The sequence below is a fragment of the Amphibalanus amphitrite genome, unplaced genomic scaffold (genome assembly GCF_019059575.1).
Source record: "Amphibalanus amphitrite isolate SeventyFive unplaced genomic scaffold, NRLGWU_Aamphi_draft 000831F_arrow, whole genome shotgun sequence".
NCBI lineage: Eukaryota > Metazoa > Arthropoda > Thecostraca > Balanomorpha > Balanidae > Amphibalanus > Amphibalanus amphitrite.
Window position 1 is genome coordinate 76,086 of NW_024882325.1, and position 68,166 is coordinate 144,251.

Genomic DNA, 68,166 nt, shown 5'->3' on the forward strand with positions numbered 1-68,166 from the left:
AAAAAAAATGCCCCCCACCGCGCGGAAGGTGGCCGGGAGGCCCACCGCCTGCCGGGTTAAGGTGTTTTTAATAATGCAATATGTCGAGTTGAGGTCTAATGAAATGAGGAATGGATGAATACCTACTACATTATTTTGTCAGAGCATCAAAATTGTGATGAAACATTCAGGACTGGGCGTTATGCCCACTCATATGGGCGTTATGCCCCACGGGTGGGGCAAAACGCCCGATCTGTAGTCCTCTCAAATCGGACGGCATATCTCAAATACTGTGCATGCCACACGTTTCTGATGTGTTATTTGAAGAAAGCTAAGGTAACCGCAAGTTGTTTGAAATAGACAAACACTATTCGTTAGGATTGTGTTTTTCTACTGAAAAACAACCGGAGCAGTCCTTCACCGGGCTATGTTTTCCATACTTGTAATGAGCTGATCAGCTACCTGGTTGTTCTTCAAATTTGTAAGATAAGGAGATACTGAGGCTGAAAAGTTAGGGTGGGCGCTTTGCCCACCCTACCCTACTGTGCTGGTGGAGGGGCAGCAAGCGGGATATTGGGAGCGGGCTGTGATTGCTTTTGGCCAGTCTCGAAATTCGCCCAGTCGTGGCGCGTTCTTTATCCACATTCAAAGGACGGACCGGCGATTTAATGACATTTATATTGCTGTTAGTCACTCGTTTTCCTGAACGGCGTTGGGAGTGTTCGACCTCCCTTGACGCACCAAGTTGTACCTATTTTTTAATGAATAAAAATAAATATGCGCATGATTAAAATGTGATACATACGTCTCTTCACGCGTTTTGCAACCCTACCAATCGATTCAAAATAGAGCTTGACGTGTGAAATATTGCCAATTCGCATTGAAGATACTATGTGTTTGAAATTATAAGATGACTTAAGGTCAAACAGTACCCACCCACCAGGCAGAGAATGGCACGGGGGCTCAAACTAGGGTAGGGCAGGGCACGGGGCCTGAAGACGGGAAGGCAGCGCATAAAATTTCGAGGCAGAGTATATAATTATAAGGTATCGGGTTTGAGGGCAGGGCAGGGCGGGGCACAGAGCCTGAATGCAGAGCAAGGCGCAGGGCCTGGAGGAAGGGTAGGGCAAGGAACAAGACCTAAGGACAGGGCACTGGGCAGGGCACACATTCCAGGGGTATAGTAGGGAAGAACATAATAAGGTGTACGACCTAGGGTAGGGCAGGGCACAAGGACTGGAGAGGACATATGTATATGTTCTTAGGTACAAAGTAAATCAGGGCACAACGCAATCGGAAAGGCAACATCTGTTATAAAGTAAAAGACCGAGGCATGTTACTTAGTTTTGCTCGCACTTTCCTCTGAAACCGTGGCATTTCAGTGTGGGACGCAGTGGTCCAAATTTCGCGAGGGCTACGTCCCAAAGGCAGGGGGCTGCGTCCCAAAATGGGACGCAGTCAGTATGTTAAAATATGCCCTGGTTGTTAGGGGGAGAAGTAGTCGTTAAAAGCATCAGCGTCGGAAAGAAAATAGTCCTACAGAGGTTGACGATTTTCTTGCAAGCGAGAGCAGCTAGACACGTGAAAATAACACCGTTAGATGCGTCTTTCAAAAATACATCAATCTTCACTTGACAATGAACACTTCCCAACAATGAATTTTCTGATGGCTTCACGACAGCGGCTCCGGCGACGAGTACACTCGAGGGCAGATTGATGTTCTACAACTCTTTATCCACCGGGTTCCTATGGCTCAGCATTGGCAGCAGCCGCCTGGTACCGGTAGACTGTGCCGCTTCACTTACTTGTCAAGCGGCACAGCCTACCCACACCGTATGCCACTGGTCTGGGTTGGTGGCTGGAAGGCGATGTGGGCCGCCTGTGACGTCAGCGCAGCGGTGAGTGCCGAGCCCGGAGGCATGGCTCGGGTCGGCGCGGCGCGGCGGCTGGCGAGGGCTGGGGAGTGAGGCGGGGTGGAAGCATGTGTTACGCATGGACCATCGCGCGGCTGGGCGAGCGTAGTTAACTTTCGCGTCTCGCCAATTATTCTACCTAACAATTGTGCTAAAGCAGTTGTTAAAATGTCCTATCCCCAAGACAGCGATTATCATCATACTTGCCATGCACATTACGACACACTTACTCGTAAACGTGGTATTGGGACAGCCGATATAATTTATATCACACGTGCATCGAGTTGCGGAGCTACATTGTTTATAACAGATAAGTATTAAGGCCTTGATTGAGCTCCTTGGTGTCTATTATTTCGCACAGCAATCGTCTAGAGACGTGGGAACTGGGGTTTTTGGATAGCGCGGCGTCCCAACTTTAAGCAACTCTTACTGTTCCTCTAATGTGTGGTCGCAGCCACCAATAGCAAACCGTTCCAGCTAGGAACAAATAAGGCGCGCACCTGGGACGGTTCGAACCGGGTTTCTCCAACCGGTCACCCTACGACGCTAGCGTGTATCCACTGAGCTGCCGAAACCAACGACCACCCGCCGCGGTCAAACGCGATCAAATATCACAATACTGTCATCGGCGGTCAGCGGGTGAATGTCATTTTGTTTTGTGCAGACGAGGACCATTCTCGGTAGCTCAGTGGATGAACGCTCGTGTCGTGAATTGGCCGGTGGCCCGAACCGGGCTTCCCCCACCGGCGGTGGGGGAAGCCCGGTTCGAACCCTTCTGAGTGGTCAACTTTTTGGCTCCTAGTTGGAACGGTTTGCTATTGGGGGCTGCGACCACATATTAGAGCAACAGTAATAATCGCTTTAAATTGGGGCGTTGGCAGCGGCACTACTCATAACCCCCAGTTCCCACGTCTCTGGACGATTGCCGTGCGAAACAATAGACACCAATCTGCTCAATCAAGGCCTTGATACTAATATGTTATACAAAATATAGCTCCGCACCTCGATGCACGAGTGACATAAGTTCTATCGGCTGTCCCATTGCCACGCTTAAGTGTGTCGTAATGTGCATTGCAAGTATGATGATAGGCGCTGTCTTGGGGATAGGACATTTTAACAACTGCTTTAGCACAATTGTTAGGTAGAATAATTGGCGCCTTGAGACGCGAAAGTTAACTACACTCGCTCAGCCGTGCGATGTCCGTGCTCCCACCCCACCTCACTCCCCAGCCCTCGCCAGCCGCCGAGCCGCGCCGACCCGAGCCATGCCTCCGGGCTCGGCCCTCACCGCTGCGCTGACGTCACAAGGCGGCCCACATCGCCTTCCAGCCACCGACCCAGACCGGTGGCATACGGTGTGGGTAGGCTGTGCCGCTTGACAAGTAAGTGAAGCGGCACAGTCTACCGGTACCAGGCGGCTGCTGCCAATGCCGAGCCATAGGAACCCGGTGGATAAGGAGTTGTAGAACATCAATCTGCCCCCGAGTGTACCAAAAATTTTAAACAGGGAATATCGAATAATATCCAGATCAGTTCACTCACAGTTCTGGTGACTTCAATGCAGATGCAGGGCAAGTAGTAGAACACTGAGTACACTTATCCACTTCTTCGCTTCAATTTATCCGCCAACCTTTCCCACCACGCCGCAACTCAACAACACCGCGGACCTTGAACGCTAGCCTTGAACAACGCTGAAACCAGTGGAGCTCCTAGTTCTGTCGAACTGTTGAGTGCTAGTGTATGAAATAAATGCTATTTTATTAGATTGCATAAAAAAGCATACAACTTTAAATCCTCAGAATGGTGTGGCATAATCTAAGATTTTGAGGAATTTATGGAATGTTAGAGTTTTCTAGTCTTTTCACTGCACGGGTGTAATTTTCCTAAAATGATTGTGGGTGCCCAGCTGTAGGGGCGCCAGGCTGCTTTGGGGAGCAATGGATATTCTTGATGTGGGAGCCTAAAGTAACACCAAATTTGATAGCATTGCTAGCCGAAGGGCGCTTCAAATGACGTCTGACTAAGCAAATACACCGATAAAAGTGTTAAGTGATCGGAAGGGCGTAAAAATGAGAGGGACACCAGACGGTTACGAGGGCGCCATGAGACCATAAAAAGGGCGCCATTATCCTAGAAGGGCGCCGAGTGATTAAAAACGCTATGTGGTCCAAGGGCGCTGAGAGGCCAGAAGGGCGCCGCATAGTCAGTAGTGCGAAGTTGGTGGGGACATAGGGGCCAGACGGTTACGAGAGCGCCTTGAGACCATGAAAAGGGGCGCCATTCTCTTAGAAGGGCGCCGAGTGATCAAAAACGCTACATTATCCAGGAACGCGAGACGGTCAGGAGGACGCCGTTACAGCATGCGAAGGGCGCCGTGCTCTCGACGGGACGCTTGTAAAAGACTTGTGGGTGCATATTCATCATTGTGGGGACATAATTCAGGATTGTGGGTGCATCTGCTCCACAAAGAGATATAAAATAACACCCCTGACTTTTCAGTATTGCCCTTCCACCAGCGTCGGCGCGCCGTTGCCGGCCGCCGGCAGCGTTTCATGTCTAGCTTTTTCAATAAGGCCTCAAACTAAAGAAATAATGAGTTACGAACAAACACCCCTGACTTTTCAGTATTGCCCTTCCACCAGCGTCGGCGCGCCGTCATCAAGCAAGCAAGTCAGAGGCCTCTTGCACCAAAATCCTCTTGCACCAATGCTTGGATTATTTTGCATCGTGTACCCAGTACAAGTCTCAAATGTAACAACTTGCGTGCAAAATTTAGCAAGCACATGTAGGATTATGTATTTGGCTATTGCAAACAAATTTACCACCGTTAGATTAGCTTATTCTGAAACCGGTTTTTCGATTTTACCTAGCTAGGTAGTTTGGTGCAAGAGGCCTCAGGTCTGGTATGCAGATTCACTCACAAGTTCTCTCAACATCTTCAATTACCCACGGTGACTATAAATATTACCAACAATCAAGAGCACCTTGTGATCTCAGTAACTCCGCAGATCCATCTTCTGTTTTCCATTTTCAGTTTTCAATTGAAATATAAGTTCCATCTGGGAGACACATGTAGCATCATTATGTTTAAAGAATTATTATGCTTGAACTTTTGATTTTTCATGTGAACTTCACTTCAAAAGTTGATTCAATTTTTAAAGTTGATATAATTTGTATAATGCTACGATCACGGCGCACCAAATCACAGATAACTTGAAAATAACCAAGCAAAAGCCACATTCTTCAGCAAACTATGAGAGCTATCTGATCCATGCTGCTTTGAAATAATTGAAAATCGCCAAAATCAGTCAAAATATGACAATTAAATTAATATAAACTTCACAAAACTTTGATTTGTGAGGCAATGCGCAACAGAAATGCGAGGGAATATGGTAGTAATCTGGTAGCAATTATGAAGGATTTCCTCTGTCGCTGATGAAAAAACACTTGAAACAAATTTTTCAACGCAGAGGAAATCCTTCATTATGAGTTGCAGGGACCATTTGATTGGCCCATTTTAGATAAATATAGCCCGAATGTTTCGATTTCAACCCCATTTATCGTAATGAGAGGAATCCATTGGCTTAGTGGTACGTCTTTTGAACACATGTAGGCCTTAGATTTCTCCTTAGCCCGCCTGAAACACATCATGCTTTGCATGCATTTCTATGGGTGAAGGAAAATTCATGCGCCGTGATGACGTCACGGTAAAGGAATTCTGAAGCTCGTGAACGGGGGCTGGTTCAGTCCAACTTGCCCACATACTCCCCAGAACTCCTTGATCCGGGCGTGCGGTGGAGCTAGGCGCGATGACGGAATAAGTCCTTGCTCCCGACAAAACCGAAGGGCCGCTTCTTCAGTAGCGCAGACTCTGTTAAGTTCAAAAACGGATGGATCGCGGGCATTAGCCATACCGTGGACTAAACAGGAGACGTGTAATTGAAACGATCTATACAAACTAACTGTGTCTCCAGTCTTTGAATGTTTATTAGCAGAAACAATAATTTGTGATGCTTTTTAAGCAGAAAATGTCAGTTGGTAAAAATTTCAAGAATTAATAATAATCAACTATTAAGATATGGTGTTGAGTGCTCTTGCGAGGAACATATTGTAATAATTGAACATATAAGCGAAAATATACCTAAATAGGCTAAATACATCATTTTCGACCTTTAAACTTTCTATATTCGAGGAAAAGGTCATTCATTTTGAGTCATATTATTTAAAATCAACTTTTGATAAAATATCAGAATAAGTTATAATCGTACTCCCACAATATCCAATACACTTACCTTGAATATCAATGCTGCCATATGGACCCCCCACAATAAACGTGACCTTGATTAGTTTCAACCTTGGCGCCGGCGGAGAAGGTGTAAGCCAGCGCTACCGTTACCCAACAACCAACCAACATACCATGAAATGTACAGTTTGCCTGTGCCGCAACCCTGCACGAGACTTGACATTAATAAAAATGAAAAGGCCACTTGAATATCATTATTTGTGTTCTAAACTAGTCGGTAATACAGTGAACCGCCAATGGTAGAAGGCTGCGTGGCTCCCCAACTGATTCTGTCCCCGTTCCCTCCCCGTTCCCTCAAGATTCTGTTTCAGCCTTTAACCCGCGCCCTGCTGGGGGGGGGGGTGTTTGAACACCCCCCTCTTGTGGTTTTTCGCGAATATCTCAAAAACGGCGGCGCGGAGCGCCGCCGTTTTTGGTACACCTTATCATACATTAATTCTACACATGTTGTGAAAATTTCAGACCAAGGTCATTCAAGGTCAGGTCACCAGGTCACTTGAAGTGAACTCACCTCATAAAAACTTTCAATGTCTGTCATAGCTACACCGAGTGACCGATCGCTTTGAAATTTTCAGCGATTGCTAAGAGCAATAGCATGTACAAAATGTATATCTCAGAATTTTGATATCGATGGCCTAAGGTCAGGTCAATTTTGCGACCTCCCAATGGTCAATGGGAGAAAATTGAAATGCGCCTCTTTTGGATGAAAGACATTATAAACACTCCCAAACACCGAATTACAAGTGGTTTAGACACACTGAACATGAAAATGGTGTCCGTGACCCTTGTTTATGCCCTGAGGTCATCTTAGGTCACGAATGGTATCTAACAGTTTTTCGCAAATAACTTTTGATAGGGCATGCTAGAGCGATGAAAACGCCTTAGATGTGTTCAGCTCGACTATACGGATCGACTGATATGCAACATGACCCTTTCCGGTCAGGTCATGACCTTGACCTGAGGTTAAATTTTCAAGTTGACCTTTCAAGGTAAAGTGATAGTTCATTCGATGCGTCTTGACGAGAGGAACACGATGCCGGTAAAAGTAAGCTTGTACAAGGCTTGGGTCAAAAGTTATTGCAGAAAATCTGTTTCTGAAAAAATCGACTATTTTTGCAGTTTTTGCCCCCTGCAGGCAAAACTGTTGACGTTAGGTCAAATCTGAGAAAATTACTCAGAAAGGGCGTTAATAGGGCTATCGAATGCGCTTTTCCGCGGCGCTGTAGCTCTATTGGTTCCCGAGTTATGCGTTGGCTTCTTGGAAATTGTCGACATTCGACCTGGAATTCGGCGAAATTTTGCCTTCAATGACCTCTGGTGACCTGACCTTTGACCTGACCAAAAAATTGACCGAAGTGATTTCGTCATTATTTTTGGCGCTCTTTCGAACGCCGCCTTCCGCGTATCGCTACGTGGCCCAGGAGCCGAGTTAGAAGGGGGGGTGTTCAAACACCCCCCCCCCCCCAGCAGGGCGTGGAAATCCAGGACCCCCAGCCGGGCGCGGGTTAATATTTCACTTTCCGTCAATATTTGGAAGACACATAATGGTTTCATCAACTCGTTGTAAAGCGCTGGAGAGGTGGCCGGCGTGGCAGTGGCACTGGGAGTGGACCCTACTGTGGCGGGGGACGTGCAGTCGAAGTGGGTGTGGAGAGCTTTAAGTGGACTGTATCATTTGAGAGAATGGACTAGCCGACTGATCAACGCGGCCGCCAGGTCAAAGCTGTACTTAGCACGTCTTAAATGTATTGTCAAAATCCTTGTCGGAGCAACCTCCGCAAAGTCTTACTCATGCGTGCCGAAAATCAAGACAAATCAAGAACAAGACATGAGCTGGTTAGACACTTGCTAACAGAGACAGACATTAATCTAAGAACGAATCAGACGCATCGAGCCATCGAACATGAGCGCATCCCGCTGATGTGTGCAATTGTACTGTCGCGTGTTAACCCTGAGGTGAAACGGCGCTATGGCCGGAGTTAAACTGGAGCTAAGCCAGATTAACCCGGCAGTTGCTGGGGTATTTCGCCACCCACCGTTTGCTGGGGCGGGGGGGGGGGCGCTAAACGCCCCCAGCCGATAACTCGAGAACCAATAGGCGCAGCGAAACGCACGAGGCGGCAAACGAAAGAGCGCGACGAGACGCTTCAGATGAGTACTTTAAAGTTGAATTTTGAGGTCACAGGTCGGGTCAAGGTCAGGTCAAACACTTGAAATCGGGCTTTCAGTAGCATGGACTTCAGGACTTCGCAATGGGCGCCTCTCGTCATAAACTCTGTCCAAACGGTGCACAATCCATCATATAAGGCCTACAAGAGTGTCAGCTCCATGTCGGGGTCAGTCAAGCATAGGTCAGGGTCAAGGTCAGGTCAACCGGGTAGGCACATATTCCCGAAAATCAAAACTGATATTCGCAGCCTGTGACACATGTTTTATAGGTAATGTGGGGCGTAGAACACGATGGTGACATTCATTTTATCATATGTGTACGTGTTTGGCTCAAAAAGTTCAATTTAAGAAATGCATGTATCATGGTCGTGAAGTAGTCACGAAAAATTGCCAAGATTCAGTTCAAGGTTATGGAAAATGCGGAATGATGATCAATAATCGAAGATAACCATTTGATTGATCATGGTATTGGCAGTCTAATGGCGTTTACGGCATGTCTGTATGTCTCTTCTGTGATTTTATATGATTTTTTGAACATATGCGGTTTTTGGTCGAAAACTCAGAAATCATGACGTCACTAAAACCTCGATATCTCAAAAATTTTCCGACTGATTTTTTTTAAACTTTGTCACAATAAACTTCAATCAATTCCCTACAGGTACCCAAAATTTGGCGCGCCTGCGGCGCGCCGTTTTTATGCTATGGCCCGGCGAAAAAAGTGCGGGCGTTTAACGCCCCCCAGCAACTCGCGGGTTAAGAGAGGATAACTATTGGAAAATTGCTAAGGAAATTTTACGAGTAGGTTCGACCGAACGGCCGAAACCATACTCCGTAGAGATGCAAACGTATTAGATTTAGGGGGAATACTGGCATCAAAATGGTCGTCCCCAAGGACGAACCACCAGTATTAGATTATTGGGACGGCCTCAAATCGCCGGAGCGACGCCCGAGCTCCGAGAGCACGTGTCCGGACGGGCACGTACCGCGCAGAGATCAAGAGCCGACGGACCGCCGCTCCGATTCCCGACCCCAGGTCAGTTCGGCCGGCGCCTGGGGCTAGCCGCCCGGCCCGGCCCTCCGATTGGCCGGCGCTACAGCGAGCGCGGGCAGCGGCCGGCGGAGCGCCCACCAACTTGGTACAAGGCACACAAGCATCACAGCCCCGTGGTACGCGACTTAATAACAAACACAACAATCAATAACAAGTAACAACACAAATACACTTCTTACGCGGCGGCACACCAAATCACGGCGGGACTGTCGCGGATGGGTCCCGACGGGGAGGGGAGGGGAGAACGCCGCTGCTGCCCAGCACCGACCGCAGCGCCAGAGCTGCCGGTTTACCTCTGCAGGGGCCCACACTCCACATTTATGTCACCACTGGTATTTTAGCTAGCGTCTATCACATAGTAGAGCACAGGTCGATGAAAATCGTGATGCAAAATTGACAAAAAATGTGTATTTTAAAATTCCTTAAAATTTATTTTTTCATTTACGTAAATGCATCATATTGCATATCATTCGACTCGGCTGATGAAGAAAAAACAAAACGAAACCATTTTTGCAAGCTCTAGCTTCATTGTCGCGTTATCTGCAAAAACGTAGTTTGACCCTAGTTGACCTCAAGTGACATGACTGTTCTTGTAGCATACAAACATAAACTTAGTCACTTATTGATATAAACTGATGGAGGGTAACTAAAAACCGTTAAAATGGAGGGGATATCTCCCATATTTTACAGTAAAAACCAGGCAGGCAATCGCCCTTAAAACCCGCGCCCTGATGGGAGGGGGGCCATTTTGGCCCCCCCTGTGGTTTTTCTTAAATAGCGAGAAAACGGCGGCGCGCAGCGCCGCCAAATTTTGGGTACCTCACCGGGCATCAATTTGACACCTTCACACAAAATTTCAAGTCACAGGTCACCTCAGGTCAGGAGTTATTGAGGTCAAACTGAGGTCATGTTCGAGTAAAAATGAGCAAAAAACATGACATCTTGAAACGCTCACCAATTCTACAGTTAACAAGAAATTTTAAAGTTCTTAACGTGGTTGTGTAGAGAAAAGACGGCGCTACAAGAATGCTATCTCGGATTTTCGAAATTTTGGGATTTTGACCCCCAAAAATAAAAAAAAAATGATTTTTTTTTAGAAAAACTCGAAAAATTTCCAAAAATTTTCGAATTACGAAAAAACCGGAATTTATGTGATAGTCCCTGCGCTCTTCGATATACATACCAAATTTTAGATCGATACCTCTTTTTTTGGCCAAGTTATAGCGAAAAAACTTAAAAATTGATAACGTCAAATTTTTTAACTCAATTTTTAGCAATTCTAGACCTCGTAGCGCAAAACGGAGACCACCATTGAACTTCCCGTGACGAGCTGCATCGAATCGATACCCATTTTATGCAAAAATATCAACTTTGAAATTTGACCTAATTTGACCTGACCTGACCTTGACCAAAACGTGACCTAAGCTGGCCCTTAAGTCTGTCTGACCCACATAATCGCATTTGTCATGTAAAATGGACCATAAAACATGTATCACACGACACTTTCATATTGTGACCCCCCCCCCCAGTGACCTGACCTATGTGACCTGACCTGGTATCAGTGACCTCAAATAGCAAAATATGTGTTTGAAGAACATTTCCCCATCAATGATTTTCAATGAAATGCATTTTACACGATTTTACAACACATTTCTTGAAATGCCTGTAAACGGTGAAAATTCGACCTTTGACCTGACCTGTGACGTCATCGGTTTGACCGAGGTCAATGAAATTGGGTCACAAGGTAGTTCCCCGTTCGGGCTATCCAACACCGTTTACGGCTTGTCGCTATGTTGCGTGGTTCTCGAGATCTGAGGGGGGGGGCAAAATGCCCCCCCATCAGACCGCGTTGCTCGGCAGACCCCATCTGGGCGCGGGTTAATCCATACTTGATAGGTCTAGGCATTGGAATAGAGCGACAGGCCGAAGAGGCCTTGTCTATGATGAGTGATGACATGTTTCGATAGGCGTTATCACGAGTGTATTCGCGGCCATTGGGGCGACGTAAGAAAAGAAGAAAACAACTGGTCCCAAGAACTTTAAATTATCAGTTAGCATGCACCTTTTCCTTGATCTGTAGAGAATTTACCATTAATTGCTAGAGAAAAATGCATTTAAAATCTTCCATTTATGCTTTTTTCATCGTTTGCACAATATGTTCTCTTACTAAGCTAGAAATACTAATTAGAAATAGTTCCCGCATCATCGTCAAGAACAATAGGGAAGGCTTGAAGTGAATACAATAATCTAAACGGTTTTGTTATCTATGTGAAGACACTTCTAAAATTGCCTGTAGAAATATTGAAGGTAAAAGTTTAACTTTTTCACAAAACGGATGTCTATAAACCTATTCAACGTGTGACAACTCTGCCGGACGCCGGTATTTCGTCGCCTACAGCCCAGCTTTCCCTAGTGACCGATAGAGGCGCTGCTATCGATGTCCGCCCGTGCCGCCTAACGTATTTTCGAAATTCATCTTTGGGCTAGGTGTAAACCAAACCTACTCAGTACAACTACATATCATCTCATGGAAAACAGTGGTTTATTGGCATAGCTCTCGGTTGGGGGTCAGCTCGCCCACTCGCCCGGGGTTACCCCAATATGCTAATTTTGTTTTAGAACAGCGATGTTTGGAAAAAATGTCATACTTAAGCCGGCCTGCTTCGTCACCCCTCACTACAAACTCTTAAAAGGATCCTTTCATAACATTCGTATAAATATTAGGGTTGTATGTTATAACAACAGTGCAACATCTCGGTTTTTACCTAAAAACCCTTAAAATATCATTTTTGCTCTATAACTTTAACAATATACAATTTTGTTAGCGTTAACTTTTACGCTGGCGTTACCTCAGCTGCCACGCTGAAAGGACAAACACTTAAACATTTTATTATGAATAGTTTAGCCGGAAACGGAGTGACCGGGCTTCCCCCGCGCCCGGGGTTACCCCGGATTCCCCTACCATACTTTTCCGCGTGGTCTTTGCTTTCCATTCAATTCCTCAACCTGACAAACTCATCTCTGACGCGGCCCTCCAGATGCCTACATATTACAAGCCCAAAGAAGGGCCAACTGAACGGGCCAAGTACAACCTACTAATAGTCAAGGCTGCTGTGCAAGCGATAAAAAAGGGCATGCCATATGAGAAGGCCGCAGAAACATGGAATCAACAAGATGAAAATCTACAGGGCGCTGGAAGGTGTGCAGCAGAAGTCATCAGGACAGCCATGCCCTGTCGCCTGCAGAAGAGGAGCATGTTGTGCCCAGACTTGAACTGACTGCTTCCTGAGGCTTCCCATTGGACCTGCTTTATCCCTATTACTGGTGGGCTTTCTGGACTACGTTAACTGGTGGTGGTGGTGGTGGTGGGGGGGGGGGGGTTCGGCCCCCCTTGCAATCTCGAAAAACTAACCGTCCGATCTTGATGAGACAAACGCCATTCGATTGCTTTTGTCGTGAACTTTCGGATTGTCTATAAAGTCAAAAAAGTTCTAAATTTGGGGCCCTGGAAACAATTTTTTTCGAAAATAATGCGTTTTACACCTCATTACTAAAAATGCTACTTTTCTTTTTCGACTGATTTTGATGAAACTAGGGGACCCGTCTTCATGAACTGGGCCTTCTTCCGGTATTTTGGATATTTCAAAAATCAGGCGGAAGCAGGTAAGCTAAATTGGGATGATGTTCTGAGTTTTTGTCATGGTAATTCATGTGTCTGATGACATGTGCCATACATCATCAATCATGTGAAATATGCAACGTGGGTTTAAGATACGTTTTCATTAGGCATGGCGGATTCAGGCACGCTAAGACGGGGGCCTAACACCGACCCCTTGGGAACACCGCTAAGAACCGGCCTTGGTTGGCTGGTGTGGTTTAGGATACACACACTCATTGAGCGATAGGTGAGGAAAGAACGGATGGCAGAGAGTGTTCTACCCTGGATTCCCAGACATCGTAGTTTCTCAAGCAGCAGGGCATGGGCCACAACATCAAAAGCCTTGCTGAAATCAAAGAGAATCAAGTCGGTGACTCCTCCTCTGTCCATACTCTTAGATACATTGTCATAGACCAAAAGGAGCTGGTCCATGGTAGACCTGTTAGCCCGAAACCCATATTGATGAGAGGACAGGATATTGTTAGACTCGAGATAGTTTGTAAGGTCTTCTCAAAGCAGGCGCTCAAAGGTTTTACTACACACTGAAGTAAGGCTAATAGGACGATAGTTGAGTGGATCAAATCTTTCGCCTTTCTTAAAAATGGGAATGACAAGGGAGGATTTCATAGGCGTCGCCAGAGATTTTCGGTTGGGGGGGGGGGGGGCAAAATCAGCCCTTGTGTTAAATCTTGCCTTCCTTCAGTCGTTACTCATTCATTTTACATATCATTCAACGCGCAATGGTGCGAGGAATACGATGGTGACAAGGTTTTCCTTGTAGCTATGACTTGCCATTTTTTTACAGATTTTTTTTTAATTTTTGAACAAAAAACGACCGGTAGAATCACAATGGCTGCGCTTGCCGACGCACTCTGGAGAGCCCCTGTGCAGACGCTCGTCGCTCATGATCATAAAAAGGTTAAACGCTCAGCTTAACCCGGCAGTTGCTGGGGTATTTCGCCACCCACCGTTTGCTGGGGGGGGGGGGGGCGTTAAACGCCCCCAGCCGATAACTCGAGAACCAATAGGCGCAGCGAAACGCACGAGGCGGCAAACGAAAGAACGCGACGAGACGCTTCAGATGAGTACTTTAAAGTTGAATTTTGAGGTCACAGGTCGGGTCAAGGTCAGGTCAAACACCTGAAATCGGGCTTTCAGTAGCATGGACTTCCGGACTTCGCAATGGGCGCTTCTCGTCATAAACTCTGTCAAAACGGTGCACAATCCATCATATAAGGCCTACAAGAGTGTCAGCTCCATGTAGGGGTCAGCCAAGCATAGGCCAGGGTCAAGGTCAGGTCAACCCGGTAGGCACATATCCTCGAAAATCAAAACTGATATTTGCAGCCTGTGACACATGTTTTATGGGTAATTTGGGGCGTAGAACACGATGGTGACATTCATTTTAGCATATGTGTACGTGTTTGGCTAAAAAAGTTCAATTTAAGAAATGCATTTATCATGGTCGTGAAGTAGTCACGAGAAATTGCCAAGATTCAGTTCAAGATTTTGGAAAATACGGAACGATAATCAATAATCGAAGATAGCCATTTGATTGTTCATGGTATTGGCAGTCTAATGGCGTTTACAGCATGTCTGTATGTCTATTTTGTGATTTTATATGATTTTTTGAACATATGCCGTTTTTGGTCGAAAAGTCAGAAATCATGACGTCACTAAAACCTCAATATCTCAAAAATTTTCCGACCGATTTTTTTGAAACTTTGTCACAATGAATTTCAATCAATTCCCTACAGGTACCCAAAATTTGGCGCGCCTGCGGCGCGCCGTTTTTATGCTATGGCCCGGCGAAAAAAGTGGGGGCGTTTAACGCCCCCCCCCCCCAGCAACTCGCGGGTTAAGCGAATCACCTTGCTGAAACTTTCATTCACGCATGCATGCAGAGGTTCTACGTAAAATGCATAGGGCTTATCCCAGCCGCCGATTGAAGCTAAGTAGGGCTTTCAGCGGAGAGTGAATGTCGGAAGTGTGAATCGGAAGTAATTCATCTTTGCTCCAGTGAGAGGTGTAGTGTGAACAAAAAGTTTCTCGTTTTTCGTGTGTAGGGAAGCGCTGCAAACGCGAAGAAAAGACGTTTAACGGAACCAAAATTTCGCACGGCATAGCGGCAAGGGATCCTTTAGCGATAGGCTTGGGACTTCCAGGCCATTTTAGGCCACTCAGGGTCAGTGTGGGCTCTCAGAAGCCTGCTTAGGATCCTGAAAATCGGCGCTGGTCACCCCAAATAGTTACGTGTACATATGTGGTGCTTTAGGGCTTTCCGAGCCCAAGGTGGGACCCTCAGAAGCCAGTGTGGGCGGCGCCGGCGGCGGGCGCTAAGAGACCAGGCCCAGGGTGAGCAGGGAGCCCTCAAATAGCAGTGTGAACCCCTGGAGGTCTGTGTCGAATCCCTAAGGACCCTACATAGGGACATAAGGAACATGTGCTGGGACCCTCAGAGGCACACCCGAGTCGTGACCCCTAAACTGTAGGCTTAGGCTCAGCAAAATCTGTCGCCTTAAAAGCTCGGCTGAGCTATCAGAGGCCTAAGGTTCTCAGAAATATTTAAAAGTATCCTCAAAGATCCGTGTGGCCCTTCAGAGGTCTACGCATGTGTAAGGTCCTTAAAGATTCCTGTATGGGCCCTCAGAGAATATGCACACCAGTGGGACTCTCAGAGGCCGGTTTGGGCCCTCTGAAGGCTTCTTAGAGCTCAGTGGAGCTCCTTCGGGGCCTGTGTGAAAAGCAAGCAATCATGAGCCCTGTGGCACTTGAACGGTACTTGAGTCTGTCGCAGACATTTGACGAGAGTTGAGAAAGGCCCGAAGATTCAGTGTCACGCTTTGAACGCAAATTTTGTATCAGCACTTCAAAACTTATGAAAATCAGCTATAAAATGTAATAAAAAACCAGCGAGGAACATGAAATGAATCACAGTATTGACACTTCCGAGTCTGGAGTCGGTGTTTTGACGATGTTGGCGACTGCGACTCCGACTCTGGCTTGAACCAGTCTGACCTCACAGGCATTCTCAGAAAGGTACCCCCATTTTTTCCCGACTCCAAAATCTCATCGGATCTGTATCGATCTCAGGGGGTGCCCGGTCCGAGGTTGGGGGGGGGGCAAGCTGCCCCGCTTGCCCCCCCGTGGCGACGCTAATGGAGGATTTCCGGCTCGAGGGAAGGTTGCCTTCAGGGGCGTAACTTTACATCTCTTTGGGGGGGGGGGCTTGAGCCCCCCTGTGCTGAACTGAGCCCCCCTTGGGAAGCTTACAGCCCCCCTTAATTAATTTTTAATTCTTGACAAAACACACACAAATAGCAAAACACTAACATCCAATTTCCCCATTTTCCACCATATACATGAGTTTCCAGGTTGGGGGATGATCATGGACTTAACACCCTCGCCCGTATAGTGGGGAGGAGGTCGAACGGACCCCCTCAGTTTTTCGCGAATAACTCGCGTAAAAAGCGTCCGATCGCAACGACACTTTGAGTACCCTCGCGTTATTCAATTTTACACCGACCTTGAAAATTTCATGACCCTGACTCAAATGACCTTTAACCTGTGCCCTACTTTTCGAGACCATGCTTGGTCGGAAATCGGAATCGCGATTCGGCGTATGTCGGCTCGCATTAGCCGCGCGTTTGCAGTCTTTTCGTGGTTTCAAGCGTTCAAACATGTGATATGATGTGGCTCCCAATGCATTAAGGTGGGTTTGAAGGTCACCTGAAGGTCAGGTCAGGTCATTGACCTTTGATGACCTCGGTTCACTTTTTCAAGTTTTACATGTTTCTAGGTTAGTTTTTGGAGCTAAATTGGAATTTGGCAACCATATGAACATTTACGAAGTAGTTTTGGTGCCTTCCTTATATGTTACGAAGCTGTCAGAGGCGGTTGACACCTACTACGAATACCTGGCAGGTTTTACTGGTTGACTTCACTTGACCTGACCTGACCCGACCCGACCCGACCTGGCCTAAATGCATCTAGTCTAGAACCATGTAAAACTCGAAAAAGTGAACCGAGGTAATCAAGGGTCAATGACCTGACTTGACCTTCCGGTGACCTTGACATCCACCCTAATGCATGGGAGCCACATCATATCCCATGTTGAACGCTTAAAACCACGAAAAGACTGCAAACGCGCGGCTAATGCGAGTCGACATGCGCTGAATCGCGATTCCGGCCAAACATGGTCTCGAAAAGTAGGTCACAGGTCAAAGGTCATTTGGACAAGAGTCATGAAATTTTCAGGGTAGGTAGGTGTAAAATTGATTAACGCGAGGGTACTGAAAGTTTCGTCGCGATCGGCCGCTGTTTACGCGAGTATTCGCAAAAAACCGAAGGGTTCGTTTCGTCCGTTCGACCCCCCCCCCCCATACGGGCGAGGGTTAACATGAGCCCCATGGGCGTTGCATGGAAAGAATGGGACCAAAAGTCGGCAGTGCCCCCCCCCCCTTAAATGAAAGTGTCCGCCGCTACTGGGTAGATGTGGATCGGTGGTTAAACCTGCGCCTGGGTTGAGTTTCAGTCAGCTTCACCGTCGTGAGGGCGTCCCATTATTTCAGAGGCTGAGATAAAAAGATTCTCAAAAAGCGATCGACTGCTCCGAACAAATGGGTCCCTCCAACAATGCCTAGGCCATTTTTTATTTCCTGCTTACTTCTCCATTGTCCCTTCGGGCTTCGTAAGATCACAGATATAAAATCCGAATTACACGAATTGCTTGCTCCGTTACCTTTACATTACTGTGCAGTGCTGCAGAGTCGATCGATCGACTCTTACTGTACCATTGACAACAGGTATATGCCTCCTAAAACCCACAGCACGGTAAACTACTGACTTGTGGTATGAGCCTTTTTCTTTGAACTGAATGTTTCTTGACCAGTGCAGGCGGATCCAGAAAGCGGTCCTGGACGCTACAGAATGGGGATATCCATAAAAGTTTCTTCAATTTCCAAAAACTTGCCGGATTTCGATTCCTTACGCACTGCTGAGTGCTGAGCAGTTTAAAACAAACTCAAACTTCTAGGATATAAGCTATACGGTTGAAAGGGCCTCAGTTTTTTATATGCAAGGCCACTTGACTTGGTGATCAGATCTTAGGTGCTCTGGCATCAAACTTGTTACACAGGCTGCAAGTCATGTTTTAGAGCTGTTTTGCCAAGTGATTTTGCCAATTTTCGGCGGCGCTTCGCGCCGCCAATTCATATCAATTCATATTCGAGTCAAAAACAGATCGTGAGTTGTGAACCTCGTTAAGCACCCTCATCAAGCATGTGATTAAGTACCCTCACACACAGACGCAGGCATGTATAATTGTATATGCACTACCATAGACCACTATTATCGTATATAGGTATATATGTAGTGATCTACGGCATTACCTATCAGACTGGTGGCACATGTAATTGTAAACATTTCAGACTGTACTGTGTAGGCATTTGCCCATAGAGTTCTGTATACAGAGATCTATGATTTGGCCCATACCATTAGACATATAGTGCATCGGCCTGAAGAAGTACAGTAACAATATCTATAGGTTTAAGTTTTTAGCCGGCCGATCCGTCCCCCCTGTCGAAAACCCGTAGGTAGGTACGTACAGACCAGGGTATATAGAACAACGGGTACACCAACGACGCGGAAAGCGCCCATTTTGCCTGGATAAGATACATGGTAGGTGATATATTTTTTGAATATGGAAAAAATAGAGTATTCTATTCTGACGAGTAAAGCCAAATTCATAAAGCAGTTATTTTTATATTATATGTACCAGAAATAACATACTGACCATAGTTTAAAACTTAGTCTAAAGTTAGTTGAAAAGCGTATAGTTGATACTAAGATGGAAGGAATCAATGGAAGGCGGAAATGGCGCAGCTGTTTCATTCTTAAAATGTGTTCGCAAGCAGGATTTACGTGATGCTAGCGACATCTATTAATGCAATCGGGGACGCTGATTGGCTGACCGAGTCCGTGAGCAGTATCACTAATGTACGCCAGTACAGGGTTGATGCAATGTGCGCATGCGCAGGAACTTGGGCTCTCATGGAGGGGCTTTTAGTACCTCGGGCAGCGCCCAATGCTTTTTGGACCTGTTATGGCCTCTGCATCGAAAAATGCTAGATAAAAAGGTTGTAGAGGAAGCTTGAGGCTACCTTTCCCCACAATAATATTGGCACTTTATCTTTAAGCTTACGTGTGAGGCTCGCTTGAAAAAGGTCGATTTAACATGGAAACCCTATGGGGTAGTAGTTTTTGAGCGCCCATTTGGCCTAATGCTACCAACTGTTACTGGCTACCCCTGGTACAGACACCCCCAATATGGAAAGTTTTGCTGCTGACTGCTGAGCCCCCCCCCCCCTGACAATATCATAAAGTTACACCCCTGGTTGCCTTCAAGGTAAGCTCGGATAAAAACAGTAAGAAGAGGATAGGCCAGAAAAGTAGCACAACGCTTGAGTAAAGTAGGATGTAGGTTGTCAGGGCCAGCGGATGCATTGGCCCTGACAACCTACATCAGGGCCAATGCATCCGCTGACAACCTACAAGGAGCTGGAGGGCCTTCAGGACTCGGTTCTGTGAAAAGGTAACCATGCCCGGCCCCCGCCGAAGTTCGTTGGTAGCACTGCTGCTCCACGGCGTACATTTCCTACCAGCCCATAGGGTTTACATGTTAAATGGCCTGTTTTCAGCGAGCGATATCTCGGTCAACCTTTGAAGGAATCAATGGTTCTTAGTCTCAAATGATAGATCGATGAATTTTCTTTCGACAATTCCTCTACCATTTTTCACGAAACCCAGCCCATCTTCTACGGCGTACAGGGTAAAGATTTCTCTGCACGCCAGCACCCGCGATCCGCCTCTCCGATCGTCGGCGCGCGGTCCTCGGTAGCGCAGTCGGTAGCGTATCGGGCTACGGATCCGAGGGTCGTGAGTTCGAATCCTGGGAGCGCCGCGTGATTTCGGCTAGAATCGAATGATGTAGATTCTTGAATGTTTGCATAATCAATTATGAATAGCTAATGGAATGTATCTGCCCACTAATCGGCCCCTAAAACCTGTTATTTTAGAAATTTAAGAAATGAATGTCACGTGCGCGTCACAACTGCCGACCATAAGCGTTACCATATTCTAGTTTGAACTAACTTTTTGCAAGTCCCGACCACATATAGTAGGTTTTCTAGTAGATATACTAGAAATGCCTACCAAAGTTCGTCCTACCCGTCACTCAATATACCCTGAACCATGCCCATCAAGGCCATCTATAGAAGGTACAGTCACTCCCCCGCCGACCAATCAGAGACAGATCCTGAGTGACGTCACCCCTGATGCTCGCAAGTGGTGCTCCATTCCCTTCATTTGAAAATTGTCGGTGACACTCTACACATATCGCTCAACCGTTGATGTCATTGGAAAGTCCAACTAATTTTCTAGCGATAAAAAAGAGCAGCAATATGCTAAGAAATGGCCGGTTTTGAAGATATAGACGATTTAAAAAATCCTTTGCAGTTGCAGGCAGGAAAGCAATGTAAAAACGCATCAAGCTTATATTTTTACTATGAATAAATCATTTTTTAGTAAGTTTTTAGATATGGTATCGATTTAATCAACAACTTTATTACAATAATTTTATTACATGTAACTTTATTTCAAAATAATATTTTCAAAAATGGCAACTGTTGGCAAGTAGCTTTGAAGCGATTGTGGCGCACCGCGCCATTATTGTCATGAGGCCCCCTTATGATGTCATCAAAAGTGGAGTGACATGGGCCTGATGCCCATGTAACCATTATAGGTCTGGTGGGGGGCGGGTTGTTTGAGGGCTTCCTTGGTGTACACCGAGGAGAAAGATGAAGCAAATGCTTCAGCCATGTCTCTAGGATCGTCAGTAAGTTCGCCAGAGCATAACCTGATGGGGCCAACAGTTGGGCCAGATGGGTGACAGCACGTGATCGCCTGAGGCGGTGGGGGGTAAAAATATTTTCGTCATTTAATGCTCAATACAATCGCTGTGACTTTTTACAAGACCTTCTCCTCGTCGTTGTTTCTTGCTTTCAACGACTGGTCCCCGAGTGATGACTATCTCCACACAAGACAGGATGAATGGAGCTAGCAATGAAGCCCAAAAAAGATATCGAAAATGTTAAAAAAAAAACACTTCTTTTCAAGGAGATGAATTGAATGGTTTTGGAGCCTCACGAAATATGTTTCAGATATGACGCGTCACACAAACTGACGCATAAAGACTGTGTTCAAATATGTGACCGCAAGCACTTGTTGACGAATGAAAAGCGTAGGTGTAGCCGCATCTCCAGACCCAGCGTGTCGAAATCCAGTATGTCTTAACGGACCGTTTATTGGACCGAGTGAGCTGAGTGGATAGCCCACACGATCTCGAGAGTAACAGTCGTTGCTGGGAACGAAACACAATACACAAATCAAAAGACGTATAAATAAGCGTTACCAAGCGTACAATAAATAAACGTAAGGGGTGGGCAAACAAAGAGGGCTTAAACGTACCAATAAATGATGCACCAAAACAGGCCGTGAGGGGCCCTACCACAGATAACACAGCATCCCTGCGTACTGACATCAAATTAATCGTGACCTTTCTTAACATTCGTGACATTTCGTGACCTTTCCTAACATTCGTGACATTTCGTGACCTTTCCTAATATTCGTGACATTTCGTGACCTACCGACAAATGTGCCTTCTGGGTCGCTTCGCGGCTAACGTCCATACATCCAGAGGCATCCTTCCAAGCCAGCCTCACATCTCCGACGCCATATCTACGAATCCAGACACCAGTCAGGTCCATTGTCGTTTACCTTAGTGCAAAGTATCATAGTCTCGGTTTTAATCATATTGGCGCTGAAACGCCTTATATGAAATTGACAACAGAATATCTATACGAGCTAACAGATCACACATTTAAATGCATCATAGTGAAATACAACTGCTCAGCCACTTACCATCGCTCGCGCAAACACAGACACGACACGACCGCCTCTGCCGCCATCAGCGCGAATGATCCAGAATTATGGCCGGGCATAGAGCCGGGTGGCACGTCACACAGCAAACGAGTACTGAGAAGTATTGCAGAAATTGCCTTCTAACAATACGCCAACGAACAATGAGCCATCGAATATTCAAACTAGCAAATAATCACGCGATACATTTCAAATTGGTCGTTTACGACAATCAACATAGTACAAATGATACAACGGAAAAACGCAAAGTACAGCAAAATCAAGTACAAACAGAGTAAAAGCCATACGAAAATGTCCACCTCTAGGACCATGGGCGATGCTACTCGCAAACCGAGGGGAGGTAGTCCCGGCCGTCCCGGCTCTCCAGGCAGGCAGAGCGGGGAGGCAACCGGGGCAGAGAGAAGAGCGAGCCGGCTTGAGCGGAGCGGCGCACGACTGGGAGCACGCACCCCCGTTCCACCGCGCGCCGCAGCGGCGCCGCCTACACCCGCCCCCATGTGCGCACCATGTGCGTCACATTACTTATTCTACATGAGAAACACTAACTTCGAGATCGGCCTCTTCAAGACGCTGCTTGCCGTTTTCACCATAGCGGAACGCACAAGACCCTCGCTGTCCGGAAACACCTCCAATACGCGTCCAAGAGGCCATCGACATCGCGGGCTGTTAACGTCAACGACCAAAACAACGTCACCAACAGAGAGGTTCTTCCGTGTTCTGACCCACTTCTGGCGCTGCTGAAGAAGTGGCAGGTATTCCTTTACCCAACGCTTCCAAAACAGGTCGGCGAGATATTGCACCTGCTTCCACCTTCGACCAAAGCAGCTGTCCCTCTCGCTGAAGATGCCGTCTGGCACCGGACCACCACGCAGTAGTAGCAGGTCGTTGGGGGTGAGAGGCTGCAGATCAGCTGGGTCACTTGATACCGTCGTTAGAGGTCTACTGTTGAGCACAGCCTCCACTTCGCATAGAAGCGTGCGGAGCGACTCGTCAGTCATCGTCTGCTCCCTGAGGAGCGCATTCAGGACTTTCCTGATGCTCCGAACTTGTCTCTCCCATATACCTCCTTGCGATGAGGCACCTGGAGGGGTGAACTTCCACGTGATCCCCTCCTTCAGTAAGCAGTCATGAACGCTTTTCTCTTGCAGCTTGCGGACTTCTTCTCTCAGCTCTCTCTCAGCGCCTGTGAAATTCGTCCCATTGTCAGACCTGATAAACTTCACTTGACCTCTCCGAGCCTGGAATCTGCGAAGAGCATTAATGAAAGAGCTTGTATCTAGGGTTTCGCACACCTCGATGTGAATAGCCCGAGTTGCGAGACACGTGAAAAGCACACAATATCTCTTCATCTGCTTTCGTCCCACCTTGACATAGAACGGACCAAAATAATCGGTCCCAACTCGACTGAAAACTCCACCTTCTGGCGCCGTTCTGTCTTCCGGTAGGTTCGACATCTGCTGTGTCACCACCGAACCCTGAATCTTTCGACATCTAACGCATCTTGACAGAACTCTGCGTACTGCAGAGCTTCCAGACACAATCCAGAACCTTCGGCGCAACTCAGCCAGGACATGTTCCCTTCCAGAATGTCCCTTTCTCTCGTGCATGTCCCGTATAATGAGGTCAGTGACGTGACCATTCTTGGGAAGAATCAGCTGATGTTTTGCAGCGTCTGGAATCTGAGCGTTTACGAGCCGTCCTCCGACTCGTAGAGTTCCGTCAACCACACAAGGATTCAGACGGAACAAACGGCTCGACTTCCTCACTGAACCGGACATTTCTTCAGGAAACGCCTGTTCTTGAACATGTCTCAGAATCGCAGCTTCTGCCATCTCAAGTTCTTGTACGGACAGCCTAGGTGAAAGAAGATCTTCATCACGTGTACCGGACTCCTTCCTGCCGGCTACTCTCTTCTGCAGCAGCTGCTTCCACCGAAGCACCCATGCGACACGTTTCTTCAGCTTGAACCAGTCACTTGTGCTGTTCAGCAGCTGTGCAGTGTAGTCATTACCTTCTGTAGCTGTGGTGGCGCTGACTACGCTTTTCTTGATCTCAAGCTCCTCTGTACTGCCCTGAAGCTGTTGGACTTGTGACTGATCCGGCCATTCACAGGCGGCGCTCTCGAGGAACGCTGGGCCAAGAACCCAGCGAGATGCAAGAAACGCTGGTCCTGACTGACCACGGGATAAGCTGTCTGCCGGATTCAGCTCTGAAGGGACGTATCGCCACTGGTTAGGACTTGAGCCATCATGGATGACTGCTAACTTGTTGGCCACGAACGTCTGGAAGCGAGATGTGACGTTCTGTATGTAGCGGAGCGTTGAGACGCTATCGGTCCAAAAACACACCTCATCGAAATGCAGATCTGTCTCGGAGAGTATTTGAGTGCTCAATTGTACTGCCAGAGCGGCAGCCGTCAACTCCAGGCGAGGGATGGAGCAGGTCTTCAATGGGGCTACACGGCACTTGCTCATCAGTAGGGATGTCGTAATCCTTCCCGCAGCGTCCTCTACTCGAACGTACCCAACTGCTCCATACCCGACTTCACTCGCATCTGCGAACATGTGCAGCTGGCGACTCCGAGCCTCACCATGCAGTGGGGCGACGCTTCTCGGAACGGAAAAATCTCTAAGGTCTGCAAGCTCTTCACACCACTGATTCCACCGCTGGAGATGAGAGTAGGGAATTGGATCATCCCAACCCAGCTGTAATCTGCACAGGTCCTGAAGCAACACTTTTGCTGGCAACAAAAATGGAGCTCCAAATCCCAAGGGGTCATACATGGCACTCACAGTGGACAAGATTCCTCTCCTCGAGGCTGGACCACGCTGTACCTCCACTCTGAAGCTGAGTGTGTCATGATCGACATCCCACTGTACTCCTAGAGCTCTCTGCGGAGACATTACACCTTTAGTGAGGTCCATTTTGTGACTCGGAGCACGATCTGTTTCAGGGAGACATGACATCACCCTTGAGCTGTTGCTGACAAAACCCGTTAACCTGAAACCTCCTCTGGCACAGCACTCACGAACTTCCAGCGCGAGCCCTGCTGCTTCGTCCTCAGTTGACGCAGACTTGAGAAAGTCGTCAACGTAGAAGTTCCTCTGTATGCACCTTGCTACCTCCGGTTGATACAGCCCTCCGTAGTCCTGAGCCGTCCTTCGCAGCGCGAAGTTCGCGCAGAATGGCGACGACGTCGCACCAAACAGGTGAACGTTCATTTGGTAGTCTTCCAACTGTCGAGATAAGTCCCCGTCGGGCCACCAGAGGAATCGTAACAGACTTCTGTCTCTGTCAGCAACTCGAACTTGGTAGAACATCTTTTCAACATCTCCCATGATGGCGAAGGGTTCCTGACGGAACCGCAGCAGCACTCCGATAAGCGAGCTGGTCAAGTTGGGCCCCTGAAGCAGTCGATCGTTGAGAGACACACCTCGGTAGCTCGCTGAGCAGTCATAAACTACTCTGATTTTGTCCGGTTTCGCTGGGTGGTAGACACCGTGGTGTGGAATATACCACGTTCTACCCCAGCAGGCGTCCAAACTCTCTCTGGACACCTTTTCCGCGTAGTCCTTCTCAATCAGCTCGCTGACGAACCTGCTGTAGTCCCTCAGATACTTCTCATCACGCATCATCCGCTTCTTTAGACCTTGGGCGCGCTGCTCTGCTTGCTGTCTGTTGTTAGGAAACACCTGCTCGTCTCTGAGGGGGACTGGTAACTCGTAGTGCCCGTTGATGAAGCGCACTCCAGTCTCCACCTTCTTGAGCCACTGCTGGTCCTCTCTAGACAGACCGACGTCCACAGCACTACCATGGTCTTCGAAATCCTGGTTGTACAAAGCCATGAAACTGCGATGGAGATCGGAGCTCTCCTTGACAACCCTGATACGATTCACTCTTACTCTGTCGTTCTCGTTCTGACAAACGCGTCTTGGGCCCTGCACCACCCATCCTAACTCAGTCCGAAGCGCGAACGGCCCACCATCTTCACTTCGTCTTACCTCTAGCGGCTGGAGCGCCTGAGGACAGTTGCTACCTATCAGGAGACCAATTTCAGCATCGATCCGCGCCAAATCAATGCCCTGCAAGTGAACCCACTGGTTTAGATCCTCGCTTGACGCCATGTCTTCTAGTTTCACTGGAATTGTGCTGAGAGTGTACATCGGAGGCATCGCAATGCACGTACTTCCACCCAGATCCGATATCTTGACTCCCTTTATCACACGACTGTCCACTTGCTGATTGTCAACTGACGCGGTAGTCATTGAGAGCTTAACGTTTTCGCCAACAGCTCCGATCTGCTTCAGCAAAGACTCCGAGCAGAACGTCGCTGAACTGCCTCCGTCAAGAAACGCGTACGTCTCTACTTTCTGGCCACCATCAGTCCACATCTTCACGGGTACGATAGACATCATAGTAGATGACGAGTCAGCACACGTCTTGGAAGAGCTCCTCAGCTTCACTCTGCCATTTGTTACGACTTGACTCGGGTTCTGCGGCACTTCACTACCTGCATGGCCGTCAGAGACGATTCGAACACCGTGCTCTGGCGGTGGTCTGTCGTTGTGCAGTGCTGTTGGATGACGGAGTCTGCAGATTGAGCAGGTTCTCCTTTTCGCACATTCCCTCACCAGGTGACCCTTGCAGAGGCACCCAAAACAAAGTCCCTGCTCTCTGACGAAGGCACTCTTCTCATGAGGTGCCCTTCCTCTGAACTCTTCACATTGGTCGAGGTAATGTGCCTTTGAACAGAACAAACACTTGAGCGATCCCCGCCGCTGCTGAGCTCCTGGCTCGATGACTGTTGCCGATACAGTTTGAACCTTTCTCCGCTGACCTTCCTGTTCTCTTGTCCTGCTGACATTGTGCTGACGACCAAACATCGGGTTCGTCTGGATCCTTACTTCTCTCTCGACAAAGTCGACGATATCCTCAAAGCGCGCTCGTCTGTGCTCCTGTTCATGGATATGGTCCGCTAGGCGGCGCCACTGGTCCTGCAGGTTGTAGGGCAGCTTCTCGATGATTTTCCGCATGGTCTTTGGGTGGTCTGTCTCCCTTGCTCCGGGTGATATTCCACTCATTACGTTGTTGCAAGACCTCAGCGTCAGTGACAAACGATCCATTCCTTCCAGATCTCCTGGTTTTACTTGTGGCCACTCCACAAGCATATCCACAAACGCGCTCGTGATTGAGTCCTCGTCTCCGTACCTCCGATCAAGGAGTCTCCTGGCTTCCAGGTAGCCCGATCCAGTCGTCATGTGCAGGCAGCCCCTGATTATGTCCTGTGGCTTACCACTTGTATATTGCTCGAGAAAGTACAGCTTTTCTTCGTCGTCATCAGTTTTGGAGGAGATCCGACTGTCGAATGCACGTATAAAAGATCTGTACTTCGTAACGTCTCCAGTGAATATCGGTATCTCAGCCTTGGGCAGCTGACTTCTTTCCAGATGGGCTAGGAGAGCCTGTGTGGAGTCCCCGTGCTGCTGAGCTCCAGGCTCATCCCTGCTTGCTCTCCTTCGTTCACTTTCTTGATTTTGTGCTTTTCTTCCTTGTTCGTATGCTCTTTCTTCTTGTACTCGTGTCCTTCTTGGTTCTTGTGCTCTTTCTTCTTGTACACGTGTTCTTGGATCTTGTGCTCTTTCTTCTTGTACACGTGTTCTTGGATCTTGTGCTCTTTCTTCTTGTACACGTGTTCTTGGATCTTGTGCTCTTTCTTCTTGTACACGTGTTCTTCTTGGTTCTTGTGCTCTTTCTTCTTGTACACGTGTTCTTCTTGGTTCTTGTGCTCTTTCTTGAACACGCGTTCTTCTTTGATCATGTGCTCTTTCTTCTTGTACACGTGTTCTTGGATCTTGTGCTCTTTCTTCTTGTACACGTGTTCTTCTTGGTTCTTGTGCTCTTTCTTCTTGTACACGTGTTCTTGGATCTTGTGCTCTTTCTTCTTGTACACGTGTTCTTCTTGGTTCTTGTGCTCTTTCTTCTTGTACACGTGTTCTTCTTGGTTCTTGTGCTCTTTCTTGAACACGCGTTCTTCTTTGATCATGTGCTCTTTCTTCGTCTTCTTCTTCTTGTGTCCTTCTTTCTTCTTGTTCTTGTGTTGTTCTTTCTTCTTGTTCTTGTGTTCTTCTTTCTTCTTGTTCTTGTGCTCTGCTTTCTTGTTCTTGTGGCGTTAATGTCTCAATCCTCTTGAAGGTTTCTTCCTTATCAAACTGAGCCAATACACCTTCCCTTGCCAGGCTTTCATCCAGTTCAGCTTGAATTTCCAGTTCCTCTTTCCTTCTTCTCAACTGCTCTTGCATGTCTTCGAGCTCATGCTTTTTCCTCAACGCTGCTGCCTTAGCATGCAGTCCCGCTCTTCTTGCTGCCTCGAAGGCCCGTTCTGAAGCAACTGTGGCCTTGCTTGATGCCCTTGTTGACGAAGAACGGGATGACTTCACCGATTCAGCAGGGCTTCCAACGCCAGGCCTGGTACCAGACGCATCAAAGTGGTCAACAGAGAGCGACCTACCAGCCTCCTGGCCTGGAGCGACTTCACGACTACGGACACCCGCTCTGTCTAGCTCTTCCGGAACATCTAGCGGCGGAGCTCCTTCACCAGCCTGACCATCAAATCCTACACCGCCTACACGATCAGTGCGTTCGGATCTACCAAACTCTGTGACAAATGTTGCCAAATCAACGCCTTCCCCTATCAGGATGTCTTCCAGACGATTCACCAGCACCGCCTTAGGTCCTCTACTATCTTCACCTCTTCTCGACAGCTCAGCCTTCAGCTGATGAACCCTTAGTTTGCCGAGCGTATCCATCTCGTGACCGAGCCTGGGCACAACCAACTACCACAAATCAAATTAGAAAGCTCTTCTGGAAACTGGAACTAACCAGCAACAATGCTATCCTGGAATCTCTATCAATCAACAGGTTGTCCTTAACCCCTTAGTAGATCAGCGAACACAAACACAATGGAAACCATACTCAGCATAACTCACAGCACAATAAATGGTCACACACTGATGCACTAAGTGTCTGTCACTTCTCAGATACTGTTCTCTTCGACTCATTTACCATGAAGGCACACACTTTGCAAGATAGTTCACATTCGATCACCAGTTTGCCTCCAGAGTCACTGTTTTGTGAACCGTTTATCAGAATGTCACTGCGCCACTGCAAGTACCATACAGCCTGCTTACCCCAAATATCAGCAGAAGTAGAGCACTCACTGATGAGCAGGGGCGACTCAGTCCTCACCAGCACCAGTCAGCAGCAGCAAACCAGCCACCTCACGAGGCCAGCAGAGCCACCAGCCGGTGTGAGCGTGCTGCGAGGTCCTCCCGGTGGGTGGTCTAGCTGCCCTCACGCGTAGCTGCAGAAGTCGCTACTCTGCCGTGGGCAGCTCGTCGCCGTTGTCGACACTTGTCGCAACTGTAGCCGCATCTCCAGACCCAGCGTGTCGAAATCCAGTATGTCTTAACGGACCGTTTATTGGACCGAGTGAGCTGAGTGGATAGCCCACACGATCTCGAGAGTAACAGTCGTTGCTGGGAACGAAACACAATACACAAATCAAAAGACGTATAAATAAGCGTTACCAAGCGTACAATAAATAAACGTAAGGGGTGGGCAAACAAAGAGGGCTTAAACGTACCAATAAATGATGCACCAAAACAGGCCGTGAGGGGCCCTACCACAGATAACACAGCATCCCTGCGTACTGACATCAAATTAATCGTGACCTTTCTTAACATTCGTGACATTTCGTGACCTTTCCTAACATTCGTGACATTTCGTGACCTTTCCTAATATTCGTGACATTTCGTGACCTACCGACAAATGTGCCTTCTGGGTCGCTTCGCGGCTAACGTCCATACATCCAGAGGCATCCTTCCAAGCCAGCCTCACATCTCCGACGCCATATCTACGAATCCAGACACCAGTCAGGTCCATTGTCGTTTACCTTAGTGCAAAGTATCATAGTCTCGGTTTTAATCATATTGGCGCTGAAACGCCTTATATGAAATTGACAACAGAATATCTATACGAGCTAACAGATCACACATTTAAATGCATCATAGTGAAATACAACTGCTCAGCCACTTACCATCGCTCGCGCAAACACAGACACGACACGACCGCCTCTGCCGCCATCAGCGCGAATGATCCAGAATTATGGCCGGGCATAGAGCCGGGTGGCACGTCACACAGCAAACGAGTACTGAGAAGTATTGCAGAAATTGCCTTCTAACAATACGCCAACGAACAATGAGCCATCGAATATTCAAACTAGCAAATAATCACGCGATACATTTCAAATTGGTCGTTTACGACAATCAACATAGTACAAATGATACAACGGAAAAACGCAAAGTACAGCAAAATCAAGTACAAACAGAGTAAAAGCCATACGAAAATGTCCACCTCTAGGACCATGGGCGATGCTACTCGCAAACCGAGGGGAGGTAGTCCCGGCCGTCCCGGCTCTCCAGGCAGGCAGAGCGGGGAGGCAACCGGGGCAGAGAGAAGAGCGAGCCGGCTTGAGCGGAGCGGCGCACGACTGGGAGCACGCACCCCCGTTCCACCGCGCGCCGCAGCGGCGCCGCCTACAGTAGGTGTTGCCCGGTCGCCATAGCAACAAGTAAGCGTCACAAATTTCGAACACTCTCCGAGTGCGCCAGGTTCGACTACATCGAGGACGATGGGTGATGGTTGCCAGCTGATTAAATTAATGAAACCCGAATAAATTCAACTTTTGTTTGAGACTGCGAGTAAAATCTGTTAATTTCAAATATCATTGAATTAGTTTTTGTATATAAAATAACTACAAACGACTCTGTGCAAGGAATAAATCAAGGCTTATGAAAATCGTGAGTAGGGTTGGGAAAAGCAGAAAAACGATCACGTGATGGCGTCCCAACCTTATCTGTAAGAATCTTGAGTTGGGCGACCAGTCTTCTTGTCACGGATATAGGAGTGTAGTAATTTGGGACAATCTCTAGCTTGGTTCACCAGGGTTAGGTCATAAGATGCTTGGCTAGCAACAGAAAAACCTCTCACACTGCGGTTAATTGTCCGGAAGGAAGCATAGGCAGCTATTGCACCAGGTGACTTTCGCCCGAGCTCAGCCCTGACTGTTTTGTACCTGGTCCAAGCAGCATGTCTACGGTTCAATAGGCTGGATGGGGGTCTTTTGTTCCACTTCGGGCAGCACGGTCCCGATTGACTGCGTTTCCTAGTAACATTTCACTATTTTTGTTTTGTGGTCTGTAGAGAGCAGCATGTTAGAACAAAGTAAATAAAACGCACATGAAACAATTAACGAAACTTTTGAATTCCTTTAAAATTCATAATATAGATTGAATGTGGAAAACTGCATTCGCTTATCTTTGACAAGGGTCCTCCAGGAAGCAAAAGGAATGACATTTTCGCGAACACCCTGTATATAGGAACACCCTGTAATCTCCGCCTCTACCTCAGATCAAGCTGAAACTTACGGTCACCGCCGTCACATTTGACAATAAATAACCCACCTCCAGAAGCCTTCGTCAAACTTCTATCCAGTTTGTGCTGGCGAAGATTGTTTGTCTTTTGACGGTAGCGCTAGCGCCTTGGTTGTAAGTGTTCCCTGTGCAGAGTGTCAGCGTAGAGGCACACGAATAGTCCTCAGGAGCGACCGTCACCTTGAAGAAGTGTATTCTCTGGGATCACGAGGGTCCCGGTCCCAGGGTATATTGAGTGAAGGGTAGGACGAACTTTGGTAGGAATTTCTAGTATAACTACTAGAAAACCTACTATATGTGGTCGAAACTAGCAAAAAGTTAGTTCAAACTAGAATATGGTAGCGCTTATGGTTGGCAGTCGTGACGCGCACGTGACATTCATTTCTTAAATTTCTTAAATAACAGGTTTTAGGGGCCGATTAGTGCGCAGATACATTCAATTAGCTATTAATAATTGATTACGCAAACATTCATGATTCTACATCATTCAATTCTAGCCGAAATCACACGGCGCTCCCAGGATTCGAACTCACGACCCTCGGATCCGTAGCCCGATACGCTACCGACTGCGCTACCGAGGACCGCGCGCTGACGTTCGGAGAGGCGGATCGCGGGTGCTGGCGTGCAGAGAAATCTTTACCCTGTACGCCGTAGAAGATCGGCTGGGTTTCGTGAAAAATGGTAGAGGAATTGTCGAAAGAAAATTCATCGATCTATCATTTGAGACTAAGAACCATTGATTCCTTCAAAGGTTGACCGAGATATCGCTCGCCGAGAACAGGCCATTTTACATGTAAACCCTATGGGCTGGTAGGAAATGTACGCCGTGGAGCATCAGTGCTACCAACTAACTTCGGCGGGGGCCGCCCGGTCCACTCCCACCAGGTCTCTGGATGATGAACAGCAGTCACCAGACGGACTGTATCTGCCTTGGCTTGTATCGGGGGGCGAGAGCTTCCGAGGGAATTCAGCCTGTGATCCAGGCATACGTTTCGCTTTGAGGCGTGAGAGAAAATGAAAATAACCCAGTGATTCGACCCGGCATATGATTCCTAATAGTGGTGTCAATCGGTTACCAATATTTCGGTATACCGATACCGAACCAATGTCATAACAAATGGGCAACCAATACCGATTCGGTATTCGGTATTTTATACTAAAAGCATTTGGTATTTTGTCGGTATTATGAAAGTCAACTACTGTCATAAAAAATTGAAAACATTTTTGATAAACCTTCTGAACTCAAATTTGATTTGCTAAATGACATTGGATGAAGAAAAAGGACAATCATGACACATTTCTCCCAAATGCATGATGTCATAACAAATGGGCAAACACATTAACTGTAACATCAAACACATCAGTCTACGAATGTTAAATGGCAACTTATCAGTACTAGCAAATTCCAACACCATGAGGATAATTATCTTACAAAAAAGCTAATGTGCAAGACATAAACATGTATCAATGTTTAACTCACTGTATACTGGAAAACACACTTTAACTACCTTAGGTACTCAAAATTTCCAAAGCTTTCATTAGTAACAAATTTGACTTTGTTTTGAGGAGTCTGTGATTGATCTTGACCTTGTCTTGCTCTCCGTTTCACTGCAATGCAGTTACATTATCCAAAAATCAAAACCTTGTTTTTTATAGCACTAGCTTCACCATTATCATCTAATATTGAAGGCAGCATTTATCACTTCATCATCATCCCACATTCGCAACATTCCACAAATTCTCAACTTCGCAGTCAACTTAAAAAAAAATCCTGTGGATAATTTATTTCTTTTAATTAGTGTTCTCTTTCCTGCTCTCCTCAACAGATAGAAATCGCTAGCAATGTAATCAAAAGCATTTCTAAAATATAATTGGGTGTTGGCTTGAATCGCAAATAGCAGTTTTAAAACTGAACACATCTAAAAACTTTTAAATGTCGCAGCTGCGCCAAAACCCGATGTAGCTCAACAACTAATCGAAAATAATTGAGCAAATTTGTTTTTCTGGTTCTTCATTTTTTAGCAATAGCGGCCTTCAATCTTTCTTGAATTAATTTTAAGATACCAAAATATGAACATCATATTTCTAAATTAAGTGTACGAAGTGTAAAAAAGGAAAACTTTATTTTATGCAGTTCCGTGCGTTTCGTATGGCCGCCGCCTGCAAGGCTGCCATTGTGAAAGAGATGCCACGTGACACGTGTAAATGATTATGTAAAATTATGGACATTTTACTTAGCTTTCATCGCGATATCATTACAGTGGTGTCTGCTATCTATCAGTGTGCCTCGTAAGTAATTATTTATCAAGATTTGTTGTGTTAAACGTTTGTTTATGATGAAAAATTGGCTGCGTCACTATCGTCACCATTGCTACTTGAGTTGAACTGTAGGTATCATGGATTTTGTTTACATTAATGGTGTAGCCCAGCCCATCACTGTCATTTGGTTACCATTTTTGGATCATGATACCACATGTAACCCTGTCTTGACTGGACTCAAATTGAATGACGAACTGAAAGGACGTTTGATGGTTCAGGCATGGATCAGATGGATGAGATTCAGGGTTCAAGTTCTTGTCCTATCACCTCATCCAGATGACTTGAATCCACATCCCAGGTAACTGACCTGAATATTTGTTAATAGTTACACAATACAGTTATATTTTTGCATTGCAAATAATTTAGAGATTTCCTGACTTGTTTTTGTTGCCTTATTCTAAAGTATTAGGTACCTTTCAATGCTTATCATTTGTTTTGAGAAAGTTTGAAGCACTTGTTTCATGATTCCCTGAATTCGGTACCTAGTCGGTATTTCACCCTATTTCTGAAAATCGGTTCGGTTTTGGTATACTCTCAGTGGTTTTGGTCGGTATCGGTTTGGTATTGGTTTCCAAAATTTCTGAAATTGACATCACTAATTCCTAATCAAAAGGGAAGAGTATAGTTGTTCACACATTTGTCCGTTAGATATCGATCAGATACCTTTGACTAGGTATACAAAAGCAACATTTGGCAAAGTTGTTTTTGTAAAGCTGCGCACTGCTGTGGATGCCGAACTCGCAACGCAGAGTAAAAAGGAGTCAATGACATTATCATCAAGCAAAATCTCTCATTGCTTACAATTTGTCCTGTTCATTATGGGTTCTGGGTATACAGGGCCTTGGTTCTCGGCTGAATCCGGGATGCCTCGCAGAGGATCTCGTTTTTCTATATTTTGTCCTTTTGCCTCGCCGGGGTCAAACGAGGTCACATCTCGGATGTTTTCACGTAGTTACTACGGGTTATGCACTGGCTGATGCTGTGCTTTGGTTTGAAATTCGGCCGATCCGATCCGCTGTGAAAGCGCAGGGGTAGCAATTAACCCTCGCACGACCAGGCCATTTCTCATAACACGAACGACCAGGGCCCGATTTCACCAAGTGAATATATTCTTGGTGTACTTTGGAAAAGTACACCGACAAAGTACGACGATAATACTATTCTGTTTCACCACAGGAATATATTCACTACGCCCGCTTTACGTAGTTTGAGAGCCACCGGCGCGCATGCATACATCTTGTCGGGGACATGCATTCACTATGTATATTTTTCCGTATTTAAAGTCGACGAGCTTTAAAGGGACCATCCCACCTTAACATTAGTTTTGAGTTGAGATAGCCAAGTTTGCGGCCAGGCTCAGAAACCACCATTTATCCTGGTCGCAACCCCCGCAGCTTTATGGTGTTCAAGAAATTTCTTCCCTTTACTTGCAGGGTGGGACCAGCTTAGTCCCTATCTCTTAACCATTAGCGGTTTCTTTGATGACGTCAGCAGTCATTTCAACGCCCGCCATTCCTTGAACCCGAGTTTTGCTGACCTTGAGCTCCCTTTCTTATCAACGTGAAATCCGTCGTCAGCGCTGAGAAAGCCTATTGCTTTTCATTTTAATTTGAATATTAGAAGATACCCACCACTGGAACTTGGACTGATATTATACCAAGGCCGAAGATGATCAAGCTGCCTGCTATATCTGGAGCTTGGTGTTCAACTTCAACATGGAATAAAAAACAAAATATCAAAGCAAACTGGATATGGTACTGCAAGTTAAAGTCCAAAGAAATTTGAAGAGCTGACAATTGACATTAATTCTTTTCCTGCAAGGTTTCCATATGGAGATCACAGTCACACCATGAAGAAATATTTTTGATGTTAACAGTTGAAAGGGGATTTATCTTCCAGTTTTGACGAAAGACGCTGCTGACTGTCTTTGGAAAAGGATGTCGGCATGAGGTGCTATTGTGCTTGTGAAGTGGTTATAACTGGTCTTTTCACAGTGTTAAATTAAATGTGCCATTGCAGCCAAGTGTGTTATCATGTAAGGTAAAATCAAAACTACAATGTTGGTTTTACGAGCATTGAGAAGGCTGGTAGGTAACACCTGCCTGTGCTCGTAATTCGTAAATCATGCTGCCAAAGTATTCTAAATTAATTTTATCATACACTTTTGTTGTCCAGAATGGTTGCACTATTGTTTGGTATCATATTATTCCATGTACATATGGTAGTGTTAAGTCCGACCAACATGTTACCAGATTTGAAGCTGTTACGTTACCTAAGTACCTACCTGTTTTTTTTTTTTTTACTGGCGTGGTGAATGTCACCTGGATTTTGTTTTGAGGTGCAGACCTAGTAACTCTGACTACATGGGTTTGAAGCTATTATCTATTCTGTTTTTACTGGCCTGGTGAATGGCGACTGATGTTGTCCGTGGATGGCACTGAAACAAATTTTGAGTGTCAACTGCCATGTACAGTGTTTTAATACAATGCTGAGGGCTGAAAGTTGTCTTGTTTAGAGTGGTGAAAGTTCAGGATATGCCAGCCACCATGGTGGGTCAGAGTTAATGTGTTGCAGTCAGTTCGGCTTCGGCAAGCACACGGATGGGCATACGCATCAAGACCTGCTCTGCCATACTTTCAGCCAATTTTACCTGGGCAAGTCTTTTCTTTTTATCTGCCAAAAGCTATGACATTGTGAATTTCAGTGCTGTGGCCTGTGTGTAGCTTTCAGGAAAGCAATTCTAAATAAAGCTCTGATAAAGTGCATGAAATCAGCAATGCAGCCCTCTATTACATTTTCTACAACATCTTACTTGTTCCTTGCATGGAGAGAAAAATGCAATGTTATGAATTCGTTTATTCACATAATTTGACAAGCATGCAGTTACCTGCTACTATCACTGCACAAAACAGAGCAGAAAACATCAGTTGATCAAACACAAGACACAACAGAAGTTTACAACATAGGCCTGCCGAACCTGCTTCCTCCCACCACAGTTGATGCCATTTCCTAGCCTGGCTTGATGTGAGCACTGAATAGCTGCTTTGTCTAATTACAGCTCACTACCATTCAACTTAAACTACTCTCTTTAAAGTAAGAGTGAGAGCGTTCAGTGTTCATAGCAGCTCGACAGACGACAGACAACAAACATCTTGACAAACCAACCAGTAGGTATTTGATTTGGCTAATGATTTATGTGCCTGTTGTATCATGGCCAAACTACTTTAACAGCAATAACCCCTGTTTCATCTTGATCTTGCTTTTAATTCCATTCGAACTCAGATCTTGAAACAATCATCTGAAGTGATATCAGATACTGGCTTCTGTTTCTCTTGAAAGCAAGTTAAAACAACAATGATAAACTAAGGCAGGAGATGTGAGTTGTGGCAGTAGATTTTTGATTCAACATATGTCAACCTTATATTGCTTGAGACATCTGTGACAGACAAACAAATATTTATAGTTTTTTGATAGTTTGGATTCTTGGCTTGATTTAGCAGATAAGCTGTGAACCTTGACTTTGAAATCACATAAATGTCATGGTACCCGAACGAATCCTCGCATGACATTTCTTCGTCCGCATTTCTTCGTCTACAAATCTTCGTCGGTGCATTTATTTGTCCATCAATGCTTACTCTTGCATATATTTGCGTTGAAGAAGAAATGCGAGCCGATTTTCATATACCCTGATGCGAGACAAAGTAATGCGATACGAATAAATGCCCTGACGAAGATTTGCAGACGAAGAATTGCGATACGAAAAAATGCCATAAGAAGAATTGTCCTGGAATCCTTTGTTGGCCATCATATATTGACCTTGATAAGATAAACGCATCATTCGCGCAATATTTGTCGCACTTTGATACCAAATTATTGCTTCCAAATGCCGACGTAAAGAAAACCTTTATGTGACGTCATAGAAATAGCGGAGTTCCCAAAAAGTAAACAAAAATAAAAGTCTTATATCTCGAAAACGGTTGAATATTTTCCGGTAAAATTTGGTAGATGTTCATTTTCGCTCTTTGTGATTCACGCTACATCACTTTTATGCCAATTCATTAACTTTTTTGAAGGTGGGAGGGTCCCTTTAAGGAAATAGTTCACATTTTAACATGGGTTTTGAACTGGAATAGCAGTTCCGTAGCTTGGGCTGAGACGAGCATAAATCAGGAGCTTTTACAGCCCAACGATCACCCTAGGCAAAGATATTCTATTTCTCGTCCCGAAAAATGTGTCTTGCGTTGAGGATGTGTGCCTTGCATATATTCGCATCCAGTATGAAACGAGCATGGGTCCCGAAAATTCTTCAGAAACTAGAGAAATTATCTACGAGAACTCTAGAGAAATTCGCTCCAGTGAGGCGCTCCAGTAACAAAAGCACGAGCAGATCGCCCAAATGCCGGTGGCCGCGATAATTTCTCTAGTTTTTGAAGAATTTTCGGGACCCATGCTCTTTTCATACTGGATCGCGGTGCCTTACAGAAACTGAAAAGTTCTTCCTATATCAAAAATATAGAAAATAATCTTTTGCTGTAAAAAGGTTTTATTTTCTTTGCTGATCATTTTGAACATAAAAAATCACAAATCCATTGCAAAAAAAAAAAAAAAATTCGTGAAAGTGAACTATTTCCTTTAAATGCTCAGATATACCATGGATATACAATATTATGAAAAAAATTCTGGCTACGCTAATAAGAATTAAATTTGCTGATCATACAAGAGGAAGTGCCTAAGGAAATAGTGCTAATAACGCTCTTGATTTTTGCTCGGAGCATGACATTCCAAAGCCCAAAATGTAAACAATCGGCAGCAAGCCGCGCAGCACAGTTGGAGTTACTGGCGTGTGTGGGTTTTATTGGATTTTGAATTAGCATTAATTTTTTCTTCCAAGTTACTTCTCATTAAATATTGCTTTAATATTTGCTCACATCTTCTACGCAATTCTGGAGTGGTTTAGAGCAAATATAAATAAAGCCGAACAAGAAATGGCATGAGGACTTGAGGCACCTATCTAACCACCGATCACTGATGGTAGCAAGGAGCACGGCCGACTAGCCGACAAGTTATCTGAAATATTACCTGAATCAAGTTTTTAAATAATTGAAGGGTCTACCGACGACTTCAAATAAGGAGAATATTTCGGAATCATTCTCTGAACCTAAACGGAAGCGGGAAGCCGGTGATAATTGAATCATTTGGCCACAACACAAGAGAAATATGGACATTGGACAGCATATGGATACTGCAAAGAAATAGTAAAAGTGGGCGATGAAAACGAATGTAATGAAGCGTTGTGACTTGTGATGCAAGTTGCAACATGCTGGGCATGTCAATCAAGGCGTTGCTAGACTGGACTTCAGTTCTTCCTCTCGCCCTCGCCAGCTATTTACTTTCTCTTCGGTAAAACGCTGTATAAAGAGCACGGTGTAATAATCACGGTGAGAAAGATTTGAAACGCTTTTGGCCTTTTGTGTTATCAAAATACAATGTGAACTGTCGTTTTTTTTGGAAGTGGAAAACTCAATAATGTAATCGGGAATGCGAATGAAAAAGAGAATTCCCTGTTGTGTTTCTGCATGATGGGGTGATTTTAATCGCAGTGATGCCACGATGAGATAAGCCTTATAAAAATAGCTGTTCTGGGGTCTAATTTCAATATAAGCCCTGACACACGATACCCTATATATCCAGCAAGAAATAACCATTATGACCTCTAAAACTTTTTGCGTAGCCAGTGGCATGTTTTTATCATACGTTGCATCGATGAAGTCATTAAATTTGTAACATTATCATACAAAAAGAATGATGTATGCCAAGCTGTTTCTCAAAGTATGCCACAAAAAGTAGCATACTTTCAATGCCAGCAAACTCGGCAAACAGCTGTTGAAAAAGCAGATCGGCGTACCAGAAGTACCTCAAACGTAATAGTATGCCAAAAAACGACGGACTTCTGCAGTCATACTTTGTCTTTGTCTTGAATAAGTATCCCCATGGATGATATAACACTGGATTGGTGTCTCGTGGAAATTAACATTGGGATCCGCGACATTGGGATCAGGCCTGCCATCTAGCGAGAGAATTATCGTAAGTTAGGCGCAAGCCGAGTGAACGCCATCTCTCAGCATTATGACACACGTGGGTGTAGTGTGTTTGTTGGCTTGAAGTGCATATTCCCACGAGTTGGAGGTAATCTCACTGGACCTGAGACGACATAAAATGTCTTAAATGCTTGAAAGCCAAAAACGTCAAGCAGCCTTTAGGTAATAACGAAAATAAAATGCATAAGACGGTGTGTATTGAAACGCCCAGTCCCATCGGCTTGTACGACCTGGCTTTTATATGGTCATTTACTCACAATGGTACAGCAGTTTGAAAATATGTCATACATATTTGGTAGGCTTATTCCTTCTTCTCCGAATTTCGCCCGATTTTCTTCATCTTAGTTAATGTTACCTTTGTTACCTGTGCGACGTGCCAACTTAGGGGTGTCGAAATTGTTCCACATAAAGTAACTCCGCAATGGCTGGGCCCATTATAGTAAAACTTCGTCAATAGTTAGGCACCCAGTGGCCAATGCATTTCCATGTGTCACTATGGGGGTGCTACTGCACGTGCGCACGTGCGGGGTGCCGCTCCCATATCTCAAGAACGGCTGGGCGTATAACACTCAAACTTGGTACACAAATGTCACATTGATGCTTGCACTGCATTGATCAGTGCTTACATTGATGCAGATTCGTTAGGAAAACGATGCAATGAGATGCGTGGTGTTAATGCCTTTCTGTTCCAGCAGCTGATTGATCCGCAACAGGAGATCCTTGTTTGTGAAGGCTTCGTCTCCCTTTTCCACTCCTTGTTTAAAATAACATTAACAATGTACGAAGAAGATCACACATCAAAGTTGTTTTAGTCGGCTATCTTGGGCCAGGGCTGCGGAGTTGTATAGTCAGAGCTAACGGTTCTGTTCCGACTCGGAGTCGGCTGATTTTTAACCCATTTACGCCCTTCGTTGCGTTTTCGCAACACAAGCAAGCGTCGACGTGATCAAATCTTGAGAAGTGTATAATAACGTCTCACCGATGAGACAAGTTTCAGCGCGTTTAGCATGGATCTGCGCATGATGCTACGCAGTTACAAGTCTGTGCGGCCGGTAACTTACCGTCCAGAGCTCCCAGAGGGAAGTCAAAGGTCCCGTCAGTGATGACGTCACGAAAACCAAAATAAGTAGATTAAGTGATTAATTATATCGTAATGAATAATGTGTGAACATATTCCGCAGAGTCCCTACAATAGCTAGAATATACATTTTATTAACAAATTATGCTGCAAATAGGGTTTGTGACTATTTTCAAATATGACTACAGTCGTGTTGCGGTAACGCAACGTTGGGCACATCGGAAAGACAGGGGTGTTGCGAAAACGCAACGAGGGGCAAATTGGCAGGGCAGCGGAAGTATAGGAACATCAAATAGACTTCACTTGAGATACGGTGTGGGTTCTTTCCTTCTCTCCCCAATCTTCCTCCCTCTCTTCCACGCTCCCCCAACTCTCTCTCTTCTTCCCTCTCTCTCTCTCTCTCTCTCTCTCTCTCTCTCTCTCTCTCTCTCTCTCTCTCTCTCTCTCTCTCTCTCTCTCTCTCTCTCTCTCGTTTTGTAGTCGTGAGGGATGTGTAGGTATGTAAAGTGCAAGGTGCATTTGCACGTGAATGTTGCGACACGTTTCACATTAACTCACTTAAACAGCTATCAAACACGCATTTCTTTTTCTCGCAGATTATCGGGCTATTCGAGCAATGGGTTTTCGAGCATCTGAAAATCGCATGGTAGGAAAAGGACCTGCATCAAACGCTCGGCGATGCTAACGGAGCTGAGAGATAGCGAGGTACTTTGAAAATTGGATCTACTTTGTACTAAATAATGGGTACGTATTCTGGTATCAGACGACAGATAGGCATTGTCATTCTCTGGATGCAATCCGCTGGCCCTTACGTTAGAAAAGATAACTCCCAGAAGCGGCAAATGTGGGATATGCCCCCTCGGGGGGGGGGGAACAGACCCCTTCGGCAGGAGTGATGAGGGCGTCTGGAAAATAATAGTTTATTTTTAGAATTCATGGTTTGCACGGATTGATAAGGTGGTTGATGTGAAGCATTGCTTGTTTGTTTACTGAGGGTAGGCCTTTTGTCTAATCAGACCATTTTAGAGCTAGAAGCATTATTGGAATTAGGGAAAACATTGGTCTGAGCGGGCATGGTGAATCGTCGAGGCTGAGCCCATCCATCCAGGCCACCCATGAACCAGCCCCCCCTTCCCAAGCACTTTCTGTATCCGGCTACAGACCTGTGCTCCTATGGGAGCTGCTCGAATGCGATATACCTAGTTGCCCGTCCAGCTCGAAACAAAGGTTGAGGCATGGAGAAGGATTCTACTATCCTAAAGATGGAAAGGACGGATTGACGAAATACTTGGAAAGTGTGAACTGCGTCGAATCACCAGTCTGCCCTGGCATTGTCTCGAGAAAGAGGTTACAAGTGTGAAGGTCGCTGAGAGTGGGGCAATGAAAATTTTGGATTAGGTGTAAAAGTGATAAAATGGGTCCTGGGAGACACTTTAAGCCGAGTTGTTATGACACTCTACGCCTTACGCAGGTAATTTGTGAAAGCCGGATAGGTTCATTTTTTGATAAGAGTGTGCACGACTACCCTGCATTTGAATTTGTCTTTACTCCTAGGAGGGTGGTTAACAATGGTATTGCGGATAGGCGCTTAGGCGAGGCACTGGTTGACTCCCAATCCTCGGTTAAATTGTTTTCAGTTTGGGGTTCTCATATGAGAGGGTAATGGGCTAATGGCTCTGTCTAACTTCCAAAAAGAAAGCACCGCCCAGGGTACGTGCCGACCACTAGGTACTTTAAATGGACAATTGTTGTTGATAATGACCGTTTGTTGCCATCTCCCCGTTCGCGAACCCTTAAGTTATGCTCCCTCATTGAGGCTCTTAGGCGGGTAATAAAGCATGAGGGATGTGGGTTCCGCATTCTCAAGCAATATTTTTCAACGGTTGGTGAAATATATGTTAAAACAAACTAGCATATACGGCGGTTTAGTGTACTTTATGTCCGTCTGATGTGCCCGTCGTTGCGTTTTCGCAACGCTGATGGCGCCCGGTGTGCCCTTCGTTGCGATTTCGCAACGCACGTTTTTTACGTTTTTCTCGAAAAACTTTTGCTGCCGGCAAAAATTATTTTCGATTCCATGCAAGGCCCTGGTAGAAGCGTAACATATCTTGATTTCATCGATTTTCATGATGGTCAATATTCCTGGGCATAAATGGGTTAAAAGCTGCATAGTCGGAGTATGAGTCGAACGTCACATAAAAGTCATCGACTCCACAGACTTACCAGGGCTGCAGATTCGGAGTCAGAGTCGGAGTCTGTGTGAATCGACAGTTCTGCCCGGAGGAGTCGGAGTCGATATTTGGACACCGGAATCGGAGTTGGAGCCAAAGTCACTGAAATTTCATCGGCTACGCAGCACTGGTTGGGTCCTTTTCATAGAGCGTCTTGAATGATATATTGAGCGGCAAATGACGTTAGCAATTCCGTTTAACTTTTTCATTAGACTTATACATAGTACTTACGCTCGTTTTGTTCTTTGATCGGACAATTTGTTTGATTTAGGCCAAGTAAAGACTCATGTGAAAAATAGCGAAAACGACACGTGCTGGCGAAGTCTCCAATAACTCCCTGTTTCACGATTTAGTGAGGAAATAACATGGAACTGCTTATCTTATTACTGACCCTGCACATAAATCTATTTATTTCTTCGCTTTTACTGACATATAAAGACATAACCTTTTGAAAAATTGCACAACAAGCCTGCTACTACACCACACTCCCGTGTGTCACAATGCTAATCAGCGGCGTTCACTCGGCTTGCTCCTAACTTACGATCATTCTCCCGCTAGATGGCAGGCCTGAGCTCAATGTCGCCAAAAACTGCGAAGACACCAATCCATTATTATCTCATCCATGGTATCCCTGTACGGAGTTTGGTGAAACTGAATATGTCATAATATGCCAAAAGTGAATATGTACGCCGCCGTAATGGAATATATTCACTTGGTGAAATCGGGCCCAGGGGGGGGGGGGGGTTGTTACGACCCCCCCTTGGCGTTTCGAAACGGAAGGTCGTAGAGCTTAGCGGAAAAAACCAACGGATTGCTCTCAACGAGATCTCGCGATTGGTGGTATATTTTTTGGTCCTAGGTCAACATTTGACCTACTTATGACCGGTCAAAGGTCAAATTTTCCGAAAAATCGAACTTTTTCAACTTTCCGCGACGATTGCGGCAAAACGGTGAGAGATATCGACTTGAAACCTTCACTATCGTGTTCCTTGATCAATTCTCTATCGTTTGGTATGTATTTCGTTTCCCTAGCTCTAAAAATGGCGCGTTGGGAGCGCCGGAAGTCGGCAAGGTCACAGTCGGCGGCAGAAATTCGAAAAATCAAAATTTAAATTTTTGAAATCTGATTGTATTTTTGGATTTGGGAGGTCCATTTGCTCCCTATAGAAGCTAATATTGCTGCATATTCCCATTGAGGTGACAAGAATTAGCAAAATAGTGGTTCGGACGCTTTTCAAAAATAGTACCGGACGCTGTTCCTCTTGTGACGTCATAGCTCCGTGACCTGACCTGACCCGGTCAAATTTCTTATACCATATGATAGCCAATACTTGCCCCAACATGCATGGGAAGTTTCATCACGATCCATCAACCGATGTCCGTACCACCGGCAGGAAACCTCGGGCGTTGGCACTCAGTTTGTGAAAATCCGGCCGGAGGCTGTACCTCTTATGACGTCATAACTCCGTGACCTGACATGACCCGATCAATTTTTTTCGGCAAAAGATGCGCAAAGGTTGCCCCAGAGGGTATTGAAAATTTCAGCCCGCTACGACAAGCCGTTTAGCGTGCACTTCGAAAAAACCTCAGGGGGGGGGGGGTTGATACAACCCCCCCCCCCCCCCCTAGGCGTTCTAGGGTTAATAGTTGGTAGCATTATGCCAAATGGGGGCTCAAAAACTAGTGTCCCAATAGGTTCCCATGTTAAATCGACCTTTTCAAACAAGCATCACACATAACGCAAGAGTAAATGCTGAACGGATTGTGGAGATTGTGCCTGAAGCTTTCACCGCAACCATTATATCTAGAATTTTCCGATTCGGAAGCCAGAACAGATCCAAAAAACTTTGAGCGCTACCCGATGTTTTATACTGTCACTGTTGTCAATCGCTGAAAGTTTCAAAGTGGTCGTCCAGTCTGGATTTGGCAAGCATTCTAGCTTTTCTGGGCATAGGCGGCGGAACGTGAGGGGGGGGGAGCACCGGGGCACCGGGGCACCGTGCCCCCTTTAATTGCTCGACTGACTCAGTCTCGGCTGCTTGCGACGTCGTGACAAGTAATTCACGTGACCTGGGCGAGGTCACGGAGGCCGGAAGTTAGCACATTCTTGTTAGCCAGCCCATTCTTTCTACGTATGTTATGAAATGCATTCTTGTCGAAAGGAATCAAGAATCAAGTGAAATGACCCCCTACCAATTTCTTTTGATAAATTTCTGGTAATGCCCGGCAATTGCTCGCATGGGTGGAGCTTTCCCAGGGAAGTTGGTGGGGCAAAAAGTCGTCAAACCCACAATGTCCGATTATAAAGCCTTGAATAAAACGCCACACTGAATCAATTCCTATCATAACAGACATATTATTTTGCATCAAACAGACATTCCAAAGCTATTCAATGCGAAAAAAGATTAATTTGCAAAGCAATCAAGTCTTAGAAATCAGCTCAAGTTGGTGGGGCAAAACGCTTATTGGTGGGGCAAAATACCAAGTTGGTGGGGCAGCCGCCCCACCAACTGTATAGGAAGCTCCGCCCCTGATTGCTCGAACTTAGCAGGGTGCACGGAAGTGCCCCACCCCTTGCACGAATGTGCCCCATAGGGTGGGGCAATTTCGTGCAAACGTTCATAGTTATTAAGTCATTTTTTCTAATAAAAGCAATAATTATAGAGGAAAACTTATAAAGAGGAAATTTATCTGCAATAATGTTCCATTCTATACTACAATCAACAATTTTCCAATTGCGCCAACCAAAGAACAGATACATGGAGTTATCCATTTTTTTGCACGAATGTGCCCCACTCTCCCCTAATTGACGTGGTGATCGATCTCACGTTAATAGTATGAAGTGGCTCCCCCGCAGTCCCAGTATAAAGAGAGCACACGGTGAGTGTGTGGACCGGTGGTGTGCGGACGGCCTGCAGCTGTCCGCCACGTGACTCAGCCGTGCCGCAGCTGTGCCGTCGGCCACAGGTGGTGGGGCGGGTCCGCCGCCGGCGCCCGGGCCGCCGCTCCGCACCCCGGGCCTCATTACAGACCGACTCTCCAGCGTCCACCGCGCAGCTTCCAGAGGCGGCCGTCCAGCCTGCCGCACAACGGGGCGGGGACCGGCCACAATGGTAGGTCACATTGTTCATCTTTCGGGGAATGTAATAAATACAACCATCACGAGATTACAGAGACGTGGTAACGCTTAAAATACGAGTAATGTCAATGCTAACAAAATTACGAACAAAATCCAGCCAGGCAACCGTTCGGCTCTTATCTCCTAGACCATTGCAACTGGCCCGTTTTCAAAATTTAGTCAACTTTTTGAAAAATTTGCATCTGTTCTGAGAATTAAAACCTTTCATTTAGTTCATGCTTGGCGGAGCCACCATTTCAAAATTGAGCATTTTCGGGAAAAATGAATTCGGATACGGGCCTCAACTTTCTATAGTTACACGGAATAACCCCAATGTTTTGGAAAAAGGCGATCATACCTATTACCTGTGACATGAATTTGGCAGTAACTTGCTGTAACAAACTTCCCGTGGGGGCAAGAGGGGTATCAGTCTGGGGCTGTCCCAAAAATTCATAACTACCGATGCATTCGCTACGAAGTACCAACTCGGCCGTTTCAATGCAATTCCAGAAAAGTTTTGGTTCGTATATTTCCTTTGAAAAATCCAGTGCGCTCAACTGAATAGTACATAGTAATATTATATGAGAACTCGACGAATGAGCATGCGATGCCCACACTTGATTCCGCTGCTTATCTCAACGTTTGATATTTCAGTGGCTCAAACATTCTGCAAAAGGTACATGAATGACTTTAAAATGCAAGTTTCAATATTGTAAAACTTTTTTTCTCAAATACATTGCGATTTCGTCCCGAGAAATTAACAGTGTTTTGAATGCTAACGCCGTCAAAACACAGTCTTCATAGATGTAACTATGTAGTGGGAACCGGAGTAAGGCCGGCCCAGGGGGTGCGCTCCTTCCTTTCAACATTACGAAAGTGGGGACAAGTGCGCTAGCGCTGTCAGCAGTGCACCGTGAGCATTCTAAACAACAAATGCAGTAATCCCATCAATCAGCGTAAGTCAATACTTGACGCTCATTGGCTGATGACGATTTGGGGGGGGGGGGCAGAGCGTTAAAGGTCATCTATGGCAGCACGGGCCGTTCAGTTTAGGACTTGCTTTTGATATGATTTAGGCCGGTCTGACAAAAACTCGGATCGTGTATGAAAACTGCAATCCATTCTTGTGGTGGTCCAACAAGTCTTGTTTTTTCTGAAACAATTCGTTGAAAAATGAATTATTAGATGTGTACTCATGCCAAATTTGCCCCGTTACCATGGCAACTTGAATTTGTTTGGACCCCGGAGTCGTGGTTACTAAATTCATTTTTGTCCCCACTTTTTCGTCGGGAGCGTTCTACCTGGTTTGCATAGCCTTGGGCCGGCCGAAGGGAAGCCCGATCAATTTCCGGCTATTTTATTCACAACAAAATACTGAACTGTGTCCTTTCAGTGTGACAGCTGAAGTAATACAGTGCACGTGTTGAGCTTAACAAAAACTGCATATTGCTGGAGTTATAGAGTTAACCCTCGCCCGTATAGGGGGGGGGGGTCGAACGGACCCCCCCATGGTTTTTCGCGAATAACTCGCGTAAAAAGCGGCCGATCGCGACGAAACTTTCAGTACCCTCGCGTTAATCAATTTTACACCTACCCTGAAAATTTCATGACCCTGACCCCAATGACCTTTGACCTGTGACCTACTTTTCGAGACCATGTTTGGCCGGAATCGCGATTCGGCGTATGTCGGCTCGCATTAGCCGCGCGTTTGCAGTCTTTTCGTGGTTTCAAGCGTTCAAACATGTGATATGATGTTGCCCCCATGCATAAGGGTGGGTGTCAAGGTCACCTGAAGGTCAAGTCAGGTCATTGACCTTTGGTGACCTCGGTTCACTTTTTCGAGTTTTACATGTTTCTAGGCTAGTTTTTGGAGCTGAATTCGAATTTAGCAACCATATGAACGCTTACGAAGTAGTTTTGGCACCTTCGTAACATGTTGCGAAGCTGTCAGAGGCGGTTGACACCTACTAGGAATACCCGGCTGGACCCCTACTGGTTGACCTGACCTGACCTGACCCGACCTGGACTTAATGCATAAAGACATCATCTGTGATCAAAACTAACATGATATTCGTGATCAGCGCCCCGAAAAACCCAATAGCAGCCACACTTTACGACGTTCTAACAGGTCCCGATTTTCCCGACTTTTGGGTCATTGACCTGACCTGCGAGGTCAACCAATGACCTAGGACCTTAAAATTAGGTATCATCGGCTTCCTCTCGTCACGGGCAACACGCTCGTTTTTTCCGCGAAGCTCTAGCTCGATCAGGGGCGAAACGGCAAGGGGGGGGTCCAACGGACCCCCCCCCCCCCCTTATACGTTCGCGGCTGGAAAAACACCAATACGGGCGAGGGTTAAGATGATATAGGGCGCTCTAGCAAAAAACTGCGATATGTTGCACTGTTAAAGGGACCCTCCCACCTTCAAAAAACCTAATTAATTGGCATGAAAGTGATGTCGCTCGGTTCAGAAAGAGCGAAAACGAATATCTACCAAATTTCATCGAAAAATATTCACCGGTTTTCAAGATATTAGACTTTTACTTTTGTTTACTTTTTAGGATCTCCGCTGTTCCTAGCGACTTTATTTGATAGTGTGGCACTTGTTGCGCGCAAAGTGGCATATGTCACCGCGTGCTACTTTTTTATATAAATTTAGCTCGAATGTTTGAATGGACGGATTGACAGAGCCGGAGCCCACGCTAAGCGGAGCTTGTTGCGTAGACCCCGACCCCTACCGTCCGATCGCGCAATTCCGGGTAACGGGAGAATTTAGATGCCAAAGTTTAACGTGCCCTTCAAAGCCGGACACGGCCTGTCCCACTCAACTGACTTCAACTGGCTGCGGATGCTCCCACCAACCGCAGACCATCCCCGTCAGGAGTCTCAAATATCGAGCGCCGGAGCGTCTCGAACCCGGGCTCTCACTACCGGGAATCCAATGCTCTACCAACTGAGCTACAGGACAGACAGGCTACCAAACGTTTTAGTAAAAGGTTAAAATCGTTAGATCTGCGCTGACGTCACAAATTCTAAGGGGCATCCAAGCCCCTTATAATCCTAAAACTGCAAGTTTGAAATTTCATATCTCCGAATTAAAGCATTTTTCGATGCTATGAGTGCCCAAACCGGTATTTTCAGGCCATGGCCACCAATTTGGCTATCTCAGCTCAAAACTAATGTTAAGGTGGGATCGCCACTTTAACCCGCGCCCTGCTAGGGTGTTTGAAAAAAGTTTCCATGTCTGCCATAGCTACACTGAGTGACCGGTCAATTACAGCGATTGCCCCCTGTGGTTTTCGCGAATACATATTTAAAAAACGGCGGCGCGGAGCGCCGCCATTTTTGGCACCCCTTTAGCAATTCTACACATGTAAAAATTTCAAACCAAGCCATTCAAGGCCAGGTCCCCATTATAAGTCAGTAGGAGAAAATTTAAAGGCGCCTCTTTTGGATGAAAGCCATTATAAAGCTATGACGTCATAATAGGTACAACCTCCGACCGTTTTTCACAAAATCGTGCATTCCGCGTAACTGGACGTGATCTCATCGACAAGAACGAAACATTGTCGTGTGATTTACATCAGTATTTGACAGGACATGAAGCTTTACATCGTATATTGACGTTTTTAAGGTCAACCAAGGTCAATGACCTCGTATATCCACACGATGACCTTAGGGATATGAGCTGTGTTTAGTGGGGTTTCTTAAGGTCTTGAATGGGAATCTGTGGTTCAGTTTTCACCTAAACGCCTTCAAAACTGTTCCTTGTAGAGATGTCAATCGGATACCAACTTTTTGGTATACCGATACCAAACCGATACCAACTTGGTATTTGGTATTTCAATCGTAATGTGTTTGGTATTTTGTTGGTATCATGAACCCTTACTAATGTATAAGAGGCTAAGAAATCGGTAAAAAGTTGGTATTTCCCTCATTTCCCCAAGTTGGTTTGGTTTCGGTATTTCCCCACGGTTTTGGTTGGTATTTGGTTTGGTATCGGTATTCCGATTTTCCGTAATTGACACCACTAGTTCCTTGACCTTTACAATGTCAATCCAGGTCAATTAGGACTGTCCTCGCCGGCGGCGGGTGTGACCTCCCGTGTTCTCGGGGACTACGTCACGCCAGTAATGATGGAAATGCGGTTAACTCATACATCATTTTATTGCTAATTTGTTGAGGAACACGGCCGTGAAAGGTTCATGTCGCTATCTATCAATGTCGAGATTCTTCAATATTGGCTGAGGAACTTGGGAAATTATAGCTTTTCCCCGAAATTTTACCCTTGAACTGTCATAGCAGGGTCAAATATTGACCTAGGGTCAAAAAAATTACCACCAATTGCGAGTACTCTTTAAGAGCAATCGACTGGTTTTTGTTGCGAAACGCTAAGAAGCTTAGTTTCGAAACGCAATAGTAGGAGGGGGTCGTATCGACCCCTTCCTACGCGTCCCTCCCCTGGTGGGGGGGGGGGGGCGCCAGACCACGTTATGAAAAATGTCCTGCCAGGGCGAGAGTAGTGTGCGTTCTCAAGACTCAAAGCGCACGCAGGAGAGGCGCAATACAGCCCTAGTAACTATGTTACGCAGTTATGCCGAGACGACTTAACGACAGCCCCTCAAGCAACAAGTTTGTGACACAGTTTCTGATCCAGATTCTTGAGATGAACCCAGATTCAGGCCGGACTTGAATAGTTTACTCTTCTGCAACACCCTGTAACTGTCAAGTAGGCTTTAAAGTTGATTGTGACCCGAAAAAGAAATGTCCGCTCGTTCCAGTGGTGTTTGATTTTTAGATAAATCACCTCCAAATATGCCAATACTGGATGGGAATTGGGAACTCTCCTTACGGTAATTGTGAAACACCATGTAGCTACGCTGTAGGTCCGGCACTGATACGGCGACCAACCGAGCTGGTGGCAGCTACTAAGGTGACTGTGCTAAGTAGTAGTGCCGCAGGTAACTGATATTTGAATTACCTGCCCTCTGCTGCTTACAACAGTGCCTTTAACGACAGCCGTACCGAGACCAGATGCTCTTCAGAATATGCCACCGTCAGAAGCAGCGATGCCATTCCTTGGGATTTGTCCCAAGATCTTGGGATTTGAACATTAACATTGGGATCTTGTGATTTGCACTGCATATCTTGGGATCTGGCAGAAGCTGATTTCACTTTGTCTTCTCATGCTGTCGAATGCTTTTTCCTTGGTCGATAATAGATTTAGGATGGATTTGCACTACGGACGGTTAATCAAACATATTGAAGTAACGGACGAAGCTTGCGATGTTTCTAGCCGGCATTATCTTCCCGAGATCGCAGGATTATTTTTGTACCATTACTTGTTATGGGTATAGTAGCAGCTTTCAGTCTCTGTTCGCAACTGGCGCTCATTTGTTTAATTTCCAACTACCTATCAACGGGGATGGGTGGTTTGGCGGCATGATGGACGACGGTGAAAACAGGGCGCCTGGGGTGATTTGATCAAGGTTCGTGAAATTTACACGTGACGTTTAGCATGTAGATTGTAGAAGGCACACGAAGGGGGAGAAGCTACAAATGTCACGTGACTAATATGCCCTCCGGCGCCCTGTTTCACCGGCGTCCATGATGTTGGGTGGCTATGAAAAGCTTTTACAAACATTATGCCTAAAAAACATTTCAGAAAGCGGCTCCCGCACAAAGCGTTTCATTTTACGGTTTTGCTCTATGGAGGCTTATCCGTTGACCGCGAACCAAAATAAGGGCAATTTGTCTTTGACCTCGGAAAAGTGTCTGGTCACCTGACCTCTGGGCTCTGCTGGACCAAAAATAATCAAAGCGTACCCAGTAAACATGCCGACGTCGGCCCGACGTCGGCCGACGTCGGGGTGACGTCGGCAACTCGGCATCGGCATGCCGACGTCGGCCCGACGTCGGTCCAACCTCGGCACGACGTCGGCTGGATGTCGGATATGCCCGCATGTTCCGACGTCCAGCCGAGGTCCAGCCGACGTTGGGCCGACGTCGGACCGAGATCAATTGCTGAGGTCCAGCCGACGTCGGGCCGACGTCGGGGCGACGTCGGACCGACATCGGCCGCTTTTTTGACCGTTAAAATAATATAAAATACATGTTTAATGTTTCATTAAGAGCTTCTGTATTCAAAATATCCTCAGGAGACTCAAATCTTCCTCCACGCCGCAACCCCCTGATCCGGACTGGACGGGAAACTTTATCCCATTTGGGATTGCCCGTAAGCCGAGCTCGCCCGTAGCCGGGTGCGGTGAGTGCTTGGGGGCTGCTCGGCCTATCCTTTGGTCAGGCTCAGCCCCGGCAACTCACCAGGGCCGGATCCAGTTCATATAGAAAGGCCAGTCGGCAAGTGTCACTTTGCCAAAGTGCCACTTATCAAAGGGACACTTTGGGAAACGTTGGTGCAGGTGTGTTAAGAGGGGCTATATGAATCCATTGTGGGGTCGCCCTTTCCAATAAGTGTCACGTAACAGCAATGGGACCAGGGACTCTATATGAACTGGACCCAGGGTGCTCGCCAAGAAGACCAATGTCAGATGTCTCCATCCTCTCATCCTTCTGGCTCTGAAATGGTCTTGTCAGACCGAAAGGGCATAACCCAACAAAACAAACCAAATTCATTAGTTGGCTGCGTGGTGTAGTGGTTAGCGCACTAACCTCGCGTTCGAATGACACGGGGTTCGAATCCCATCGCCGGCTGATTCTTTTGGCGTGTTGTCCCAATAAACATGCCGACGTCGGCGACTGGGGGGCTCGAATCCCGCCGCCGGTTGATATTTTTGGCGCGTTGTCCCAATAAACATGCCGACGTCGGCCCCGTCGGTCCAACGACGAACGATCTCGTCAACCTCGGCAAACGATCTCGGCCCGACGTCGGCTCGACGTCGGCTGGACTTCGGCTGGACGTCGGAACATGCGGGCATATCCGACGTCCAGCCGATGTCGGGCCGACGTCGTCATGTTTACTGGGGTAATATTGCGACCTTCACAACACTGCTGACGTCTTGTAACTATATAGTCCAGGGGACGAGTTAGGTCCTCGTTTAGACCCCCTCGCCATCGCCGGCTTGAAAATTCATGGGCCCCAGCGGGCACTGGCTTACGCGCAGATTCACAGCATAGGCTTTTCGATTTCAGGATTCACATAAGCTTTTAAGAGCTTGTTTTGGAGCCCATATTTCAAAACTCAGTGGTGGAAAACACTTAAAATCAGCCTGACCTCACCTGACCCTAGCTTCTCCAAATGTGTCACGAGACAAATTTTGAAATAAATCCAAAATGCCACAGACTTCGTTTCCAAGAAGTTCTAACAGATTCGGACTATGTGTTTTAAGTCCTTGACCCACCATTGACGGTCGACGAATGACCTGACCATAATATCAGATACCACCGGCTTCATGTTGTCTAGGCCAGCATCTTCATTTTTCGTGAAGCTCTTATACTCGGTCAGGAACCGATCAGCTGTAGGAGTCCGATCGACCCCCTCCCCCTCCCCTCCCCCCGGCCTCTAGGTACATTAGCTGCTGTATATACGCCAATAAGGACAAGGGTGGACCCGAAGAAGAGAAAGTTGAATACTAAACACACTAATATGTCCAAAATAAGCTATGGATTTACTTGGGGTACTCCTAAGGATATTCGATGGGTAGTCTTGGGATTTGAGACGAGAATCTTGGGAAATTCTGGTCGAGATCTTGGGATGGAGCAAAAATGTGGATGGCATCACTGGTCAGAAGATGACGTTTAGCACTCCGAGGTGAAGTTAACAGAGAACAGCAATTAGGTGCTAGAAACAGCTACTCAGGCGCATAACCACCACTGGGGACCGGTCCCCAGTAACTTTTGGGTTACTGGGGACCGTCCCCAGTAAAACCGAAGACCTCCTCAATTTGCTGAAATAGTCAAATATTGTCTCTAGATCGACGTGAAGAGTGTTATGTAGTCAACGTGAGATCGACGTGAAGCGTACCTGCAGGTCCTGGAGACGCTGCGGGAGACTCGTGACCCGGGGACATGTGGGCATTCGATCAGCTGGACTGCTAGAAAAATGGGGGACGGCTACCACTTTTATGTCGCTGGGACTAGTGCGCTCCCTCTTGGCGGTGCTGGACCGGCTGGTCATCAACCTGCAGAAGCCAAGCTGCACAGTCTCCATGATGATCGGGCTGGTGCGCGAGGCCATTGGCTTTCTTGTGAGCATGCGGGAAGAGGCGGACGATGCCATCAGTCACCAGATGGAGAAAGTGTCGGCGCTGTCTCTGGAGCCCCCCCCCCCCCGCACTGGGGCGAAGGTTAACAGGCTGATCAGCTGAGCCGCTGACCCCAACATGAAATGCCACCTGCGACCGGCCGGTACCACCGCCGGCTGGGGAGCCGGCCTATGCTTACATACAAACATTCACGCGCCATTCTGTATGAGCCGAGGTAGGTACTCGCAATGATGATGGTAGCCGTGAACGATATTCTAGTACACAATACACAATGATAGACCAGAATACTGAGCATATGAATACTTACACGGTTATACGTGGGTTATGCAATAAGAAATGGAAAAAAAATGAAAATCACCTCTGATGTGACAAATGAACTGATACTTCATACTGACTTGACCAGATGCGCCACGGCTCTTTCCGTCGTATCAGGCTAAGCTCGACCGAACCGAACACGTTAACCCGGCACCGCCTGGGCTATTTCCGTACTCACGACAGCCTGGGGGGTCGGATCCGACCCCCCCCCTGTTATCTCGAGAACCAATGGTCGTATCGAGCCCCGCGAGGCGGCGTTCGAAAGGTCTCTACGAGACCTTCCCAAAGCACTCTTAAGATTTTAAGATTGAGGTCAACTTTCGGGTCAAGGTCAGGTCAAAGGTCAAATTCTGGGGTTTTGCATGATTAGGCTTACGGACAGCGGAATCGACAGCTGCTGCTCGAAACTCACCAAAAATGACCTCAAAGACCTGGTGAAGGTACCATGTGCGTATAGGGGTCATACTAAGTACGGGTCAAGGTCAGGTCAGGTCACGAAAGGTCACGGTTTTCACTTTCTGCTACATGGGTGTGCGACACATGTTTTATGGCTTATTTTTCACGCCGAATCCGATGGTAATGGTTATATTATATATGACCTCAAGTCACTGTGCTGGTGATAAGTGTGCATTGAAAGCATAAAAAATCGTTTATACCATACATAACTAAACGAGGGCTAAGAAAAAAGCTCAATTTTTTCAACTTTTTATTTTTGACATAAAAATGCACTTTTCTAAACGAGCTTTGTCCCAGGAATCTAGTGGTGCCATTTGTTTTCACATGCGATGTTCAGAAGTGCCTCTAATTCACGAAAATTCTTATGACGTCACCATGCCCTATGCATGTTGGAGCTATTTTTTACAATTTGGGGGTCAAAAATCAAGAAAGAAAGTTGAAATTTGGGACATCTAATGTTCTATTAGAGCTCTATAACAAATATTCCGGTGTTTTAAAAATTATCAAAATTTTGGATTTTATTGGCTGTTTTCCAAAAAATAGTTTTTTGAATTTTTAGGGGTAAAAAACGCATTTTATGGAAAATCCGAGATAGCCATTTCAAAGAACTCGTTGAGCTGCGTCTATTCATGTCCTTAATTTGCAATTTGCTTTAAACCCTGATTTTTGGCGATTTTTTAAATATTTACCACTTTTTGACTGAAAACGCCATGTAGTTACGTCACTAAAATCGATATATCTCAAAATTTTTGGAATTTTTTTCTTAAAAATTGCGCAGAAGACGTCAAATTGATGGGGGAGAAGGTATGCCAAGTTTCAAGTCGATAGCGTAAGCGGTTCATAAGTTATTCAAGAAAAACGGAGGAGTCGGATCCGACCCCCCCCCCCCCCAGGGCGGTCGCGGGTTAAGACGCTCCGCGGACCGACTGACGAACGTCTTCAGCAGGTCCGGGCGGCTCAGGCTGTGCAGGTCCTCCGCGTATACCGCACACACGGCGACATGGTTGAGCCGCTGATGGCTCATGAGCGTCCTCAGCCAGCCCTTTTCAAGCCTCCCACTGACCCAGCTAAACGTACACTGTCTGATTTTTTATCGATGTAGGTACTCGCTCACTCAATTTGTTAAAGCTCCGACGTTTACCTCTGGTTCACTACTTGACATTTTTATATCGAACAGTCGCACTCTAGTCAAACGTTGTAGCACAGTATTCTGTCATTTTAGTCCTCATAAACTTGTACGTACTGTTTTAAAAATCCCACGTCACCGTCAGCCACCGCGGACTGTTCGATCTCGTTGTTTGCGCCGTGTTTCCCTCGTTCAACTTCACTCGGACCTTCTACGCACTGATTGGACACCTGTGTTTTTAGCGTCCACCGTCACTGTCAAATGGAATGTTTTTACCGGCATTTTCTTACCGATTATTGACTACCATGCGCCCATGCGGACCATGCGCATTAGGAACGTTCGTGCCCCCGCCGTTAGTGACGACACCCGTTCTCTGATGTCTCGCCGCCGCGCCGCGCTAGCCTCTCTCGGCCACAGCTCCAACGAGTACAAGGAGCTCAACCGCGCTGTACGTGCCGCTATTAGGAGTGACAGCTGTCACGATATCCAGCGCCGTCTACGCGAGGAGGGGAGTGGCTCTCTGTGGCAAGTTATTAGGCCAGCGGTCGAGAGTGGGAGAGCCGGGCACAGGCTGCCTGACGCCACGCCCGATCAGCTGAACAGTTTCTTTGTCGGCGTAGGTCCGCGTGTCGCCGGCGAGGTTAGAGATGCAGGGGAGACACCTGACCTGCCGTGCCGACTGCCACGTGTTGGAGCCTGTGCTTTTACCTTGACGACCTTGTCGCTGTCGGAGTTGAGGGCTGTCGTACTCGGCATGAGCGGCTCCGCCGCCCGCGGAGAGGATGGTATTTGCGCGCGCATGGTCCGCATGTCCTTTGACGCGATTGGCCCGGTGCTCCTGCATTTGGTCAATTCCAGCATCTCTCTATCGGATGTCCCTCAATCCTGGAAACATTCCCTCGTACACCCCATCCACAAAACCGGTGATCCTTCAGATCCATCAAATTTCCGGCCAATCTCTATCGTTCCTATTATATCCAAAATTGTAGAGAAAGCCGTACATCAACAGCTCTACAGTTACCTATCCAACCAGCGTTACCGCTGGCGTCTCGCTGGTTTCCCCAGATTCTCACGAAAATTTCCCTATTTCCAAAACCATTTCCCTAGATGCGGTTTTTCATGGAATTTGCCGTACTCTCCTCATTTTAACCCTTCGCGTTTATAGCCGCTGCGTCCAAAAGCAGCAACAAACTACATTCTGTAACGTTAATGTAGGGGATTCTAATGAAAATGCGTGGTATATCGCAAATCACCGTACCATCGTGTGGTAGGTATAATATAATTGCGTGGTATATCGCAAATTGTGGTGTGCTGCCGCTGCGCGACGCGGGGAACTTCCGTATGAATAGTAGTACCTAGTGCTGGCGTAAGAGACGAGTCGATGCATTATCTTAACATTAACGTTGCAACGCCATTGCAGTCTCCCAGTAACGCAATATTGTTATTTGTGACTGGGTTTTGACACAAAACAGACAATTATATCCAGTACATGCATTTTGAAATACAGTGACAGTTGACACACATATGCGTCTCATGAAACGAAAACAAGAGTTGAGACTTGAGAGTCTGAGACATACATATTGCCTTCGTGGCCCGGCCTGGCTTGGCTTCGCTAGCCACCGCTACTCACCGACACTGTTCAGTCGACCACACCGAGAGTCACACCGGCCACTTCCTTCGACTGGCTGCGGTGGCGTGGGCCATTTTTCATCACGTCCTGCAGCAGGGAAGCGGACGGCTCGAACATAGTGCAGCCAGCGTTGCCACTCTCTTTAATCGCCTGAGAGGCGAGCATGCGTCCTTTTGTTGTTGCCACCAGCAGGCGATTCGTTTGGTTGGTTTTAACCCTGTTCATTTGCGAGAACGTGCGTTCCACAGAGGCCGTCGAGTGAGGCAGAGACATCATATTCCCCATCAGCTCACACAGATGTTGAAATCTAGGCTCTCCCACAGCGTTCTTCAGTTCAGCCACTTTGGCCCAGAACACTGGCGGTGTTTCCTCCTTCACCGCCACGGGCGCAGTCGCCAGCGCTGCTGGGAGGTCACGCCACTCATCACAGACATCATCCCTGTCAGCATCCTTTACCAGGTGTTTGAATCTGGCTAGGAGCGGTGCCAGTGTGCGAGGACGCTCCTCGTCCTCTGCCGGTAGCATGGCGACCCGCGGCGAGAGCACTTTCAGCTCTGCCAAAATGCTGTTGCGGTCCAGGTCAAACCGCTTCCGAATCTGACTGCACAGGTCCTTTAGGAAGGATTGCGCGTCCGTTCGAAGCACTTTTTCGCCGGAGCCCAGCGGCTCCACCATCAGGTGGGTTTCGCAGCGACCGCCGAGGTTGATGCGGTCCAGGCTCATCGCGATATCAGCTTCCGTCGGGTTGATCTCGTGAAGCGGAACCGATGACAGCACCGCGGGCTTCACGTACATAGCGAGCAGTAAGCGGTATCCGTCACTCATGTCCTGATACAGACGATGCAACTGGAAGTCTTCAGACTGGAAGATCAAATTTAGTTGGTCGACCTTCTTGATCACAAAGCTTACGAAGAGCAGCATGTGCTTGGTGCCAGGCTCCTTCATCCTTTTCGCGATCTCCGTTGCTCGGTCTACCTTCCCTTCCCTTGTCTGGGCTTCGGCGGAGAAGAAGAGCAGCAGAGGCTCCCACTGCTCGAGGATCCTGTGGATGACAGCGCCTCGCGACAGCCAGCGTGTCATGGCCACCTTCGGAATGCTGTGGCATGGCGCTTTGACAGCCTCTTGAAGCAGCGAGAGCGTTTCTTGTCTTTTGGGGCTTCGGGAGAGGTAGCTTGCGATATCTTTGATGAGCGTTTCCAGCCAGTCGGGCAGGCATCTTGCCGCGTGCCCAGCACAGAGTGCTAATGAATGGCAACTGCAGCCCATAACGAAGACATCCGGCACGACATCTTTCAAAAGCTTTTGGAATCCAGCATTTCCTCCCATCATTGTAGAGCAGTTATCTGCACCAAAGCCAATGATGCTGTTCTTGTCCATGCCTGCAGCTTCAAGTGACTTCATCACGGCGTCAAAAAGTCCTCGAGCGGTTCCATCGAACGGCTCCACAAGGTCTAGCATGAAGTCTCTTGTGGCCATATCATCTTTCACGTACAGCCTGACAACCAGTGCCATGACCTGACGGACGGAAACATCAGTCGACTCATCAATCATGATGCTGTACTTTCGGTTTTTGCACAGTTCTGCCACACGACGGGCCTCGTGTTCACCAAGCCCATGGACTGTTAGGTAGGACATCTTTGTTCTTTTTGCCGATGCAGTCTTAAGAATTTCTGAATCAGGGGCCGCGTGTCTTATCATATCCCAGAAGTGGTCCCCCAGGATGAATGGCAGGTCGTGCTCGGCGAAGAACGCAGCGACTATGGTCTCGCAGCGGGCCACCTTGGTGTCTTTTGCAGTGACTGGTTCTTCTTTCGGAGCAAAAAATTGAGTCAGCTTCATTCCAGCAGAGGAAGATATAGCTGCCTTGTGTCCCCTGCTTAGCATATGTCGTTTGAGGGCGGTTTTGTTGGGGTCCTTAAAGAGGAAGCGACAGGGTTGGCAGAGGCATTTGGAGCAGTCCTCAGTGTCCTGTATGAGCCAGTCCTTAAATTCTGGATCCTTCAGCCATTCTGCTCGAAAGGATTGTGGGTAGCTTTTCGGCTTCTTCTTAGGTGGCGTCTCACATCCGGATGAGGAAGGGGAGTGTGATGCCATGACCTGAGAGAGAAAAAAAAATTACTATTAGGCTAGGACCAGGGCAATTGACTTGGATTAACAGGATGTGCCTGACTTGCAATTGTTTTCTATATTCGCGAATTATCATTTTTTATAAATAATGATTAATGTTAGCACCAATTAGTGTACCTATAGCTCCCGTAGTACGTTCAATTGCAATATGTATGTTAAAAATAAGCGAGCTCAGATATTTTGGACTGATTTCGTCTTATTTGGCCTTCACTATCACACAACTAAATATGCAACGTCACATGCAGAAGATGTGACTGGGCAGAATGTGACCGGGCTTATGACCGTGCATTCTAAATTAAACCTTAAATATGCAGGATACCGCCATTTTAACCCACGAACCGCTGGGAGGGGAGGGGGATGGTCATAAAGCTGCCCCCTTACGTTTTATGTGGTAAGATTCGTTATTCGATATACTGACACCAGGCAGACAAGCCAGAAAGTAGAATTTCACACAATCTTACAGTATACGCCAGACAAGGCCTTTAAAATTGCAAAATTATTTTACATTTTTAATGCAGTTTTGCAAAGCATTGATCAAAAGATCATTTTAATTTAACCTGTTCCTCTATCAAGATTGAATAGGTAAATACAAATTATGAAATGACAGCGAAGAATAAAGCAATTTGCAAAAAACAGCAACAATCCATGCATGCCTGGCCTGTTTCTGATTCCAAAGTCAATTCAACTGCTGGCAACATTTCATAGTTTTGATTTTACAGCATACATTCCATATGAAACCATATTGAGGTTTAAAACATGGATTAGTAACGCCAAAGAAGACAACCTTGAATCTTTCTAAGGTTGAGGTGCAGTGAAACTCAAGGAATCGATAAATCAAACAATTTCCTAGCGAGACATTATACGTATTTGACAAGCTCGACCACAGCCATGCAGCCTAATGCTCAAATTAATTGAGTACTTTTCAGGTATGACTTAAAGCTCGCTTGAACACACAATGAGATAAATGCCTTAAAGAGGCAATACTGATAGGCAATCACAGATTGTGAAGGAAGTTCAAGTTGAAGAAAATAAATTCACAGATTTCCTCCACAGAAAAAGGGTATCCAACTTCCAAGTTACGCTTACGCGGACGCCACAGTCCGATTCAAGGCCGTATGGCTATTAGGAGAGAAGCAGAAGCAGTTTGTTTTGAAATGATATCAAGAATTATATATAAATACATACATATGCAATTGCCTTTAATCTTCAAAACGAAAGCATCAAACCTGAATTTTGTGAAAATTGTTCTCATTTATTTGATGACATACTGAAGAATATTTTATGACAATATTTATTTTTATTGTTAGAAAAAAAAACTTTTGGGGGGTTTGTGGCATTTCCCTAGATTTCGTGTGAAATCCATAGATCCCTAGATCTTCGCTGATTTCCATAGAAAAGGGAAATTTCCCTAGCAGCGGTAACGCTGTATCCAACAACCATCTCCTCTCCCCCACTCGGCACGGTTTTCGGCCTCGTCACTCGACTGAAACCGCGCTGATATCCATATCCGATCACATCCTATCCGCTACCGACCGTGGAGAGCTATCCCTTCTCTGCCTGCTGGATTTGAGCAAATGTTTTGATGTGATAGACCACGATAAATTATTGACTAAATTGCAGCTTCATGGTATTGATACAGCTTGGTTTTCGGCATATCTTCACGGCCACACCCAAAGTGTCAGCCTCACTGACGCTCTGGGTGGAAGAACTACTTCATCTCCGCTCCCCAACAGCATCGGTGTTTTCCAAGGCTCCGCCCTCGGCCCTCTTCTCTATTGCATTTTTGCCGACGACCTTAGCTTGTTCGCCGAGGATGCAGTCGTAGTTCAATATGCAGACGACACCCAAATTTTGGTCAGTGGAAAAAAGTCAGAAATTCATAACGTAGTATACCGGATGGAACAGACGCTAGCTTCTCTTGACCTCTGGTTCCGTGCCAACGGCTTAAAAGTCAATGCTGGGAAAACTTAGCTGATGCTGCTGGGTAGCGCTCAAAATTTGCGCAATGCCCCAAATGTTACGGTAAAATTTCGCGATCACGTTATCATTCCCGTTTCGGAAGCACAAAATCTTGGCCTGACGTTCGATCGCAACCTCACCTGGAACACTCACGTCTCTGCCGTCACCCGGCGCTGTTTCGGCATTCTCAGTGGCCTATCACATCTCAGGGGGCGCCTGCCTCCGTCCGTCATCTCCGTGCTGGTCAACGCCTTGGTTCTCTCGCAGCTTCGATACTGTATCACTGTCTATGGCAACGGTTCGAAGAAGAACCTTGCACTCATTCAGAAGACTCTAAATTATGGGGCAAAAATCATTTTCGGACGCAAAAAGTATGATCACGTGTCGGACCTGCTTGAGAAGCTGCGTTGGCTCAGCGCGGAGAACCTTGTGGTGCATGGCACACTGTGCATGGTGCACAAACTGCTGCGCTTCGGTGAGCCCGAGGTGTTAGCCGCCGGTTTGTCAACCGTGGCTGCCGCTAGGAGCTCACTAGGAGCGCAAGCTAGGGTGACCCGACAGGACCACTCACTATATGTGCTCCGATCTAGAACCGAAGCAGGCAAGAGGCGCTTCATCAGCCGTGGTCCGGTTCTTTACAACCGCCTGTCACCCGATTTGCTCGGGCTCCCGGTGCCCGTTTTTAAGCACCGCCTCAGGCGGCTGCTGACGGATCCAACCTGACTGAGTTGAGTTAACCATCTGGTGTGTATGTGTGCTGGTATTGTCTGTATCTATGTTTCTTGTATTATCTTGACTATGATGTATGCGAGTGTGATTGTGATGCTTGTCTCTCTTTATCTTGACTTTGAAACCACCGTTTTAATTTTTGACGAGAGGATGTAATAGCCGCTTTTAGTGGATTTCCTTAATACACGTCTGAGTCTGAGTCTCTTCAGGCGGCCGAGCTGACTGAACGACCTCTCCGCTGTGCAGGTTGTCGCGGGACAGGTCAGGTGAAGCCGGACCTCTCCCGGTACAGCCTCCGCCCAGGGTATATTGAGTGAAGCCTCCGCCAGCAGGTCGTGCAAGTCGTCTTACTTCACCGCGTTACTGACGTCATCCAGCGTCCTCAGGGGCATCTGCCGGGCCTTTGCAATGTCCTGCATCATCTTGTAGTGCAGAAGTAGGTGGTCTGCATCCATCTCTGGGTATTTGGCCGCCAGCTGGGCAATAGAGTCGCTGTCCGCCTCCAGAAGCGCTCGCTCCATCGCCTGCAGCATCTGCTCGTCTCCGGCGCTAGAAAAGCGCAGGCTGGTCAAGTGCGGCGCAGAGCCGATCAATCACCGCCAGATAGATCAGACGGAAGCGATCCTTTGGGGTGGCCGGGTGATGCAGATCTGCGCCGTCGTCTAGGGGGCGTGGTGGGCGGCTCCTTCGCGGCAGGTTGGGCTCAAGATACCTATAAGAAACAGGTAGACCCGATGTTTGAAAGTAAAGCCCCAGTCACAAATCTGACGCACCTGTGACATTCCCTGACACCCACCTGACTATTTTTTAAACTTTTGTGATTTGCAATGTTATGACCTTATCGAAAGTAGTTAAAGTTTAAAATGTATTATTAATGTTGTTTTAAGCAGTATATTGATAAGTATATCAGTACCTAAATTATCAATAAACTACTACAAACAAGTCACGTGATGCTACCAGATTCTGTGCTCAGATGGCATCTTTTTCAACTCCGATTTTGAACACTTTACACCTTCTTTGAGGTCAAATGATGGACGGTTTGAGACACACAATGAAACACTGAATCTATTGATGCCAAAATTTGATCGGTTTTTGCATGTTTAGACTAGTAAATCCTGGCTCAAACTTTGACCAGTTTGTGTGCAAACCCTATTGTGAAGAGAAAACTTCACGCCCGGCTGACGTCATTACTCTGCTACCAAATCGTGTTTCGTGGGGGTCACTTGGGCTCATCCACGCCAAGCTTGTCCGCCTTCTCGCTCGTGCATGTCCAGAATTCGTCGAATTGGTCCCGCTGGGCGTGCACCGCGCCCCGGAGGGTCCCCGCCTGCCTCAGGTTGGAGGCCAGGGGTCCGGCTTTTACCCTGAAATGACCGCATCAATGGTGCTGTCATTCGCAGCAGGTGCAGGGCGAGCCCCAATCCGAAAAGAAACTCGAAGGTCCCCATCCGGCGATGGTACCCGCTTGCTGTGGTCTCCACCTCGGGACGGCTCGCTCTGTCCTCAGCGATACTGTCCAGTGAGGCACAGGTGGCACTGTAGTTGCGAGCAATTGACGATAGCGCCGCTTCGCTGCAGGTCCAGCGGGTCGGACAGAGGGGTCGCAGAGTGCTCTGGGCACCGAAGCTGGCCAGGTAGCACTGCCGAACGTTAGAGTCACGAAAGAACTTCACGATTCCGGCGACCTCGTGTACGGTGTCTCGGAGCCCACGAATTCCCTCGAGACAGTCCTGTACGACCAGATTCAGCCGATGAGCCGTGCAGTGCACAAACAGGGTCAGGTCCTGCTCCTCTTTTAGCTTGGCCTGAACACCTGCAAAGGAAACAAATGATTCCCTATTGACATGTTCTTTAACCCTGGCCCGTCTTGGTGTTTTTCCAGCCGCGAATGTGTAAGGGGGTCCTTTGGACCCCCAAGGGGGTCCAAAGGTCCCCCTTTGGACCAAGGAGGGGGGTCCTTTGGACCCCCCCCTTGCCGTCTGGCCCCTGATTGAGCTAGAGCTTCGCGGAAAAAGCGAGCGTGTTGCCCGTGACGAGAGGAAGCCGATTTTACCCAATTTGAAGGTCATAGGTCATTGGTTGACCTTCCAGGTCATGTCAATGGCCCAAAAGTCGGGAAAATCAGGACCTGTTAGAACGGTGTAAAGTGTCGCTGCTGTTTTTTTTTTTTTTTTGGTGCTGATCACGAATATCACGTAAGTCTTGATCACAATTCACAGATGATGCCCATGCATTTAGGCCAGGTCGGGTCAGGTCAGGTCAACCAGTAGGGGTCCTGCCGGGTATTCGTAATAGGTGTCAACCGCCTCTGACAGCTTCATAACATGTTACGTAGGCACCATGCCAGGCCCAAGTGCCAAAACATTGTGCCAGGGTGCGTGTCTGATTTAGACTAGCAAATAAATCTGCAGTGCATCCAATATGCGATCAGACTGTTCCTTGTCAAAACGACCGATCACGGATGGTTCCTGTTTATCGATGTTTTGCACTGAATCCATGTTATACCTCCATGTTATACCTCACTCGGATCATTTGTTTTATCATATTTTGCATTATGAAGCTGGAATGTTTGGGGTAGTCGTATTCCACAGAAAAGCATTGATCAACTGATGAAAGGTACCTACAAAGGGTAAGGTACATCATGATGAATGTCCTTTGCTATGTAATTGTACCTAGGTGGCATGCTATGGTCCTTCAGAGCCCAGGCACAAGCTACTGTATGAGGCTGGAAGCAAACTAGGACATGCAAAACATTATGCCTATTTCTTCAATCACAGAGGCACATATCAGTGCCCGCAGCTACATGTCAAAATGTATGACAAATCAAAGAAATAGCAACACTTCAGGTTCAGAAAGCTGGACTCGAGCATTTGAGAAATAGTCAAACTCAGCTAGCTACATGTGTCACTGACAAGAAGATACACATGGGTTCTAGGATTCCTCATAAGCTGAAACATATATTGAAATATTTGTTAGGACTTAGGATATCTTAGCAGACATTGAAGAGAAATAAGTAAAGATTCAGAAGCATAACAGGGCACAAGGTGGATAAAGGGACAAGGTGCATAAAGGAAGGGATGGAAGAGATTGTCATCATTTGGCAGCAGTGGCAACAAATCATTGCGACTATGACCAAGTAATGCAATGTGATGAAATGTAAACCGTGTAATGTATCGAAAGAGAATGCCAAGAAGCTCCAAAACCAAGATGCTGCAGTTTGCTGTGAAAGATTTGTTTTGTCATGCTGAAGAATTGAAGTGAAGAGAGGAGCATGAAGTCAGCAGAGGAGCTGGAGGAAGGAGCCTTAAGACTAAGGTCATGCAAGGATGTAGCCAGGGGCGCGGGAACTACTTTCCGACTGGGGGGGGCACACCATAATAGAGATCATCCTAGGGTACCCCCAAATCAAGTTTTCTCACCAGTTTTAGGCCACTTATTTTTCATCCCTCGGCTTTTTCAACAAAAAAAGAAAACATTTGCAAAAAAAGTGTGGTATTCCGTCTCAAAACTGTGGGGGCACCGCCCCCACGGCCCCAGAGTTGGGGGGGGGGCAAGCTGCCCCCACTGCCCCCCCCCCGGCTCCCGCGCCGATGGATGTAGCTTTGCAGGCCGTCGTCTTCATCCACAGCCCTGAGATGAGCTTGCTGATGATTGTGTCTTGATGACGCAGCGGAGAAGCTGCCCTGTGAAACAAATATCACCAATGAAGTTCGCCTGCCAAGCCCTAATGAGTAAATGCTAACATGTTCAGATGATACAAAGTTACTCATGAAACAAGCAAATCATTCAGTAAATCTAAAAAAGCAGTAGCAGATATAAAAAAAAACTAAAAACAGAACTGAAAGACAATAATGCCCATTGTGTATTCTTTTATATATTTTTAAGGCAACGGTGAAAGGCATGACTGTATCATACATCTGGTTTATTCAACGGCCGATGAGGAATGGTGTAAACTGGTGTGAAGAAATAGACCAGTCAGAAAAATTCACCAGTTTGCCTCAGCTAACAATGTGAGATAGCCTTGCTCAAACATAGCCAATGGGTTTTTGTCGCAAACATTAATTTATTGCTGGCATACAGTAAAATACACACCAAACATTGCCAGTGACAACTCGGTCAGCGACTGATCTTTGAGCCTAAGAACCTTGGTCATGAAAATTCATTTGCACTGGGCCAGATCTTGTTCAGTATGGCATAGACCAATGAAACAACAAGCAGACAACTAGCATAGTGACTAAATTTGAACAGAAAATAATTGTCTACCATTGCATGTTGAGTATTTTGACATTTGCCCACATAATATAGCTTAAAATTGACAGCCATGCAATATGGTAAACAATTGCTGGCACAGCTTAAGCTTGCAACAGTTGGAAAGCAAATGCCACCTACCTCAGGGTGACCAGCACTTGCTGCCTCGGTGTCAGGGCCATGTTTCGCCTGGTAGGGTGACTGATGTCGTCTTCAATCACTCGGACTATCTGGCCCACTACATTCGAGGTTAGTCGGAATCTCTCTCTAAGAGGAAAAGGCATGTAGGCATTAAAGGAAATAGTTCACATTTTAACATGGGTTTTGAACTGGAATAGCAGTTCCGTAGCTTGGGATGAGACGAGCATAAATCAGGAGCTTTTACAGCCCAACGATCACCCTAGGCAAAGATATTCTATTTCTCGTCCCGAAAAATGTGTCTTGCGTTGAGGATGTGTGCCTTGCATATATTCGCATCCAGTATGAAACGAGCATGGGTCCCGAAAATTATTCAGAAACTAGAGAAATTATCTACGAGAACTCTAGAGAAATTCGCTCCAGTGAGGCGCAAAGGGCGCTCCAGTAACAAAAGCACGAGCAGATTGCCCAAATGCCGGTGGCCGCGATAATTTCTCTAGTTTCTGAAGAATTTTCGGGACCCATGCTCTTTTCATACTGGATCGCGTGTGCCTTACAGAAACTGAAAAGTTCTTCCTATATCAAAAATATAGAAAATAATCTTTTGTTGTAAAAAGGTTTTATTTTCTTTGCTGATCATTTTGAACATAAAAAATCACAAATCCATTGCAAAAAAATAATTTCGTGAAAGTCAACTATTTCCTTTAAAACAAGCACAGTTTGTGGGTGTCCCAACATTGAAAGAAAATGGACAACTCTATACAACATAACAATGATTACAACTTTCCAGGTTAACTCATCAATATA

General features: G+C 46.6%; 2 protein-coding genes and 2 long non-coding RNA genes across 4 annotated transcripts; all 4 read right to left on the bottom strand.

Moving 5' to 3' along the window:
* Nucleotides 1-21,419: 21,419 nt before the first annotated feature.
* On the bottom strand, nucleotides 21,420-22,046 carry LOC122366789. Its single transcript, XR_006253947.1, has 2 exons — nucleotides 21,779-22,046; nucleotides 21,420-21,492 (listed from the first exon to the last, which is right to left on the bottom strand). It is a non-coding gene; the product is annotated as an uncharacterized LOC122366789 (long non-coding RNA).
* Nucleotides 22,047-27,383: 5,337 nt separating this feature from the next.
* On the bottom strand, nucleotides 27,384-28,876 carry LOC122366795 (glutamic acid-rich protein-like). The gene is made up of 2 exons (XM_043339385.1): nucleotides 28,787-28,876; nucleotides 27,384-28,230 (listed from the first exon to the last, which is right to left on the bottom strand). Exons 1-2 carry the CDS (start codon nucleotides 28,874-28,876, stop codon nucleotides 27,523-27,525), a joined length of 798 nt encoding a protein of 265 aa, XP_043195320.1. The 3' UTR covers nucleotides 27,384-27,522.
* A 656-nt stretch (nucleotides 28,877-29,532) lies between these two features.
* On the bottom strand, nucleotides 29,533-30,639 carry LOC122366788. The gene is made up of 3 exons (XR_006253946.1): nucleotides 30,166-30,639; nucleotides 29,892-29,982; nucleotides 29,533-29,605 (listed from the first exon to the last, which is right to left on the bottom strand). It is a non-coding gene; the product is annotated as an uncharacterized LOC122366788 (long non-coding RNA).
* Nucleotides 30,640-58,167: 27,528 nt separating this feature from the next.
* LOC122366796 lies at nucleotides 58,168-60,578 on the bottom strand. The gene has a single exon (XM_043339386.1). It carries the CDS (start codon nucleotides 60,250-60,252, stop codon nucleotides 58,168-58,170), a length of 2,085 nt encoding a protein of 694 aa, XP_043195321.1. The 5' UTR covers nucleotides 60,253-60,578.
* Between the last annotated feature and the right edge of the window lie 7,588 nt (nucleotides 60,579-68,166).

What these genes read in the sequence shown, in the direction of transcription:
- LOC122366795 (XM_043339385.1), bottom strand. Translation starts at nt 28,876, where the DNA reads ATGGATACGCTCGGCAAACTAAGGGTTCATCAGCTGAAGGCTGAGCTG. An exon ending in GAGGACCTAAGGCGGTGCTG is followed by an intron (nt 28,231 to 28,786) that starts GTGAATCGTCTG and finishes TAACGCCACAAG; the next exon opens with AACAAGAAAGCAGAGCACAA.
- LOC122366796 (XM_043339386.1), bottom strand. Translation starts at nt 60,252, where the DNA reads ATGGCATCACACTCCCCTTCCTCATCCGGATGTGAGACGCCACCTAAG.